Below are 72,089 nucleotides of genomic sequence, written 5' to 3'. Positions count from 1 at the left end.
GCACTCACTATCCGTGGTCCCACAAAGCCACGGGACCTCCTGGTCAACCTCCTCCTGGCCCTGGCTAAAATGGCCATCTATCAAGCCAGGGAGAGGAGGTTGGCCAATGGAGACTCCTGTGACTGTGGGGCCTATTTCCGATCCCCCATCCCATTCACGCATTTGGGCAGAGTTCCTCTGGGCGGCATCCACTTAATCCCTTGATGCCTTTGAGGAGCAGTGGGTGCTGTCCGGGGTTCTCTGCTCGCTGTCCCCATCTCATTCCCTTTCTTTGATCCTTTGACCGCACTCCTATTCCTGTTATTTCATTAGTTGTCCCCTGAAATCACTTGGCTTCCAGGTCCTGTGGATCCCCCCCTTAGGCTGTGTGTAGGCGGGGGGGCATCCTTTAGCAGTGGGCAGGCACCTTGCTCTCAGGCTACAGTCACACGCTCCCTCTGGGAACTACAACCTCCAGAATGCCTGTACTTAAAAAGAACAGTTTATCTCTGTGGAAAATGAACCTGCTGCAGCCATGCCAAGCTTTGTTAGACTGACAAGATTTGCAGCAAGTTATTAGGCTGTGGGTGTTTATTCTGTAATTTATGCCCCTGGGGCCTGATCCAATGCCCACTGAAGTCAATGGAAAGTCTCCAGTTGATTTTAATGGGCTTTGAATTGTTCTCCCAATTTTTCAAAATATATAGGAGAGGAAAATGCGTGCACTTCTAGCCAAATCCTCCTCTTTACCTCGTCCATTGTATTGCAGGTTTGAGTTTGACCCAGAGCACACGAAGGGAGTGCTAGTACCTGCAGGTTTACAAGGCACGTGGTGGGTAGCAGATGGTTGAGTCCAGCCTAGCCCTGTAATTTAAATAAATTGTTTATTTGCCATGTGAGATGCTGTGCAGAGGGAGGAAACTGGTGGAAATTGCATCCGATTTTTTGAATGATGATTTATGGAGTGGTTTTTTAGTTGAAATCTTATGGGATTGAGTCATCTTTTTCTGCCAGCTGTGTTAGCTGGTGAAAAAACACCTCCTTTCATGTGTGGGATTGACTCATGAAGTGGAGAACTGTGTACAAGTAGGGAGAGAATAGACTCAGGAGGACTTCCTTCCCCAAAGTATTGAACCTCATATATATAGAGAGAATCGATCCCGATGGCTTACAGACAAGCAGCCCCATGAAGGACACTTACAATGTACTTTGACAGACCCTCCAGAGAAACCCAGGGATACTAGAAACAAGATCTTGGGCCAGCTTTTCCATTGCCCTGCACCTTGTGCAGCCATTTACACCAGCCAACGGTGGGTATAAAACACGGCTAAATCAGCACCATAACCATTGACACCCACTTTGTACTGATGGAAACGACTGCACAAGGTGCAAGGCACTGGAGAATTTCACCACCAAGTGTACAGCCATGACTGAGGCAGAGCCATGACCCAAGAGGTGTGAAGGAACACGGCCTATGAAATAATTATTGAAGGTGGGGTTGCAACAACCTCTTGGAAGTGCTCTGCAAACCCAGCTGAGATATCGAGTAACAGGTGTGGTTGTCCAGGGGCAGCAAAGGGTGGATACATTGCAGATATTTGCAATGACTTTTTAGCTATTACCAAATCTTTCCAATGAATATGGATAATAATAATACTTAGCTCTACTACACCTGAAAGAGAGCTCTGTGTAAGCTTGAAAATCTCATCTCTCTCACCAGCAGAAGTTGGTCCAGTGAAAGATATTACCTCACCCACCTTGCGTCTCTAACTCTTCTATAGCATCGTTCATCAGCAGAGCTCAAAGAGCTTTACGAAGGACAACAGCAGCATTATCCCAGTTTTTACAAATGGGAAAACTGAGGCACAGAGCAGTGCAGTGACTTGCCCAACCTCACTGACAAAGCCAGGAATAGAGTGCAGGTCTCCTGAGTTCCAGTGCAGTGGTCTATTCACTTGGCCACACTATCGAGGGCATCAAAGTGCATCTGCGGTTCTGCTTCGAATTTAAAAAGCATCCTACTGCAAGGGAGTGGGGATTAGAACTGTCCCTATCCCTTTATACCAATTTTTTTTCCTTTGATGTGCTCCCCAAAGGAAGCCCGAGGGAAGAAAACCAAAACTCACCAAACTTCCACTTTCTCTGTATGTGTGTGTGTATATATATATATATATATCTTCTTACTATATGTTCCATTCTATGCATCCGACCAAGTGGGCTGTAGCCCACGAAAGCTTATGCTCTAATAAATTTGTTAGTCTCTAAGGTGCCACAAGTACTCCTGTTCTTTTTGCAAAACTCACTGATAATCCATAGATCTGCCAAAAATTTAGGTCCAGAACCTTCTTCCCCTTTTCCTCATGCTTCCAAACAGACGTCACCATCAGTTCATTTTGCATTTCTATCATGATTTAACATACTGGACAGAACAATATCTATAACGATGATTATTGACATGCCGTGGGAATACAGAACACTATGCCTTGAATGGAAGCAACTTGTTTACTGGCTAAGAGCAAGAAGGTAGCATTTTAAAAAGGGGAAACAGTATGATTGTTAAAAAGCCACGGCAAAGGTAGATGGAAGAAGAGAAAACAACTTGTTAAAGCCTCATTACCTACTATAGGATAGCAATGACTCTCTGGAGAAAAGGAGGGGTAATTCATCCCTGTAGATTCAGCTAAATCGAACATCCATTACTTTCCCCACTGATCATTGTTTTGTAACAATGTTTGTGCAGATTTTTTTTAAAATGACTAATTAGCAAGAAGGCAGGATGTCTTAGGGACTGGTGTGAGATACAGAGATTTTCCCTCTAGAATACTGGTTTGGAACTAACCTTTGGACCAGATCTTTTTTGTTCCAAAAGCATTCACTCAGTAAGGGCCTGGTCCATCTCCTGTTAAAGTCAGAGGAAAGACTCCCACGGATTTCCCTGGGAGGTGGATTGGGATCTTAACGAGGATGCTGCATACAAAAGTGATTTTCAGCTTAGGCCAAGAATTTGACATGATTCAGAGAGGGCTTGGATAGTTATATGGAGCAAGAATATCTGGAGTTATAATTAATTATGATAAAAATGTTGGAAGGGATATTAAATTTTGTGCTTCGGGTCTTAAACCAGTCTCTTAACTATTAGAGATTAGTATGAATTTTAAAGTGGGGGAGGGGCAAGGAGGGAGATTATCCCCACATCTGCCTACTGCAGGATTCTTACAACTTTCTCTGAAGCACCAGGTCACTGGCCAGGCTACTGCGCCACATGGATCTTGGGTCTGATCCAGCATGGTCATTCTTATGATCCTAGTGGTTCCTACTGGCCTGGCCAATAGCTGTGACATCATCATTAAAGCTTTAGTTTTACAGGTAAAGATTCCTGCCAGGTTCTTATGCATTTGTATTCCAGTTTCCCTGAAAATCTCTCCTGAACTCACTGTGAGGCTAGTCCCAGGAGTGGCCCAGCACACAGCTGACCTACATAATCTGATAGCTACTAAACACTAAGCACTAGTCTATTTCTCCTATTTCAATGGCCACAAAATACCAAAAAGCATGGAAAATTCCATTGCTCAAATATTACTCAGTTTCTCAGAGTGAGTATGACACAGTGTGTGGGTGGTACTTGTGCTAAGTTAGCATGGGGGAGAAACAAGCCTGTCTCCTAAGTAACCATCAACATTACATAAATGTGTTTCACTAGTGATCTCCAGAGCTGCAGGTCTCACTCTCCAGTCCTGGTTCTTGGGGGTGAGGGTGGGGAGGAGTAAAGTTGCTATTCAGAAAAGAGTCATAATGAAGCAGTCTCTCTTGCCGTCCCTCTCTGTACTCCATTATCTCTTTCTCCCTGCTGTGGTCATTCAAGGCCAGATGGAGCCTTTACGCTCTGCCCTGCATACAGGATCGAGAATGGTGAGTAGCTGTGTTACCCCAAGAGGCATCCTGAGAAGGAACTGTGTCAGGACGCAATTCCTCCCTTCTTGTGGGGGAAGGAATTTACTAAACCCTGGGGGGAAAGAGATGCTGCTCACTTCCCTCTCATGCCCAGCCAGCGAGGTGGGGAATCAGGAGGAAGGTGCCCAGGTTCTGCCCTCACCCTCCCTGCCCCACTCCGCCAAATGGCTTGCCAGAGGAGCAATGACTATGCAGGGTCTGTCCGCCACAGTGGACCCAGATCTGTACCCCTGGGTGCCCTCACACAGTGGCACGGGAGAGTGGGGGAGCCGTATTGGTGCTAATGACAATCTAGCCCTTAAAGAACATGTGCTTTTACCCTGGTGCTTTGCTAACAGATATGGAATCTCTTACCTGGCTGCAAGTGCCTGGGGTGGATTCTAAAAACGCACAGGGACTCAGCTGCTCTTTCTGCCATTTTATTCAAGACCTCAGCACCCAACAGTTCAAATATGGCTATTTTGTGGCAGAAATATGTAAAAGGGCACATGGGTGTGTTCAGGAACATTTAGGAGGAAATGGGTCTCATTTCCTATTTATCTCCAATACTTACATGGCCTCCATGACTATAGCATCTGAAGGCTGCACAATCTTTAACGCATTTATCCTCAACACCCCTGTGAGGCAGCCCTATTATCCCCATTGTACAGAGGGGAAACGGAGGCACTGAGCGTCCAAGTATCTTGCTCAAGGTTACAAAGTACGTTTGTGGTAGAGCAGGGACTTGAACTTGGGTCTCATAAATCTGAAGCTAGGGCCCTATCTTCTGGATCCTTCTTCCTTTCGCTCCCCAGTGCCCGCTTTCTGTCTCCCCTTTCCCACCACTCTTAACTTCCCTCTTCCTTCAGCACCAAAGTTCGACCTGCTGATTATTTAATGGTCATCACTTCCTTCCTTTCTAGAAAATGTATATGATCCACCGACCTCACTAGGTACAGCTACACAGCCAATGATGGTCAGCCTCCAAGACCAGGTCAACAGACTCAGGCTTGTTTTACTACGCTAAAACCAGCTGTGGAGACGTTGCCTTTCAGTGGTGGGTCGGGATGGAGCTCAGGCTCTGAAGCCCAGTCACCTGCCCAAGCCACAACATGTACTCAGCTATTTTTTAAGCAGGGCAGCACAAGCCCCACCAGCCAGGGTCAGCTGACTCAGGGGCTCGTTGCCACAGGCGGTGTAGACGCACCCCCTAACACTTCCACTGCGATTCAGTTTCCATTTCTGTCTGGACACCAAACAATAGCAGCGGCTTCTTTAAATTGGAAATTGAATGCTGCCCTGGAATCCTTCAGCATAACATGCCACGGAGTTATGGGTCCCAGTTCTATTGAAGGGCAATGCCATGGGAGCTACATTGCCCAGCACTAGAATTTTGATTGCATTTTATTTCTTCTGCATGGCCCCCCCCCACAAAAAAAGAACAAGAAGAAAGGTTTTGTGCTTAATAAAAAGCTGCCTGTCATCTCCTGTTTTGCATGGTTTCACTGGTTTATATCGCCTCTGTTATTGTGTATGAATAATGAAAGATCATGTTAGAGAACACAGACAAGGTGGTAATGCAGTTTCCACCTTGTCTGTGTTCTCCAGCATGATCTTATTAGATGTTCTCTAACATGATCTTATTAGCACAGTGTGATGCTACCATATGCAAGCTTTCAGAGTTTCCTTATTTATTTATTTTTTTGGTCCAAAAGCAGAGCCAACGCCTTGTCAGAGGGCAGTGTTGGAGAATTAGCCAGTGGAAGGGCAATGAGTCTGAGGGCTTGTCTACATTACCTGCTGGATTGACGGGCAGCGATCGATCCAGCGGGGGTCGACCGCCGAGCGCTCTCCCGTCAACTCCGGAACTCCACCGGAGCGAGAGGCGCAGGCGGAGTCACCGGGGGAGCGTCAGCTGTCGACTTACCACAGTGAAGACACCGCAATAAGTAGATCTAAGTACGTCGACTTCAGCTATGTTATTCACATAGCTGAAGTTGCGTAACTAAGGGCTTGGCTACACTTGCACATTATAGCGCAATAAAGCCGCCCAAAGCGCTCTACCTCACTCCCCGCCCACACTGGCAAGGCACGTAGAGGGCTCGGACTCCCTGGCTAGAGCGCTGCTGGTACTCCACCTCCCCGAGAGGGATACCGTTTGCTGCTGCGTATTGGGTGAGACGCTGCAGCTTCAGGGTGAACGAGGAGTTACGTTACAGCGCCCTGAGTGACCTCCGGAAACGTCCCATTATCCCCTTCAATCAAGCGGCCTCTCTTCTCTTTGTTGTGAAATCGGCAGGAATGCGGAAGTGCCCTTTCAAAGCTCTGTTTCAGACAGCCGGCTGCTTATCTGATCCGAGAAAAAACAAACAGTTACTGTTTGCTTTGAGTGAGTGAGAGAGGCGGGGAGTGGGGGTCTAAACTTACAAGACAGCATGCTGACACACTCTCAGCACCCCAAAAACCCACTCTCTCTCCCCCCACATACACACAACACACTCCACCCCACCCACTCCCCATTTGAAAAGCATGTTGCAGCCACTTGAACGCTGGGTAGCTGCCCATCATGCACTGCTCCCAATGCAGCTGCAAGTGCTGCAAATGTGGCCATGCCACTGCTCTGTCAGCTGTCAGTGTGGACAGACTGCAGCGCTTTCCCTACTGCGCTGTACGAAGGCTGGTTTAACACAACGCCCTCTACATCTGCAAGTGTAGCCATGCCCTTAGATCAATAGCCCCCCCACACTGTAGACCAGGCCTGAGTGCAAGTTACAACCCTGTAAAAGTCAGGGTGTGGTTTGGTTTTGGGGTTTTTTTTGTTTTGATGTGCTGAAGAAATTTCCCCTGACTAAATTACTTACTGGGGACAGCCTTTTTAAAATAAAATTCCTAATAAATATATTAATCACCTCCAGCTAATATTACCAACATTATTTAACATCTCTGGATATTATTACCAATGTTATTTATCACCAGTGGATATAATACTGCCCCTAGATTCATATCTTCAACCTGGGTTTATGCCATGCCTCCTCATCACACAATGCAAATGCAATGAACTGGGAATCAAGAAAGGTAGGCTGTAGTCCAGGCTCTGCTATCACCTAGTTGCGTGAATTCAGGCCAGTCAGCACTGATAACACATGTTGAATGGCCCGTCAAAGAACACTTAACTCATGATGGACCATGGGAGATGCCTATCTACACTTAATGGACTTTCCTGTGATGGCCTCCACTATGACTAAGCAAAACATGCATAGACATGTGTCTTGTCCATGTCACTCCAAACACCATCTTGTTCCACAGTGAGAACAATGGGTTTCCTTTCACCTGGCAGAAGCTATAAAAGGCCCTGGAAATATCTCCATTTTGCCTCTTTCCTGCTCAAACCTCTGGACTATGGACTTATATTAATGGGAGCATTCTAACCAAGGGACTGAGGACCTTCCAATGATTTGGAAGCAACCAGAGACTTAACAAGCCAGCAGTTTATTCCATCACTGCTACAATCCTGATCTAAGAACTTTGCATTATTGTATGTAGTTTATTCCTTTAAACCAATTTTAACTCTCACCTTTCTTTCTTCCTATTTATAAATAAACCTTTAGATTTTAGATACTAAAGGATTGGCAACAGTGTGGTTATTGGGTAAGATCTGAGTTGTATATTGACCTTGGTATGTGGCTGGTCCTTTGGGATCAGAAGAACCCTTTTGTTTGATGAAATTGGTTTTAAATAACCACTCAACATTAAGTCTAGTGTCTGGGTGTTGAATTCACAACTGGAATACCTAAGGAGGCTGCATTTCTGACTTCTTGTTAGCCAATGCAGTGGGACAGAAGTTTACTTTTGTTGCTGGGTTTGTCATATCTCATGGAAGAATAATCACCAGTTTTGGGGTGCGTCTTCCTTTTTTGTAGTAGCTTGTCCTGAATTTGGTATTCTCAGCCATGACCCATGGAGGCATGGTGACAACATCCATAAGGCATAAACATACAGAGAGTGGATAATATCAGACAGAATCCACACATTGTATCTACGACTCCCACAGGTAGGTTTTAATTTCCAAGTGCAGCAGAACTGAGTGATCTTAAGAATCAGGCTGCTACCTGAGATGCATGCAGTTGCAGAGAGGAAAGTCTCAAGCAACTATAGGGTGGACTCTGAAGAGGGATGTTCTCCTGGGCACAACCTTTCTCTTTCTCAATTTTTTTTAACTGGATGATTTCAGCTACATTTGAATGGATGGCACAGTAATTGCAGCAATTTGACTATGGTCTTGTTCCTCTCATAACAGGGGATACGCCTCATTACTCTTCGGAGTGGGTTTTAGTGAGCCAGCATGCTAAGTGAACCGTCAGAGTGAGCTTTCTGCAAAAAAGAATCTCATGAAGACAGTTCTATAACAGCATTTGGGCCACGCTTTTCAGTGTAGCAGTATGTGACAGTGGCTCTGTCTCATCATGTCATTACAAATACATAATCCTGTCACATCAGATCTTCCCACATGCAGAGACTAACCACAACACACATGTTCCCAAGGCAGAGCTGTCTCTCTCACTCTCCTTCTGCTTTCGCTGATAGCTTGACTGTATGAAGGCAGCAGAAGAGATGGCTCAGGACTTCTTTAAAAGAGCCAGATCCAGGGAGGCTGCTGTTCCATTACAAATTCCCTAGCCATCTTTGACACATTTTTAGATGCAATAAGAATGTAACTGATTGTGGCAAGGATAATTTGACAAAAGGAATTATTTCTTGAGCTCTGATGAGTTTCCAGTGAAGTATATGAGAAAGCACAATATCTTGATCAGAACCTTTCCCTCTCAAATGTTCTTGATGCGTCTGGATATAGCCTGAAATGATGAAATACACCAAATACTCATGGTTGGTATGAAGGGATAACATAGGGATTTCCATACCAGAGGAGACCAGCAGTCCATCTAATCCAGTGGCCAATACTAGATGTTTCAAAGGAAGGTGCAAGAAATCCCATTGTGCACAATTATAAAATAGTCTGCCTACAGGGAAGTTACTTTCTAACCCCCCTAAAGATTGATTTATTCCTGACAACGTGAGGGGGTTATATTTCTTAGATTCATAGATTCATAGATATTTAGGTCAGAAGGGACCATTATGATCATCTAGTCTGACCTCTTGCACAACGCAGGGGGTTATATTTCTTATATTAAATGAAATGCATTTTTATAACTATGGATATTTTAATTAGTCACAAAGAACTATTTTTTAAAATCTTACTAAGTACTGGGATTCGTTGTGGCAATGAGTTCCTCAGGCTAATGATGCATTGTGTAAAATACCTTTTCTTTTTAGCCATTTTGTATTGCTGCCTGTCAGTTTCATTTCTTCCTGTTCTTTCATTATAAAAGTAAGTAAATCCATTTATTCGTGTCCGAATATTGGTGGCATCACAGCAGAATTTCTGGATGCCTTCACGAGCTATCGCTAACTTCCAGTACTTATCAGCTGACCTTCCAGTGATCTGCTGCACATCATCCATCCATCTCCCCACTGGCTGTCCCCTACTGCAATGAACCCTCTAGCATTGTTTCCATAATAACTTTCTCCAAATTATTTCCATCTCTACGACGAATGTGATCAAAGTACCTAAGTTTGTGTCTCTTGATTTCTGACATCAGGGTCTGCTTCTCTCCAATAATATTTCTAACTGGCATTTGGTCCTTTTCTCCCCTTAAATACTTATTTTTTATGTAGTCAGACTGCTAATTAAATATACAAAAATAAATAAATAAAAGGTGCCCAACTAATACTCAGGTGGCTTTGACACAAGTTAAGCAAAACAATTCATCAAAGCTAGAATCACCAGTCAACCCACCAGCAACTGCAACAAATCTATCCACCACCATAAAGATAATGCCCTCCCTCCCCAGAGCCCAAATAAATAGATAGTGCAGTGTTCCCTGAATGTTGAGCTACGTAGGAATGCTTCATTTAGCGTCTCAAATCCATTCATTATTTTGTACCCTTCTGTCCTCTCTCCCTCATTCATCTTCCGTCTAGACAGTCCTACTCTTTTCAGTCCTTCTGTGTGCAAATGTCGTTTTCATGCCTCAGATCATTGCTGTTGTCCATCTCTAGACTCCTTCTCTTTCTGCTATGACTTTGTAGAGCTCAGGTGACTAGACTGAACATCCAAGTGGAATCCCCAACCACCCTGCTACAGCAGCTTCCCCTCCTGCTACACCCCTTTGTGCCACTGCAGGGTGTACGGAGGAGCCAGGATGTGGCCCCTCTAAATCATCTCTGTGCTGACCCCCTATAGCCAACTGATGGGGTACAGAGGAAGTTGCATCCAGTCTTTCTCAGCTGCAGGGTGAGTTGCCATTACTCAGGTTTCTGAGGGGAGTATAAATGAAGAAAGGAAGAAAAAATGAGCGTAGAAGGGAAGATGAATATTCTAGAGACTTTTAAGAGGGGCGATACAGAGCAGGATACCCACAGTCATGGATACCTGAGCCCTCCCTGAGTCCTTTCCACATCTTTCCCCGGAAACTGACACCCAAAACCTTCCTAAACTTTCAAGTAACTGATTTCAGCCTTGTGCACTCACACTGTGCAAAGGGCCATAAACACCTCCAGACTATCTAACGGTTCATCTCCACGGAGGGATGGCGCAGGGGGAACCATCATCAGCTGAAATGGAGACACGGCCCAAACTTTAACAGGCAGGTAATTTCTCCCAAACCGGTGCTCTGTTCCATCAAACAATATCTTCAGTGGCTGTTTAAATACGACAGTATTGATTTGGCCAGTGCTAATCCCCCAAGTGTCTTTTGCAATTGAATATCACTTGGTAGCTCAGCAGTTCCTAGTCATTTATCAGCTTGGCAAATAATGGCTCTGGCACGGAAGCAAGATCAAAGATATTGAATTATTCATGAATGTATTTATTTCAAGCCAACATATTTCTGGAAATGCCCAGAGCTCCTATGAAGCAAGCCCTTCCCCTCCCCTACTCATGCCACATCCGACTGGAAACCCACTGCAATTGTGGCATCGTTAAATGATAAATGGGCTAGACTGTTACAACCCTTAGAGGGTGTTTGTTGGCTGTTCACATCCCACTCGCTCCCCTGGCTCAGAGGACAACTCCAGCCCCACTGGGGAGAGCACAGGCTGCTCACTCAATACATCCCCCTGTGAGCAAGTGAAGGAGGGAATGGGCAGATCCTTGTCTCCAAGCCCCACCCACTCATCGGTCAAATCAGCTGATGGGACATGGCGGGGATTGTAAGCTTTTCCATAAAAAGGAGTGAACTACTTTTTCCCCCGCCCCCAGCACTGAGCCAGGAGAAACGGAGGCAGGATTGTGGCTGAGTCATAGTGGGTTCTCTGGTTCACTTATGGGTTGATGCAACTACACGCGGGCCCTTGCTCGGGGCAGGTTGTAAAGTTCCAGCCTAGCACTCAGTGGCTAGTCCCATGTAAATCAAACTATACTCTATAGTCTGTCTGTCTACACAGGGAAGTTATTCTGGAATAAGGGAGGGTGTGAGTTTAAAGCACTGTAGTTATTCCGAAATAAGTGTCCACCCAAGGAACTATTCTGCCATAGGTATTCTGGTAAATTTCTCCCCACAGACAAGCCCTAGCTAATTGAGTAAGATGCTACTCAGCATGATAAGACCCTCAGCATTTGGCCCATTGACTTTGCTGGATCTGCTCACAGTTGTAAGCATACCAGGCTCTGAGTGTTTCCATGGATGGGAACTATTATGCCTATATTATGAATTCCTGGTTAATATTTCTTGAAAAGTTATGCATAGCATGCAGAGTAGCATATGTGCAAATCCATGCAAATACCACCAAATCGTATTTTTCTATGCCTGCCTGGCCCCCTGAGATACAGATTTGACCCCTGCTGTATTCCAGGGGCATGCCTCTTCAAACTGGGAGCCAGATGTAGATTTCTTCGCATTCCATTCATTCCCCTTGTTGCCAAACATTTCCAAGAGAGACCTAAAACCTTCTTTCATTGTGATTTCATAGAAAACAGTGAATAAAGAATATTTTAGGCATTAATTTTAGTCTCCAAATACCATAAGGCAAGATATTCAAGTGCACTGGAGCAGTGGAGCTGTTCTCCCACATTTCCCTTCCTCAGCCCCCATCCCTAGGGCTGCCAGGAGTTGCTCGACCCACCCACTGCAATTTAGAGCAGCCCCAGGGCTGTTCTTAAACTATGCTGACTGGAAGCAGCTCCCAAGGGGCAATTACACTTGAAGAGGTTGCTAGACCATAGTATGCTGTGGTCACTCCCCATCATGTGCTCAGTAGTCCCTACACTGATGAGGGGTATAATAGGAGTGATATCATAGAGCTAACAGGCACTCTACCCTAATCAGGGAGTTGCCCAGGCTGGGGGAATCTTCAGGTGTCCATTTAAGGAAGCATTAAGTCCATTTTGTACTACTGGAGTGGCATAGAGGGGAATTAGTGGAGCCCACCATCAGGCCAGTAATGTTTGAAAACCATTAGCAGGGGTAATCGTGATACATTTGGATTTTTTAAAAATGGACCCCATGACAGTTTTGCTGTTTCGCAGATTGCTCTGAGTTCTGTCATTCTGTCTGCGAGCTACCAAAAAGCCATCCGTGAAGCATTCAAGCAGAACACGGAACTTTAAACTACCCTGTATGAGTTTGTGTAATGTAAAAATGAATCAGCTTAATCAATCATCAGTGTTGTTGCTAGCAAAGAAAGTCAGTTTAGCTACTTACTTTGGTTCAGAAATGGCTCCCTGGCAACGCTGCTGGGTTTTATATGGACTGGTTATTATGAATTCTGTCAAAATGCGTGACATATTCGGATGATTTGCAGGGCTGGCTCACTCATGCAAGCAGCTATTTAATTACATGCAACAACCAGTAGCCACTGGAAAAAAGAGGGATTAAGAATCAGGTTTAGAAAGTTTTTCGATTTTTTTCAGTTATTGTTTTTCATTCTTTTTCTGGCCAAAACTATTTGCCAAACTCTACCTGAATTCAAGGATTGTTTCAGTTGACCCAAAACTGTGAATAAATTATTTGTTTGAAAACAATTGCCCAGCTGTACTAATAACAGGCATTTGATACCATTAGAAAAGAGAGATGTCCTGCACTCCAGTGTTGGATGCTGCTTCTATCCCTAAAGGAGCCCACAGTATCTGACTTTAAAACTACGATACTTCTGTGTGCAGAAAAGCTATATTAGAGCAATTATTGAAGGTATCTAAAATGTGTAGTGAAACTCCACCGGTAGTCAGGACCCGTCAATTTCAAGGCCACAGAACTGGCTGAAGAATCTATGTCAGCTTTCATAGAAAAAGATACTAAGTTTTTAGTCATTGGAATAAAGGGACAGATTTGGGTGTCTGGTGCATGAGAAGGGTATGTGTGTGTATCAGTAAGCGTGTATGCAGGGGATGGAGATTCTTCAGAGCATAAGAGGCTGCACCACCACCATGGAAGGGGAGATTCCCTTCCAATCCATAGCAGTGCACCACAGGTTAAGAACATTGAGCGTCATGTTTCATGGCTGCCTGGAGATGAAAATAAAAGTGCCTTTGAAAGTCACAGACAAAAACAACCAACATTCTGGCCTGACACAGATTGGCAAAAATGCAGGAAATTGACAATTCAGCCAGACACTTGATGCTTGTCTCATGTTATTGCAAAAGGGGGTGCGGGGGGGGGGAATGGCTGTGGGGATTTGTGGCTCAATGGGTTAATGCATTTCCAGCTGTGGAGATATAGGTGCAGATTCTTATTTCACTTCCAGTGGTAGAAATCAGGAGTAACTCCATTATAATTAATGAGTATTACATGTAATTTAAAAGTCATTAAACCATTTTTATGGGTGGTGGGGAGAGCATGGGCTTGAATAGGGTCTGAGAGTGGCTGGCTCACTACAAAAGCAATTTGCCCTCTCTTGCTATTGACACCTTTGCATCAATTATTGGGAATGGACCACATCCACCCTGACTGACTTGGCTTGTCAACACTGGTTCTCCACTTGTAAGGTAACTCCCTTCTCTTCATGGGCCATTATACATATGCCTGTATTTGTAATTTTCACTCCATGCATCTGAAGAAGTGGGGTTTTTTACCCACGAAAGCTTATGCCCAGATAAATCTGTTAGTCTTTAAGGTGCCATGGGATGCCTCAGTGTAGATCTACTAAGCTTTCATATACATTTTCCTAATTTCACCCTTGCTAATTATGGTAATTGTCAAAGTCACTGATCATATTCAAAAATCATAATAATGTCTTTGGGGGTAATTTCTGTCCTCAGTTGTGTGCAACCCGAGTGAAATCAGCAGACACATGTAACTCTGGACATAATTTGGTCCTCTGAACATACGTTTCTCATGCAAAGGTTACTTTCCCCTCAGTCAACAGATCCATAGCCTCTATTTTATAAGACCCACAATCTTATCTCAAAGACAATTTATGTCGAACCCCAAACCAAGGTTAAGGGCATGAGTCAACCCATCTGCATACCTACTTTTCCCAGCAGTGAAGTCGTAAGGTTGAATTAGCGTCATCATCCTAGTTTTCATGACAAGAGACCGATATCAACGCAGGACTATTGGTTCATTTCAGAACCAAATACAAGATGAAACATGCTCTGTATGTGTCGGGGAGGGGAGGGAGCCCTGTTATTTAACCGCTTTGCACCAACATGACTGCCACTTTGTAAACAAAGTTTCAGCACTCCAGGGAAATTACAACCCTTTGGTCCTACAAATCCCTTCAGCTAGGAGCTCCGTCCATGCCTCGACACTGCTTCTCCCGCTCGTTCCACTTTTTCTCCTGGTTACTTCCCTTCCCCCCCACCCCCTGTCTTGTCCGGTGGGGAAAATGGGGAAGGCGGGGAAAAAACCGAAACAAAACAAGAATCCAAACCCCATTTTTTTCAGTTTTTGAAAACAAATGGAAATTTCAACATGCAGCAAAACAAAATGAAAATGTTTCTTTCGGGGGTTTTCTTTGAAAAATCTAATTGAAATCAAGCTTTTGTGTAAAAATTAAATGGTTCCCCCATTGCATGTTTAAAGGGATATTTTTTCATTCCAAAGCTCGATCCCGGCCCCACTGTATCGACCGCGCGCAGTCTTAGCTTCTCCGCTGCAACCGGTGTTCTGCATGAAGCTGCGGCTGTCTTGGCTAGCACCCTCCTCATTGCCCTTATCTGGCTACCTGGCATCTCTGCCTCTGCTCCAGTGCTACTCCCTGGTCTGACTAAAACTCTTTGTAACCTGTCCCTTCCATGCCTTCCCAATGCTCTGGTCCCCGACTCCTACCACTGATTCTCCCCGTTAGAGGTCTCCTCACAAGAGTCCACCTGTAACTGGTCACTCATCCTCTGCTTGTGGATTACAACTCCTATTGGTGCAACCAGCCCTTCTGCCCTCGAATTCCCATCCCTGCTTCTTCTCACCCTCACCACCCAAGGAACTAGGGAGGTGAATACTACGTGCTGCAGTTAAAGCATAGAAAACAGCCCTTTACCAGCAAAGTGAATACTGTAGATTTTACATACATATTTTCTTTTTGCAAGTTTCCCCAGAGGGAAAATCTCCCTTTCATGCTGGTGCAGAAACTTTTGAACAATTTCTGCTTTGAAGAAAGTAAATTCATTATCTTGGGAAGGTATAACCCTCCCAACTTCAACATGTTAGTCCACATTTTCTCCAAAATTTTTTTTTTGGAGGCCTGGCTCATGATTTTTGAACATTTGGGGTTGGCAATGCTGTTATAGTCCTCCTGGCTGGGTCTCTGTGGTTTGCTTTGGAGAATTTTAACCGTAGATACCCTGTCTAGAGTGTCCCACAACCATAGAGATGCAGCCTAGATAACCTCCCTCACTCTCTGAATAAGGAGATTGAAGCAAGCACACATGGTGTTACAAGGTGCAGGAGGGTGGTGGTGGCATTGCCCCCTTAGAGCCTGCATGCTCCTAAAATGAGCCTAGCAGTCACAAGTGGAAAGCCCTGTGTCCTCCTCACTCTTGTGACTCTCATCGGAGGTCAAATGGAGGGGAAAAGGTGGTGTATCTCTTCCAAGCTCTGCCCACAAAACAAACTCCACCCATACGAGTCACCAAAATGAGACACTGCTCACCATAGACCACACAGATTGTGAATAAATTCATGCCTAGCTATGCAATGGTAAAAAGCCAGAAAGTGATTGCCTGCACTCAGTCACCATAAGCATGAATTGCTGCCTAGTCTGTCATTTCAACAACAGACTATTGCAATAACGTTTGTTTATAACAAGAACACATTAGATGTACTTTTTTTTCAAAGACATCTGTGGCGCAAGGAGGAGGGTGGGGGGTTTCATTGAGCTGGGTTTCCACTGCCTTTTGCTTCCCTGTGCAGCAGGCAGGATTATCCCTCATAGGGTGAAAATCACCTGTATTTGCAGAGCCCCAGCACAAGTTCCATTTAAACCCACGTGCCTTCTGCTTGCTGTCTGCACAGAGGCAAATTTCACCTGTATGTGTGAGTGCATTTTTAAGAGGCATCTTTGGGCTGACTGATACCTGTAAGCTTGAAAACTGGCAACTTTGCCTTCCTTTTTACATTTCATTTCATATTGGCAGTAAAGTGAGAGTCTCAAAAAATCTTTATACATTAAGCTGCAATTTCATAGATTCTGGGCCAGAAGGGACCATTGTGATCATCTAGTTGTTCCTGTAGAAGATGGACTGTAGAACTTTCCCAAAATAATTTCTAGAGCAGAGCTTTTAGAAAAACATCCAATGTTGATTTAAAAATTGTCAGTGATGGAGAATCCACTGTGACCCTTGATAAATTTTTGCAATGGTTAATTACCCTCACTATCAAATATTTATGCCTTATTTCCAGTCCGAATTTGTTTAGCTTCAACTTCCAGCCGTAGATCCAGACATATTTAAAAGAATGCAGGGTATATTATAAAGATCGTTTAATCCTATTTTTATAAAGGACCTTATCCCTCTTTTTCCCCCTGAGTGTTATAACGTCATCCACCTACTCCCATCACTAAGCTGAAATTAGATGATTTTTACTTTCTTAAGAAATCAGGACATTTATGCTAGTTTTTTTGCTTGGAATGAACATTCAGTTGAAAAATCAAGCCCATGCATTTTCTACTAATGCAATATTAATGGGGCTACATGGCGCCTCGGTGGTTTTCTTCTGACCTTTCTTCCTTTTTAAATGCAACCCTTTACACGTCACTGATTTTGTTATTGAATCTGTACAAGAAAATCTATCAGGTTGCTCAGTTAATGTGGAGGTGTTTGGCTTATCGGTTTTGATGCTGTACCATACTAACACAACTGTTTGCTATACATACATTCAGATGCTCAGCTGGTGTATATCAACATAGCCCCATTGAAGTCAATCACCTATTTACACCAGCTGAGGATCCAGCCCTTAGAGTACCTGTGAGTTTGGGTGAGCAATGATTCAAACCCAAACTTTTTATCAGAACTCCTCAACTTTGAGGGCTTGGATTAGACAGACTCTGGATCCAAATCACCCCTGGTTTGGTTTCAGTGGGTTTGCAAACCACAGTCCCCTCAGCTTTTAGTCATATTGAAAGCATATACATTTATCCCTCGAGATGAAAATAGTTGCGTCTGAACTGATTTTGAGCATGTCCATCTTTTTCTGTCTCCGTAAGTATTCTGGGGTCTTGTCCATGCTCATCAGTAGCTCCCCCAGCATAGCTGCAAAACTGCTAGTTCCCCCTGCTGACGTCTTTCTGGACACAATTTTAAACCTAGCGGAAGGCTTTTGTTTTTTTTTTTTATTTTTTTTGGTAAGTGACAATCTTTCTGCAAGGCAAAGCACAACAGGAGTTCATTTGTGCAATGGCAACTAGGGCTGTCAAGCGATTAAAAAAATTAATCGCAGTTTTAATCGTGAGGTTAAATAGTGCAGTTAAACTCCTTTTAAACTCCTTTTACTGAGCGAGGTGGGCTCCCTTCAGCTGAGCAGCCCTTGTTTGCAAGGGAGGGTGGATTTTGCCTCAGGGAGCCGGCATGCGGCGGGGAGGAGAGGCTTGTGCAGGGAAGCGGAGCTCGCCAGGCCCCTGTTCTCTCTTGGGTACCCCCCAGAGCAAGGGGCCAGCCAGGGGCAACGGGGCAGAGCACGTGAGAGAGGGCAGTCCCAGGAGCAAGGGGCCGGCCGGCGGCATTGGGACACAGTGTGTGTGGGGGGGTGTCGGTCCCTGGATTGAGGAGCCGGCCGGGGGGCAATGGAGCATGGCACAGGGGTTGGACCCCAGAGAGACCTGCTGGAGGTGGGATGGGAGCCACTCCTTTCCTCTCCTCGCCCTCCAGTGGCGGATTGGGTTACTGCACCTGACCAGACACTCTCAGGTCCCTGTACAGTCGATGCTCCCTGCTCAGAGGTATGCGATTAACGTGTTAATTTTTGTTCAGTTAATCACAGGCATTAACTGCGATTAATTGACAGCCCTAATGGGGATGGCAGCACGGCCCTGTCTCCCTTGGGTTTGGGGAGGATAGAGGCATTATAGATTGTGAAGCACGTTAAGACCTATCCCATAAACCCATTTTTAGGCAGAAGCATTGGTTTGCTTGGGCAGTGTGCTGAACACACCCGTTTTTTAACCCTAAGCCCTTTTGGTGTTCCAGCACATGCAGCGTGGATACATGTGGAAGTGGGTTGAAGCACATTACGGAATACAGTACAGCATGCTGATAGCGCGTGCGTTTAAACACTTCACTCACCGCACAACCCACTTACGTATCTATTTTGATTAAAGCGGGTGTGGATAAAAATGTTCCATCCTGCCTGTTTTTACGGCAATGAAAGGCAGTTTTCACAGGAGGGGAAAAACACCCTCCAAAAAAGCTAATTTTGCCACAAAAATCTGTTCTCATTTGAAATATGATAAAGTTCCTCCATAAAGTCACAAAAATCCACTATGGCAAATCTGTGAAATTTCATAATTTTTTTCCCAGGTATAGAAATTAATCTTTTTACATACATACAAACAAATCATAGTATAGCAAAAATGGTTAGTTTCACATAGCTTGGGCTAAAAAGTCTTTCCCCCTTATTAACTTCCAGAATAACAAACTCTTATTAAAATTCTTTGGAAAACCAATGGAAAGAAAATTGTTCCCTCCCACAGGAATGAGTTCAGGTCTTATTGTCTCTTGGAAATCCAGAGTGTGAAAAACAAGCAAGTAAACAATACACAGATAAAGAAGATCTTGCCAATACTGTGTGCTGAATCTCTGTACATGACCTCACCTAAGATATTCAGTATTTTGTTCAGTGACAGCAGAGGTGTTTTTAATCCCAGTAATGAAAAGAAACTGAGTCGAAAGGGGCAAGAATGTCAGGAAATTAGCAGTGAGATAGTGAGTCAACAGCTCGTGGGCAGTGTTACACTCAGATTCTTCTCTGAAAAATTTCTCACCAACTCTGTCTGTTTCTCACCACTGCTGATACCTGGATGTAGCAGAAATGGTGGGGGAGCTGGCATAGATTCACCACCCGCATATTAGCCACTGTGCCGTCTAACTCTTTTCCGAGCCAATCCATGTTGTGGTAGTCAGGAATCATCTTGAGCTCAAGGGACTTGAAAGAGATGCTCTTTATTCAATGACTAGTTCCATCAGCTTCTGCATAACCGACCATGGCTTCTGCAGCATCCTCCCAAGCCAGTTAAAGATACAGTTCCCTGCACCATACATTAAACACTGGCCAGCAGGTGGTGGCTACCCACAAAAAGTTTAGAAGAAAACAAAAGTTTTCATGAAAAACTTTCTTCAAAATATTTGCTTTTCTTAAATTTAAAAAAAAATAACATTTTGGGGGTGTTTCCAACAAATGAAATATTTCAAACTTTCCGCTGGTGGAAATTTTTTTAAAAAAATAGCTTTACAATGAAAACCCTAATAATTTCATTGAAACACATGTCCTGCAGAAATATTCTGTTTCCCCCAAAAGCCAATTTTTGTAGAAAAATCATTTCAAGTAAAGGATGTTGACCAGCTTGATCTACCACTGCTACCCACTGATGTTCGTGACAGTGGGAAATATTTTCAGAAAAACTGCCTTTGAGTTCAATGTTTTGGATTCTGGCTTTCCTTTGTACCCTTATGATTTCCTTCTGATCTCACATATCCCAGTTTTGCACCAATGTAGCTCCAGTGACTTCAGAGGAGTTACTGCTGATTTACATTGGTGTAAGTGAGAAGAGATTCAGGCCCACTATGCTTATGCTAATAGGACTGTGTCCTAAAACACAGATTCTTTTCAGAGGAACCAAGAACAAGAACTTTTCTGTTTAAGAAACAACTTCTCAGAGAAGCTTTAACATTCAATACAAATAAGAAGTTAATACCTTTTGCTATTCCAAAGAATTAAAAGCCTATTTGATAAAATAAAAGCTATTTAATCAGTTATAACTGTGCCGAGTGCTCATTTCCTGAGACAATCCCAAAGCCAAATTGCTTCTAAAGAGACCTTTAATCTTCAGCTAATTTATCAGAAGGCAGGGCTCAAACTGTTCATTTCAGGATTCAGGCTTATGCCAGCAGATAAATACAACAGCTGGTAATTGAAGTCACTTATTCAAATTACCTGGAATCCAAAAAGGAACAGTATATCCTTTGTACACATGGGTCAGGTGTTCTCTGTGAGGGGATCTAATGGATTTTATTAACAGGGCAGTTGGCAATCGTGGACAAAAGAAAAAAAAGCAAGTTGAGAAGAGATTGAGAAGATCCGAAGTGAGTTTCTGGGAGTGTCCAATTAAAAATCCTTGCAATACATGATTAAAGGGCTGTGGTTAGAGAACACAGTAGGAATAGCTGTGGTAAATGGTTTACTTCATTCAGCTTTTTTTGTGAACTTTTCTGATAGTAAACTCATTTGGCAGATATTTGACCAAAGAGGGAAAAAAACAAAACAGGAAAAAAGTTTATGATTTGTAAAAACAATTTCCACCCACACCCTCAAATTTTCTTCCAGAAGTAGTTGAAATTTTTCAAACTTTTCAATTTTTGAATAGAAATTTTGAATTCAGGTAAATAAATGGGGACATTTCCCACCTGCTTTCTTCCCCAGCCAGCTTTATCAATTTGCTAGAACACCACAGGAAGCAAACACGGAACAGAGGTGAACACAGCAAATTTATATGAACATTAGAATGAATATTCATGGAAATATTTGTTTCCAGTATTCACCCAGCTCAGGTTCCACCATCATATTATATCTAAACACAGGGGTGGAAAAGTCCAGAGAAGTGAAAAACAGAAGGGTTTGAATACCTGGATTAAGTTAGTGCCTTCTGTAGAGTAGCTACCTGTAGTGGGGCAGTCACCCTGCTTTGGCCCTGAAAGGGTTAAAAGCCAGCCCTCGGAGAGGCCTGGGGCTGAGAGCCAATAAGAAAAGGCTGGCAGGCAGCCAATCAGGGCCAGGCTGGGCCCTATAAAAGAGCTGCTAGGCCAGAAAGCAGGCAGTCTCTCTCCAGCCCTAGAGGGAGAAGGGCCTAGCTGCCTGGGAACAGAGGGTACCTGATGCAGAGCAGTGCTGGGGAAAGGCAAGAGGAGCCCCAGCCTGGCAATTCCCCAGGCTGAGGCCTTGTTTAAGGTCTAAAGAGGTACCAGCAGCCAGTCTTCTATCCTTGCTAAACATTGATTACTAAGCGGATAACCACAGAGTGAATAAAATCTTTACCTCTTTCATGAACTGAGATCATCTTCTTCTTCTTCTTTTTATGATCATTGTGCCTAGGAACCCTGATTATGGACCATGACCAGTGATGAACTGCCAAAAGCTGAAGAACCGGTTCCTTCAGTCACTCTGGGTCTTTGATGGCACTGAAGGACCCGCCGCCGAAGTGCCGCCGAAGACCCAGTGCGCCGCCAGATGAGTAAAAATTGCCTACACCTACACCTGAAGAGGTGTAGCCTGGGGACAGGCAGAGGCAGCTGGTCCAACTCCCTTGCCAATGATGAGTGGCCATTACAGACTGCAGTTTGCCCCAGTGAGAGGGGGCTAGATGACAACTGGCAGTAGCCACTGAAAAAGGTGGGTATAGAGGGTTGGGGGTTCCCCTGGGAGGAGAGACCTGGACTGTGGGGTACTGCTGTGGGCAGAACCCCAAGAGAAAGGGGCACTGGGGTCCGGGAGGGACGCGGGGTCTGTGGCAGGTGAGACACCAGCCAGCAGGAGGTGCTTGGAGTGCTGGAAAAGAGCTAATTCCCAGACAACCAGCAGGAGGCGCCGTGGCGGTGATGCTGCGATCTGCTACACTATCCTATATCTTTTTGCAGATCTAGTGTGTTAGGAATATAATTAAAAGAATATAATTCCACCTGGGCAAGCAACCCAGCCCCAACTGGAGCCGGAGCCTAGTTTGCAATTGGGCCCTTATACACCTAAACTAGAATCTGCACTGGTATTTTCCAGGGTCTCCTATTTTTGATATGGACCAATGTACTGTCCTTAATAAAAATATCTGCCAGAGTGCCAGGACCTTATTCTGATCTCACTTAATTGGGTGTAACGCCACTGAGCTCTGTTGTTGCAGTCCTGGAAAGCTAGTGTAAATGTGATCATAACCACGTATATTAACATTTTCCGGTTCACTTTGAATAATCTTAAATCCTGTATTTTGCTGTCTTGTGCAAACTTTTCTTCCCCCCTGTTCATGGAAAATGCCCACTTGCTGGGGATAGAAGGCTCTTGTAGCTGCAACATCACTTGAGTTTTTACAAGCAATCAGTGTCTTAAATGGCTTCAATTACCCAATGTCTGACGAATGGGAAAACAGAGTGGAGAGTGCGACACCGACAGAATAGCAGCAACAGTCGCTGCTTGCCAGTTCAACTTTTCCCTTTTGTTTAATTGATGAGTCACTTGCAGTATCTAGCCAAAGGGCCGTTCAGAAACTATCTAGTGCTTTGGGCTCCACCTGGTGGAAAGAAGAATACGCTTGATAACCTTGTCGAGCACTGGTGCCCAGGCTCAGGGCCACACACCTTGTTGCACAAAGGCCAAAGGGCCACAGCCTACAATCTCTAGCACATTCTGCTGCCACTCAGGCAGGACAAAGTGAGCACCCAATGGTCCTGTGCGTGGGTATGTCCCTAGCTGGCACAGAAGAGGCATATGTTGCTCTGATGGTATATTACACAGCTCCTCGGTGGTGAGGCGGGAGGAGCGGCTGGTGCACTATCTGCCGTGGCTGCCCCCAGCTGGTGTACGGTCACTTGGAGACAGCAGCTAGCCTGTGCAAGTTCGAGCAGCCCCCAGGGCTGGAGCAGAGAATCAGATTGGCGAGCTCAGCTTCTCCTGTTTCTTGGAGCTGCCCTGGGTGGCTATCTGGAGGAGGGACCCTGGGGGGTGGGGGAAGCATCTTTTACTGGGCTGTCCCCAAGGCTCAGGCAGAGCCAGCCAAGCTCCTGCTTCATCCACCTCGTCTCCCACAACCTGGCAGGCACGCAGACAAGTGAGTAGCCGGAGCGGCTTTCTCCTCTGCAATGCAGCAGTTGGCCAGTGGGGGTGCTGCTGAGCAGCTGCAGCAGCCAAAAGAAGAGCAGTTGTTAAGTGCTTCTCTGGGGGTCCCACCAGAGCTGCTCCGGGGAAGCAGTGGGGCAGGCAGCTCCCCCACAGTGATGGGGCCAAGAATCCCAGGGGGCAGCTCAGGGAGCACATCTTCAGTTCATTCTCAAATGCACATTTCCTCTGATTAGCGTGACCATCTGTCATGTTTTTCAAGGGACAGTTCCATTTTGGGGGGACTTTTTCTTATATTGGCACCTATTACCCCCCACCCCCTGTGCCCTTTTTTTTCCCTCAGTTGCTATCTGGTAACCCTACCTCTGATACACGCCCACCTTCCAGGGACACAGTTTGCACCTCCTTGTGTAGACTATAAAGCCTGTGCAATGAACACCCACCCATTACTTAGCCTAATGCTGGGTGTTCTCCCCATTTGCAAGGCAGAGGAGCACAAAGCAGAGCCTTTGGGTGCCCAGCCCCAGTGAGGTAATGCCAGCTCTGGAGCCTGCTCTCCCCTTCTCCTTACATCATGGAAGACCCACTGATTATGCCCCGTGTGCTTCAGGGTCCCGGGGTTAGGAGCAGGTGATGGGGACAACCATCCCCTGTGGCCTCATCATCTGCCTCATCCCAACACCAAAGGAATTCACAGTGAGAGTTAATGCCTCACTTCCCTGAGGTGGGTTATGGGGAAGCTGTCAAACAGGGCACATAGGAGCCCTGCCAGAACAAGAAGCACTAAGTCTACACGTGGATGGTCAAATTTCTGACTGACCTAAGAAGATTCCTAGGTCTCGGTGCCACAGGAACAATGTGGTGGATGCTCTTCAGGAGTACACTCCAGGAGTAACCTGCCCCACAGGGTGCCTTTCAGCAAGCTTGCCGGATGGAGAGAGAGTTTCTTTATGACAGACTCCTGACCCACCACGTTCTGAACTCACCCTCAACTCGTTCTGTACAGTATAGGCTACGGAGCAGCCATCAGCTGACAATTGTCTTTGGCGACTACCAACCAAGGCATGATCGGAGGCTGTAAAAGACTCTTGGTCGGGTTTCCAGTCCCCTAGAGTGGCAAAACAACAACCTCACGACCTTCGAAGATGGTGGGCATTTAAGGCAGATGCTCGATAAAGTAGGATTCCCCCTTGGGGACAATGCTTGTAAATGAAGCTGTAGTAAGAATGCAGCCACCAGATGTCAGAGTAGGCTAAGTTATTAAATGCCCAAGATTCAGATCACACAAACACGACTCCCCTTATTTTGAATAGGCCCAACAACCATGTGTCTGAAGGCAATGCTGGGACCCTGTGTCTTGTTTTCATCCAGTGATGAACACAAAAGGTGGGAAAGTTGGGTCAGCATCTAGGCCGCTGGATATTTCAGTCATGTGATTCTCTAAAATATAGATTTTGATCTAAGCCCGACTAAGGGACCAACAAAAAGAGTAGAGTTAAATGACAGAAGGAGACAAAGACAGGCCGTGGCCATTCACTCTTGGTAATTGCCTATGCCAATGGGGAGTTACAGCAGGACAGGAACTCCCCACTTAACGTTGTAGTTATGTTCCTGAAAAATGCAACTTTAAGCGAAACGATGTTAAGTGAATCCAATTTCCCCATAAGACTTAATGTAAATGAGGGGCTTGGGTTCCAGGGAAATTTTTTTCACCAGACAAAAGACTATTTTATATATATATATATATATATATATATATATATATACACACACACACACACACACACACACACACACTATAAATTTTAAACAAACAATTTAATACTGGTACACAGTGATGATGATTGTGAAGCTTGGTTAAGGTGGAGGAGTCAGAGGGTGGGATATTTCCCAGGGAATGCCATACTGCTAAATGATGAACTAGCGATTGGCTGAGCCCTCAAGAGTTAACTCTCACACTCTACAAGGCATCAGGAAAGGAGGGAGGGCAGACAGAGACACACACCCTGTGTGTGTTTGAGAGGTAGAGATGCGCATTTCCCCTTTAAGTATGAAGAGTGGGGTCAGAAGTACACTGCCTCCTTAATTAGATCAGCAAGCTGAGACCTGATCACAGCTGCCGCAGCAGCTCCCTCCATCTGTGTGTGTCCCCTGCTCTATGGGGGATGGGGTTAGCGGGGTGCGGGGAACACCCTGACATTAGCCACCCTCTTCTTCCACCCCCCCCCCAGCAAGCAGGAGTCTCGGGGGAGCAGCTCCAAGGCAGAGGGCAGGAGCAGCACGTGGCAGTGGGGGGAGGGACAGCTGAACTGCCAGCAATTGATAGCCTGCTGAACTGCTGCCACACAGGGAACTTAGGGGAGCGGGGAGCTGATGGGGGGGCTGCTGGTCCACCCTGGTTCCAAGCCCCCACCAGCTCACTGCAACGGGCTGCTCTTCCTGCAAGCAGTGGACAAAGCGGGCGGCTGCCAAACGACATTAGAAGGGAACATTGCACAACGAGCATGTTCCCTAATTGATCAGCAACGTAACAACGAAACAACATTAACCGGGACGACTTTAAGTGAGGAGTTCCTGTACTTAGTTTCCTGTCCTGTGCAAATGCTTGTTTGCACAGATCAGTGTAGGGTCCCCCCATCCAAAACAACAGGCAAACATACATTCTTGCTCCTGTACCCATTGCCCAAAAGCAGGAAAATTTGGCCATAAAAACCTACCCATTCACAATCACACCTTTGTGGCCATGGATCAATAACACCACCACCTCTTGGCAAGTCTTTAGGGCTTTATATTTTCAAAGTCTCTTGTCAATGTTAAAATAAAATAATCTTTACACCATCCCTCTGAGTGAGGTAAGCAAATATTATTGTCCCCCGTTTTACAAGTGCGGAAACTGAAACACAGAGAAAGAGCTGCTCAAGGCCACCCCACAAGAATCATAGATGAGCGACTGAGATTACAGGCGTCGCTCCTGGTTTCTGGCCTTACACTCTATGCTTGCAGCAATGCTTCCTAGGAGAGTTCCTGTCACATGTACTCCCATAAACACAACCAGGCACGCACCATCTCTTTCTTTCTGTTTCACAGCTACCCCCTACCCTCGCTCTTTATATTAAGGGGGAAATTCTGTACTGGGTGCATCACAGAACTTGCAGCCCACAGGGAGGGGAACAGTAGCAGCTTTAAGGTGTCCTTGGGCCCTGGGCACCTCCAGGAATGAGGTGGCACCCAACATAATTTAGACAGCCATGGAAGTCTTCCTGAGTTATGGCAGCCCCCGGGGGAATATACACTGGTCCAACCCTTTTAGCTGGCATAAAGGGGCCAAAGCAGGGGTAGGAAGTATCTCACTCCTACTTCCATTCACACTACTGCTGAGGATTATGGTGGTTCACTTTCTGCTCCCAAGAAATGGTTTCTCCAGTAACGTACACACCAATTTCATTATATAATATATTTAAGTGCTAAATAGAAATGTTTTAGCATCTCTCCCTTGTCAGGGTTGTTTTAGCTTGACCTGGACTTCCTTCTCTGAGTCAATTTGCTCCATTCTTTATAAGATGTTTAGCGATCTTATAAGTGATTTTTCTCCATTATTTCTGATTCTTTTGCTTGGGTTGAAACCTGTTAACAAGCAGGATGTCAGGCAGAGGGGCATTCGTTATTGTTGTTCATGCCCAATTATGCAAACGAGCAGTGGATTATCATTATAGACCTGTCCAGCTGTCATGTCAGATAATTTCTTCTACCTTTTGGGGGATTTCAGTAATGATATTACCATGCAAGGAGAAACAGCCCTGGCACACTGGTGCGTTTTCTTATTGCAACCTCATTATTGTTAGACACTGACTTTTGGGTCATTCCAGTAAATCATTATATTTGGGGGTGGGATGGCAGATGGTGCCCTGCCTAACCCACTGACGGTAAATCTATTTTAGTCTATGCTTACCATTCACCCAGACATTGTTTATGGCAAGTCTGAGAGATGCTCCAATTGGTCCTGATTTGCAATCCATTGTATTAGCTCTTCTACACAAAACGTAGATGAAATGGCAAAGGTTTTTTTCCCAACCGAGTTTTTTCTTCCCGAGCCCCTCCCCAATTTCATAAAATCTCTCTTCCTTTTGCGCATCAGAGGACACTGCTCTTCCAAAAGCTGGACCAGAAGGCTTGAAAAAAAAGTCCTTATAGAATCTGATCTTTACCTGCTGTATACTGAAGTCAATGAAATGGTGCCAAGATGCACCAGTGAAGGGTCTGTGTCCTTTGAACTCCAAATCCGCACCTGCAATTTTATGCACGTATAGTTTTATGCCTGGAATCAGGGAATCAGTCATGCACCTTCCCGATTGGCAAGTGCACAAAGGTGTGCTCAAATACAAGATTTCATCTGCATTTAAAATTTTAGGTGCCAATTTTGAATTTGGGTTAAATTCTCTTTTAAAATGCAGTGCACACGGTGAACTAAATTTTACTGAAAGTACCAGTGTCACTTATTCAATGCACACAATCTTCTCCTTTTGTGGTTGATTTTTTAACGCAGTTTAAATTTACAATGGAACCCCATTTATCTGATCTAATTGGGACCGGGCTCTGAATCCTGGCCGGTAGGTCTCGGGCTGTCAGCCCTGGGCAGCTGGTGGTCTGGTTAATACAGAGAGCTGGATAATGGAAGCTCAGATAAATGAGGTTCTAGTGTATTTCAATAAAGCATTGTCTTCAACTGATATTATATATATAGGGAAACTAAAGTTCAGCATTTAATTTTAATCATGGAAAAAACATGGATTTTATGTTTTTTATCAAAGATTTTTTTTTAAATCACAGAAAAGTAGGATCCCTGCTTATATCTACTCTCCCAGACACAAGAAACTGCCTGGCCCTGCCTTCCTCAATCCCAAATGGTCACACTCACCACCATCACTCTTCATTCTGCAAACATCCCATGAGGAACCCTTACCATCTTCAAAAGAAGTGTTTTCACTAGCCAGTCAGCTGCTGCCAACAGCTTCTACTTTGTCAGACAGGTACCAGCAATTCTGTCAGACATATCTGTTGTAATCCCCAAGTGGCACCAGTTTTAATGGAATGTCAGCACACATCTGCCACACGGGATTTCCCAAGATTGACCTAGCAATGACAGGTCTTTTGATATGTTGTGGTTTATGTTATCAGGAGACTGTATGACGTTTTCACCCCTTCTTGCTGGGAGTTCCTCCTGCAATTGAGCATCATCACTTACCAATGGGAAATGATCACAGCTTGTTCTGAACTTTGACAGAAGTCATACATCATCTCACAACAGTCAAGGAATGAATACATGTTCTCTCTATACCTATCTGGACAGCCTCAGAGTTGACCAGTTCCTTTAATGGTCTTGCCTTTAGGAGTAAAGTGGAGCCATCCTAGAGCATATACAATATGTTGTAGATATAATGCCGAGTAGGTGGTTTTTGGTTTATAATTCCATGTTAGAAGAAGCTTATTAGGGTTGTAAAGTCAAAAAGTTAGGAAATGACAGGATTAAGGTTGCCTGTATACCCTTAATTTAGCCTCCTGGTGTGCATGCATTATGATACATTCTGGAGTTGCATGATCACATACAATGTTTGCCACAGTGTGTTCTAGTAGACTTGAACCTTAGCCCAGGGCACTCACCTTGAGTGTAGTAGACCATCAGTTATTCTGAAGTTGGGAGTCTCTCTCTCTCACACACACACTTTAGGTTTTGTTTCTACCAATTGAAAAGAAATATCAAAACCTCAATTTTTTACAAAATTGAATTCTTGTTTTCCAGCCAACCGTAACTAGGACTAGGTTGGGTGTAGGAGTCACTGCACTGGGGTGTGTGTAATACTCAGGCAGCCAGACCCTCCAGCCAGGCTGCACTGCAGTACTGATCGTTGTCTGTGCTCACAAGTATTTTGTCAGTGTCTGCACTTTCTGACACCTGGTGATTCTTTCTGCTCTTCAGAGAAATCACAGGTGTCATATAATTGTTAGATGGATACTACAGCGATGGATGCTATAGTAAATTCTAACGCAGACTGATCTTAATGAAGTGATGGTGAGATACACCAGATGAAGATCTAACCTTTAGTTTCTAATCACCCAGTGGGGGTTTCTCCTGCTGCGTGACTGACAGATTCTCCAAGCCCATGACTTTCACGGCTAGAGGTCAGAATCCAAAGCAATTAATACTTATCAACTCTTTAGCATCTTTCTTTCCCTGATTTCTGTAACCCTTTCACATTGACTGCAGAATGGTTTCTCCAAAATGAAGAAATCATTTTTTTCTATAGGGATTGTTTTCTTGTGTAGAAGGGACGTGTGAGTGCTGGGGAAATATATGGCTGGACCACTTTGCAATCCCCCTGCAATCCCGCCTGCATGTGCGGAGATAAAACTGCTGCCATGAACTGCTTTTCTCTGCTGATTCGTTCACAACATCAGGCAGGCTCTGGCTTGTAATTACTTTGTCATAATTATATCACTTGAGTGGCACAAAAGCGTGCTTGTATCTGATAGGATAAAATAGTTCAATTAATTTTTAACAGAGGGAAACACTGGTAAATGCTTGTCATAGCCCTACCAAAGACAAAGAAATCTGTTACTGTTAGATTATTGATTTCCTGCTCACTCCTGGCTTTATTAATTTTAATTCCTGCATTACAACAATCATTTTTCATGCAGTTTGGAGCTTCTAACCCAGGGCAGTGCAGAAAAAAGGCTTTAGTGGATTATCAGTGGCAGGGTAAGATGGACCTAATGGCAAGAGGTGCAGAGTGTCGGCCCGACTCCTGAGCTGGTGGAAATCAGACCAGATCATAGAATATCAGGGTTGGAAGGGACCTCAGGAGGTCATCTAGCCCAACCCCCTGCTCAAAGCAGGACCAATCCCCCATTTTTGCCCCAGATCCCTAAATGGCCCCCCTCAGGGATTGAACTCAGAACCCTGGGTTGAGCAGGCCAATGCTATCCCTCCCCTCTCAGATCTGCTGAGATCAGTGATGCTATGGAGATTTACATCAGCGAAGGATTTGGACCTCTGTACTAATGGAAGTAAAAGGTTGGTGGGTGAGAGTGGACAGGGAATGGGTTGTTGCTATCTCCTTCTAGGCATTTCTTCTTTACAAATCTAAACGGGTTGCTGCAAAACTAAAATTTATGTGTGAGGCAAGGGAACCCTAGAGTGAAATAGAACGTAAGTGCTGCAGAGCTGTCTTTTAATGACAACGGTTCTCAATTTTCCAGTTCAACACTTTTCATCATTTGTTTTCCTTCGGTTTATTTCTATCAAGTTCTCAAGGGGAAAATCCCACATTGTGTGTCACGATGGTTCTTCCTTGAGTGACCTCAGTATTTGGTGTGTTCTGTGCTTCTAGATAATTCACTGCCCTCGGAAATCTCAAAGAAAGGTGGATGACTAACAAGGTTGGGGGTAAGTTAATTTCTTTGTCGTCAGAAAACTTTCCACTGTGTTACCATGGTTACAAGGCATTTCACTATACCAGAGTGGTAATTGGTCAAAATTTTCCATAGCTGATCTGAAAGAGTTTAATGAAGAGTGGGGGATAAAGGTTAGAGATTAAGATTAGGAGTTAAATTTAGGGCCAAAGCATCTCCTGTTCTAAAATCATATGAAATGTAAAATATAGCATTAAAACAGAGCTATTTTGAGATCATCAGCAACCATCGGCTCTCAGGGTATATCTTCATTGCAGAGTTTACCCAGGTTAGCCAAGGCTGGGTGAGAGCATCCACAGTGCTATGTGATGCTCAAGTCATACCCATCAAGCTCTGGCACTGCAGTAACCTGAGTTAGGAGCTAGGATTTCTAATAGTCCCTAGCACTTCACTTGGTAGAAAGTCAGGCATATATGTCCCCACAAAGGATTGTGGGAAAGCACTGGAAGACTATCCACACCCATGCTCTGCAATCCAGTTTACAGCCTGCATCCACACTGCAAAGGAGGTGGATTAAAGCCTGTGTTAAAGTGAAATCTGGGCTCTAGACTGTATCCCCAGCTGGGCAAATAAGCCCAGGTTTAAAGCACATATAAACATGGGTAAAGGCTTGTGTGTGTGGACGTTAAGGGGGCTTGGGTAAAATCCAGATAAGAGCTTACCTCTGTGGTGAAGACATACCCTCAGGGCATGTTTGATTAATCATAGCTAGGATGCATGACTAGTGATGGAGAGACATCAAAATATTCAGCGATGCTGTTTGATTAGGTGTCCAAAAGATCTCATGAAGGTATGTTTTCTAGATTCTCAGGATGTGATCTAAAACCCATTGAAGTCAATGGAAAGATGGTCACCATCAGGTCCTACAAAGGTGGGCAATTTGGGCAGCCGTTATGTCCACCTCTGTGTGTGTGTGTAGACCTCCTAGCACAATGATCTCTGAGAACTACTATAGGCAAGATTTTGAGGACTTCTTGTGTGCTGCCGGAACAAAAGAACAGCTTTTCAGCATTCTGTCTATCTTAGGTACTTATTCGGCCCCCAGTAACATAGCACCTCACAATCGCTAACGTACGTATCCTCACACCGCCTCTGCGGGTAAGAAAGTGCTATGAGCCCATCTTAGAGAAAGGAACTGAGGCACGGGGAGACTAAGGTCTGGATTCACATTTAGGCATCACTGGCATTCACAAAAGTACCACTCAGCTGCTACCTAACCCTGCAGGTGCCTAATGACCCGAGCCACCTGTTTCTGCCAGTGAACATGCAGAAAGCTGCCTAAGTTCTGATGGCACTGAACAGCTCCACACCTAACTCCTTCCTAGCTAGGTTTTGTCACATATGCCTCGAGGCCTGGGTACAATTGGGCAGTGCATACAAATAGGATTTACAAAAAATTGTGAATCTCCACCACAGATTGGGCTGAAGTTTGACATGGAAGTTAAAGGGGTTATGAGAGAGGCTTATCTAAGCCACTTCTCCCAGTCCTTTCAAGTAGCAGAGCAATATGGTATGCAATTTTATGCTCGCTGGTAATAACTCCACACAACTATTTCCTTGGGGGGGAAAGAATGACATATGGAAGGGTCAGCAACTCGCCTTGTTGCCAGATTGTGAACAAGCAGTTTGGGGCTGCCAGGAAGTTAGCATATGCATTATTTTAATAGAAATGTCATTCTTCTTCCTTGTGTATCTACGTCCCAGTGTTAACAAGCATTTCTAATGGTCGGCAAAGATTCTGGTGTGTGCATAATATGATCGAAAAATTGCAGATGCTCCATAAATATTAGCATGTGCAATTATCCCCACGTGAACTGGTTTTCCATAAAGGTAGAAAATGGCTAATGCTCATTCAGGTTATTTGTTAACCACGTTGAAGGTAGACACCTAGGAGCAGGAATTGCCTATGTGAAATCCAATAGGGTGATGAATATCAACAACATGATCTGCTCTGGTAGCTCTTCAAGAATTCTATGCCAGCTAGAAGTTAAAACAGAACATAAGGTTATGGTCACCTTTCTGTGTAAGATAGGGTACCCAGAATCGAACACTACTTGAGTAAAGGCCAGACTGTGCTGTGGCATGGTAGGGTACTTTCTAGAGCCAGCTACCTGTACCACTGACAGCAGCTTGGGGAGGAATGCAGCCCCCATGGGGTTGCTGTCTCCCACCCACTATGCAGAGGGCGGGATAGGGCATTATGTAGCTCCAGCCCCCAATGCCTCAGCTAGTCTAGCTCTGCCAGCATGCCAGGGGAAGTATGCTCTGTCATGTGTAGGCCGCCACGGGGCTGTCAAAGTCACAGTCTGCCTTGTGGTGTGCTCTGTGGGCAAGCACAACAATGTGCCACCCTTTGCTGGAGGCTTGGGGAAGAACCACAACTGCATCCTAAAGCAGCAGAGCACCCCTTTTTTAGATGCGGTTAGGGCCTGGATTCAGCAAAGCTCGTAAGCACCTGCTTTCTGTCTTTTGCTGAATCAGGGTCTAGCTGACCAACACTGAATCGCTCAGCTTTTTTGTATTACTTTCTACTTCATTATTTTTCTCCTCTTTTCTTTTTTTTTCATTCAGTGTGTGCAACATGAAAAGTTGTTTGTTTGAAATGCAATTCTTATCCTTCCACTATGGTTGACATGCATCTTTGGGTTCTGGATTTACTGACTCCTTTTGCAGTGGACACTTCTTGCCACAGTTGTTGCCAACGTCGGTGGTTGAGATTATCAACTTCTCAGTGATGACTCTAATGCTTAGTAAAACAAAGACTTTGCAGTCTGCTTTACCCATTTCTAGTGTGATAGGGAAGAAACTGGTAAGCACCTGACAGCAGCAAAAGGTAAACTTGAAATGAACTTTGATTGGGTCTGTATTTATGAGTCTATCCAGTACAATTATTGCATTGTGCATGACTGCTTGATGAATTATAAGACTGGGTTCCCAAACATGGTTGATGACTTTTGATAGTGTTCTGGTTGCTGGGAGTCGGACTGTATTGATCTGATATGTAATTTTATTTGTTGCGCTCATAAAGGCTCCTTATAAATGAGAGAGAAAAGCCTAATATGAAGATACAGCTATAAACCTTTCCCGAAATGCAACAAAATTCAGGTCAGGCTGGGGTTTTTTGCCTTTTAGTTTGACTTGTAAAACATCTTGGTCGTACTTTTAGTTGCTAGGCACAAATTCTATGGGATTGTGTTTGACTAATATGGTATTTGTTAACTGATTAATTGCACTGTAATGATGATGATATAGCTGAAGGATAATTACATATTTTTGCAGTAAGGGTCATGTATTTATTGCATGCCTAATTTATGCATGCAGGGCTTAATCCTGCAGTCATTGAAGCATTGAAGTCAAGCTGCTGTTGAATATAGTGGTGCAAGATCAGGCCCATAATTTCCCAAAATATGTGCACAAATCAGGTACTTGTACATTACACAGGAAGTTAGAGTGTTAGTTTTGGGGGTGAGGAGTGCCTTTAATTGTGCTGTACAAGGACAGTGCTAACGAAATTCTAAACAATAGGAAGATTTTGTCCTTTGAAAGTTAAAGTTTCCCAAAGTGATCCTCCCACTCTGATTAAACTTGCACTAAAGAATGGGAAAGAAATTTGAACTGCATTTTTGAGCCAGCCTAGCGGGATTGTCAGTATAGTCCGTACTCTAACCGGCTCAAAAGCAGCCCTGAGCCTTGTCCAGAAAATAAACGGAAAACAAAGTTGCAAGGAAACAAAAAAACAGAAAAAGTTTTCCTGTTTCCCTCAAGCTGACTTTTTGCTGGGTGATTGCCAAGAGTGTGTCAATGCCCATTTGCATATTGTTTGGGATCTGCAAGTTTCAGCACTAAAACTAAAAGCAAGGGAAGCTTCCAATGCATTTGAAGATTAATTTCACATAATCGGAGCAAAGCGGAAGTCAACAAGCAGAATTTAATTACTACCCTGACAGCTGGGAGGCAATTAATCCCCTCAGACTTTCAAGAGCTATCCTGTTTCCCCCCCACACCCCCATTATCTTTCTCTCACTAATTAGAAACACGCTGCAGGGTGAAAACTGGCCATGGTGCACATATACCACTTTGTCATCAAAACCTCATCCGCCTCAAACTACTCACTGAGGCATCAGTATCTTCACCAGCATAGACATCCAGGCCATCTCTGGATGGAATGTAACCATAGGCTGATGAACCTCTTTGTCAAGGTTCCTCCCCCACTCTGAACTCTAGGGTACAGATGTGGGGACCTGCATGAAAACCTCCTAAGCTTACTTTTACCAGCTTAGGTTAAAACTTCCCCAAGGTACAAATTAATTTTATTCTTTGACCTTGGAATATCCACTGCCACCACCAAACTCTAACTGGGTTTACTGGGAAACGCAGTTTGGACACGTCTTTCCCCCCAAAATCCTCCCAACCCTTGCACCCCACTTCCTGGGAAAGGTTTGGTAAAAATCCTCACCAATTTGCATAGGTGACCACAGACCCAAACCCTTGGATCTGAGAACAATGAAAAAGCATTCAGTTTTCTTACAAGAAGACTTTTAATAGAAATAGAAGTAAATAGAAGTAAAGGAATCACCCCTGTAAAATCAGGATGGTAGATACCTTACAGGGTAATTAGATTCAAAACATAGAGAATCCCTCTAGGCAAAACCTTAAGTTACAAAAAAGACACACAGACAGAAATAGTCATTCTATTCAGAACAATTCTTTTCTCAGCCATTTAAAGAAATCATAATCTAACACATACCTAGCTAGATTACTTACTAAAAGTTCAAAGACTCCATTCCTGGTCTATCCCCAGCAAAAGCAGCATATAGACAGACACACAGACCCTTTGTTTCTCTCCCTGCTCCCAGCTTTTGAAAGTATCTTGTCTCCTCATTGGTCATTTTGGTCAGGTGCCAGCGAGGTTACCTTTAGCTTCTTAACCCTTTACAGGTGAGAGGATTTTTCCTCTGGCCAGGAGGGATTTTAAAGGGGTTTACCCTTCCCTTTATATTTATGACACTCTGTCTCTGTTTTGCGTACTGACTCTCACCATGTTTCCCCCCCCAGGCATCTACCCAAAGACACATCCCAGTTCATTCATGGCAGGAACTGCTACTTCACTTATATGACCTTTCAGATTTCTAGGCTGAGTAACAGAAACGTGCAGAAGAGCTTTTCAAAAATGTCTAAGTGAGTTGGGTGTCTAACTTACTTAGGAACTTTTGAAAACCTCACTCATGAGGCCTGATCCCCCACTGCTCTGCCCATTGCGGGTCATTTACATCTGGGGAAAGTGCACGTGAAACACGCCCCAATCAGAATGGTGGCTGTACACACTCACTTTACACAACTGCAAACAGCTCCACAAGGTGGAAGACAGTGAAATATCAGGGGGCCCCTAGTGTTTTTTCCTCTCAACTGGAATGGGTCTTCTTGTACATATGGCTAGGTAGAGCTGAGCAAAATTCAAAATTTCTAACCTTTGGAAATACTGATTATTTTTTTTCAACACTTATTTTCGTCCCAAATTGGGACATAAAGTTGAAATCCCCCCCCCCAAGGAATGGAATAGTCTGAAAAAAAATCAGTTTGGAAACAGATGTTTCATTTTGACATTTTCAATCAAAACGAAACATTTCAACATTCCAAATCACAATGTTTCATTTCATGTTGTTGAACTGACCCACAATGTTTCATTTCAATATGAAACTGCATTTCCCCATTATGGCACATTGTCTCATGGGAGTTGTCATTTGGGAGCCTGATACCCCCATTCTCCCTTATGGACCTGGCTGGCTGGCTGGCTGGCTGGCTGGCTGGCTATCTCCCATGGTGTACCATGCAGCTCAATGAGAGGGGAGTCCACATTGCATTATGGAACTCTTCCAATAGGAGAGAATGGGGGCCCTGAACTACAACTGCCATGAGGAAATGCCCAGTAGGGAAATATAGTTTAATGTTTTTTTGAACTGATTAAAAATGAAACATTTTGGGTCAGTTCAACAAAATCTAATATACTATTTTGGGTCAAACCTACCAAAACCAAAATGACAGGTTTCAGAGTAGCAACCGTGTTAGTCCGTATCCGCTAAAAGAAAAGGAGGACTTGTGGCACCTTAAAGACTAACAAATTTATCTGAGCATAAGCTTTCATGAGCTGATGCATCAGATGAAGTGGGCTGTAGCTCACAAAAGCTTAGGCTCAAATAAATTTGTTAGTCTCTAAGGTGCCACAAGTCCTCCTGTTCTTTTTGCAAAAACAAAATGTTACTTCAATTTTTCCACTGTAATCATTTTATATATATGCAAAATTGAAATTGTCCCACCAAAAATTTCAATTTTGTGGAAACCGTTTTCTGTGAAAATTCCTCACCAGCTCTGTTGGTAGGAACCTATTCTGACACCTACATTTTTGCTTTGTTGCGATACCTTATGTAAACATGATTTTATATATTAAAGACAGAGAAAAGTAAAGAGTATTCCAAAAATGGTTAAGATAAAGCACAATTGGCTTTCGTTGAGACAACTTGTGTGGGATCACATGCACAAGGTCTGAATTCAAACACTGTTTTTCTTAAACATATAAGGTCAGATCCTGGCTCCCTTCTGCAGCCCATTGGTGCTTGCTTGGATTTTGCAAAGGGGCAGCAAAGTTGAGTGTGGGAGAATTGCTGGGTGATGTAGAGCTGCAACGTCAGCTCTCTGCTACCCACCTCACAACCCACAGTATAGGGGTTGTGTTGGGCCATAGGGGAGTGGCCAGAGCTGTGTGCCATCTTTGGTTACCCTCTGGGCTTTACTGCAGAAGAAGACTGAGTCCTTACATTGTAAGTCATTGCAGGCACAGCCCCACTGTGTGCAACCTTACTGCGCTTAGCAGAACTGAATTTAAGGACAGACTCTATTCCCAATAGCTTTTTCTGAACTTCTGGAATTCAGTTAATGATTTGTCTGTAAATTAGATTTGCAAATGGCAATTTCCTGTGGTAATGAAGTTAGAGTGTTCTTTATGGTTTATTAGGGCACTAATAAACCACACTCAGCGTGCGATAATGCCACACAGTTAAATTAAAAACTTACTGATGCCATATAAAATATTTTGCACAATATTTCTTCAGTATTCTCTGGTGTTGTACCCTCTTATTACCAGGCTGATCTTGCTCCATTCTCTTTAGATATAATTCTGTCTATATATTTTCTCTATTTGTCTCCCCACATGTTGCATAAGTAATAGAGCTGGTCAAATACTAGCAAAAAACCTTAATTTGCATCTGGAACTCTGAGCCTAAATTCAGTTTACTGTTGTTTATAGAGTCTTATTTATCATGTACAAGTATCTAGAAAACCACCAGCTATTCAGGAAATGTTAGCAAATCCTGAAATTTCCACAGATTTTAGCGTAAAAGGTCATTTGCCCCAGCCCCCAATACACACATGCGCACACAGAGGAAATCCCTTATTTGTTAGGCATTGTTTATTTGTTGTCTATTTACAAACATTCAGCTAGCCAATCAGGGAGCAGAAACAAAGCCACGTGCCTTACATGATTAATGCAAATAATGAATAGCTGATCGGATTTTCAGGAGGATTTTGCCCTGCTAAAAATTCTGACTTTTTGTTGAACATTTTTTTCAATAAAAACTTGACCTTTTCAATGGAAAAACGACACTTTCTGTGAAAATTTAAGTTAGTCAAAAATCCAATTTTCCATCTAGAAACAGTTTTTTGGAAAGTTTTCTAATCAGCCCTAATGAATATCGGTCAGGAAATGCATGCAGTTTGTGAACAACCCATAGCCTGAAAATTACTTACCCAAAACAATCTGGCAATTACCGGGATGAATATATACAGTGAAAGCTAGGATTGGCTCACAAACAAAGGGGTTAAATTTGTAACAAATATGAATTACAAAGAATAATTCAACCAGTACAAATTTCTATCCATTTTGGATGAAAAATGGATCTTAGCTTCTTTAGATTTTATCCTTTTCAAACTCAACTTTAACTGACAACTTGAGCTGTGCGAAATGTTCATCTCAGACCCAGCAACAATGTGAACTCTCTTTGTTTCCGTTCAGTTTACTGAAGGGCTTTCAAAGGTTCCTGAACCTTTAAACTCTGGGCCATTGAGGGCTTCACATCTAAAGTAGGTGATCTTCAGTGCTGTGATATGAGTTGCATTGATCTGCCCTTAGACTGCCTTCTCAATACACCTGAGCTGGACAAACCTCATCTAGATGTTGCTGGCACCCAGTTCCGAGAGGCAAAACAACATCAGGGGTTCGTTACCCGGTGTGCTTCACTCAATAATCACAATGGGGTGGAGAAGCAGAAGAGTTTATCTGAAGCTTTAAAAAGGTACAGGGAGATTAGAATCTCAAATCCTGTACACAGAGCAGGAAGTTACACAGGCTTTTATACATCCTTTCTTCAGCATACTTATCCAGTAGCAAGCTGCCCTAAGTATCCATATAGCCAGCCAATCCAGTTACTAGCTAGTTCCCTTGTTTTTTGTATCATTTGTTAAACTATACATAAAGCTTCTTTATTCAGCATTGTTTTTCCATATCTGCCCTGTTGGCCGTGTTTAGTTTCAGGCAGTCTGACTCTGCAACATATTGTTGCAGATCCTCAGCATAACTGCTGCGAGTGCCTCCAGGCGGGGGGGGGGCAAGGACATTTGGGCCTAGTACGCATAGCTGCTGCGAATGCCTCCAGGCGGGGCGGGGGGAAGGATACTTGGGCCTAGTGCGAGGGGGCTTCATCGACACTCGTGGTCTTCCATCCCCTCGAGTTACCTAGTGGCCATGCCCAGTGTCCCCAACATAGATGTGAGACATATATTATTTCAGTCTCCATGCCCTTTCAGTCCTTAGTCTTTTAGCTGAGATGGCCATTGGTGCTAATGGATACCAACTGGGGGGAATTCCGTGTGCAATCTATTTTCATTAGAAAGCTGGGAAGGGAACTGAGATCACTATCTTGATTAGGCTGGCTCCTGACAGAGCTTTATTACAGTCCTGGCCAGTTAATATTCCTCCTGTCCTGTAGGAAGGGAGTGAGTTTTGTTTGACAGGAACTCCGTGTTCAACAATTGAATTCACCCTGCAGGAGAACAGGCTATCTGATGAAGTCATTCCAGGGATTTTTTAGAAAATGGTGTTACCAATAAAGCGTTAAAATGTTTGTACCAACCTGGACTTCTCTCCCTCTGCAGGAAGCAAAGGCAGCACATTCAGTGGGAGTTATTTTCTCTCGTTCCTCTGTTTTCATTTTTCTGTAGCCACTGTTTTTCCTCCCCACTCCCAATTCACTCTGTTTACCACCACACCTCCCTTAAATTATGGAATGGATTCATTCATAAAAGCAACACAGAAAACCACATCTTGGGGTAGATACGGACTAACATGGCTGCTACTCTGAAACCTGAATCTTGGGGTTCTATAGGTATTTCCCTCCGTAAGTCTCCTATCAAATCTGCTCAATATAAGATTTTTCTGTGCATCAGGCTGAACCTGGGGATAACAGAAAAAACAATTCTTCCTTTCTTCTACCCTTTGTCTGTCTTGCCAAAGACATTCAGGGAAGAAGAGACTATCTCCTATTAAAACTGGCGGATGTAGTGAGATTAAAATCAGGCCATGTATGTTAGAATGATCATGTAGGTTATTTGGATGTTTTCCCCTGGGTTAGCTGGAATGCTTGTGTAACTCATTGGTCAGTGTGTGTTACCCATCCACCTCTGTGTCTGATCCACAAACATTGTAAGTCTGTTACAGGCACTTTAATACATGGGGCTCTCATGCTGTTTAGACTAATGCTTAGCTCTGGAGTCCCCTAGTTCAATTCCTGGTGTTGGCCAAAATGTTATCTATCACACTTATTTGTACTCTTTTTAGTGTGAGGACTCATGGGGTCCCATGAAATTTTACATCTCAGACACACACATTTATTTAATGCAGCCACGATTGTTGATTCCAGGTTCAAGGAGAGGAGACATGGAGGAAAGAAATCCTTGCAGCACCCTTAAACTGCAAAGCCTCTTTATTTTGCAGCCAGTGAGAATATATATCAGGTATATTCAAGATAGAGGTATGAAATAAGTATTGATTAATACTGTATAGCAAGGCCTTCAGGCCTCAGGCCTAAAGATAGGCTGACAGGAGTAGCCAGCCCACAGGGTTACCACCGGTTGATATTTGACAGGCCTGGCTGGTTTTTTTGTGTGGATTTGCTAGTTGCCGGGAAAAAAATTAATCTGCCCTTTTTTCTTTTATGTATGTCTAAAGATTTGCATTATTATCACAATACACTGCGATATCTAATGTTAACAGTTTATGTCCAGCTAAAGATGTTGCAGTGTTCCCACTTCCACAGTTTTAGTAAAAAATGTTATCAATCTTATCTATGGGTGTTCTCTCTCTCTAAGTGGCTGTTGAAATGGGAGGTGGGGTTGTGGAGTTGCCTCATGGTTGGGGTTGCAGTGGGCTTGCCTTGTGGAGGGGGTCCATGGGTTTGTGTTTTTTTTGCTTTTCAAAGGTGGTAAGCCTACTAGCCAATGAGTGACCCAATGTCACAAGATGAGACAGTTACACTAATAGATCGTATCAGAGGGGTCGCCGTGTTAGTCTGGATCTGTAAAAGCAGCAGAGTGTCCTGTGGCACCTTATAGACTAACAGACGTATTGGAGCATAAGCTTTTGTGGGTGAATACCCACTTCATCAGATGCATGCATTCACCCACGAAAGCTTATGCTCCAATACGTCTGTGAGTCTATAAGGTGCCACAGGACTCTTTGCCACTAATAGATAGGTTAACTGCCGATATTTAGGACATATCAATTGTATTGTACCAGATAAAGTCGGTTAGAATATTTGGGGTATTTTTGCAAACATAGGGTGTCAGCAATGTGCTAACCATGAGCTGTTATGGAGAGCGAGTGATGTAAATATTAATAAGTACATGGGGAGCAAACAAGTTAGCCTATGAAAACGGGGCACCCCAAATTATAGCGCGGTGTGGAAATACATATAAGGAAAAGGGGCTGAAACCTTCAGAAATGTGTATGACCCACCGCTAAAAGGTGCACAGTGTAGCTGCTGTTTGTTGGCAGGAGAGAGCTCTCCTGCGAGCAAAAAACTTCCACCCACTATGAGTGGCAGTGGCTTTGTCAGCACCTGTGTGCACCTGCTGACAAAGCATTGTCCACACCGGCGCTTTTCATCGGTAAAACTTTTGTCGTTCGGGGCGGGGGTTTTTTAACACCCCTGAACGACAAACGTTTTGCCAACGAAGTGCCAGTGTAGACAAGTCTGTGTGGAATCTGCTGTATCTGAGCTCGTCACTATACGGAGACGTGCTTCTTACACTAGGCAACTTCCCTTTCCCCCAGGCTATTGCAGACGTTCTCTCCTTGGCTTGATTGAAGGTTATACAGAGTGGACCTAACAGAAAACAGAGATGGCTCAGCAAACACTGTCTCATGCTCTCCTGGAAAGACCGACTCAGCATCATCCAGGAGCCTTGCAAAAGAAACCCTCGCTCCCTCCAGATGTCTGTGAAAATCTCACTCATTTTAAGACTTACTTCCATTAAGGGACTTGGGGCCTCTTCAGGTCTCAAGGTTAACAGGCTCTTAGGACAGCCAGTGCTTCCTAGTCATCTCTGAAGTTGCTCTTCCAGTGGGATGCAGAACTCTTCCCTTCCCTGTGCTTATGCATTGTTTTCGACACACTGCAGGATTTTTGCAAGCAAGCAAGCACGCTTTACAGGCTTTCCTGAAGCTGGACGTTTTCTTTAGTGAATGGATAAGTCAGCAGAAAACGGAGAGCCGGCTGCCATGTCCCGCTACCACAAGGCAGCTTCTCCTGGTCAGGCACCACCATGCCTAGCTTCAGAATTCTACTCCAGAGCTGCCCATTAATTAGAGAGCCCTCCTCAGCTGGAATCTGCATAGCAGGGGTTGGCTGGGCCAGAGAGATGCAGCTTATCAGGAATTCTCATGTCCTTAGCAGGGAATACTTTAGCCCCCCCCCCCCCCGCCCCAAGATGGCAGGGCTCAGGCTTCGGTCCCCTCTCCTGGGGTCATAGAGTAATTTTTGTTATCAGAATGGGGTCGCAGTGCAATGAAGTTCGAGAACTCCTGATGTAGGAGGTTTCAGCGTCACCTCCCTTAAAAAAAAAAAAAAACCTTTCTGAAACAGCCCAAGAAATAGCCTCACAGGAAAAGCGGCATCTAGGACTAGCTTACATGGGGAAACGGAGTTTGCTAAAACGTGGAACGCAGATTGGAACAGTATTTCCAGTCCTGCAGGTTGCCTTTCATCTCCGGCAGGTTTACAGTCTAGTCACACGTTTTCCCTAAGAGCTACAGACAATGGTGTTTTCCTGCTGTTCTTAGAGCCAGCTATGACTTTCCAGCAAAGGTAATTTAACCAGACACAAATCTTCTGGAGATTTTAGTAGCAGAACTAGGTGTAGATTTATGACTTCATCTGCCAATGAAAGTGTTAGCGCTGAACAGTCTGAGTGGCTGCCAAATGATGGATAATCTAATCAGCACTCGTTTTTTGGGTTGCTCCTTTCCCATTCTTCTGGTAACAATCTAATCGGGTGACAGTAAAACAATATATGTTTAACAGCATATTAGGTTCTAGGACACTGCTTGAAAACACAGCGTAAATTCTACTGACTCATCCTGGAAACCATTCTAGATGGGTCTATTAGCTCCAACACAAGATAGAAAATGGCTTGAGTGGAATAACAGAGGAGTCCAGCAAGGAGAAATCCAAGAATCAGCCAAGCCCAGGAGCAAACTCCATCAGGAACTATGCTCTTGTTGCTGTTTAAGTTAACGATAAAGGGGAACTGCAGGAAATTTAAGTTTGGACTCTATCCTGTGTTAGGAACATGCTGCAAACCCCATATGCTTATAGTGGACTAGGCTCTCAAGATAGGTTACAGCCCCTTTGTGCCACTCAGGTGATGCAAAGGGTTTTGATTATCCAGCTGCAAACAGGAAGCAGAAAATTCCTGTCAGAGGACTGCCCATGGCCCATCCCTTCTCACTGCAGAGGGTATACTGGGGGCATAGAGGGAGTATGGTGATGTTCCATTAGGCTGGGGCTACCTCAGATGACACCAGGTCCACTATAGATCCTATGCTATAATGGCAGAACTTAGAGCTTCCCAAGAGCAGCTGTCAGCATTATCAGGATGGCTGTGAGAATCAGGGATCATAGAATCATAGAATATCGGAGTTGGAAGGGACTTCAGGAGGTCATCTAGTCCAACCCCCTGCTCAAAGCAGGACCAATCCCCCAACTAAATCATCCCAGCCAGGGCTTTGTCAAGCCTGACCTTAAAAACCAAAAAGGAAGGAGATTCCACCATCTCCCTAGGTAACGTATTCCAATGCTTCACCACCCTCCTAGTAAAAAAGTTTTTCCTAATATCCAACCTAAATCTCCCCCACTGCAACTTGAGACCATTACTCCTTGTTCTGTCATCTGCTACCACTGAGAACAGTCTAGATCCATCCTCTTTGGAACCCCCTATCAGGTAGTTGAAAGCAGCTATCAAACCCCCCCCTCACTCTTCTCTTCTGCAGACTAAACAATCCCAGTTCCCTCAGCCTCTCCTCATAAGTCGGATCCCTCACCCTCTCCCTGTGGAGCACCGGTGCAAGAGAGAATCTGCCCCCAGTGTGGCTTTCTGACCTCTGAGTAGGCTATACAGTGTCATGGCTACATGGGTAAATTAACATCCCTTCCCCATGGCCAAAGCAGAGCAATTTGGAGGGATATTTTTACCTCTCTCAGAGTTGTAATTGTTCCCACCTTTTTTCTCTCAGCTGAACTCCAGTTTCCTGAGTGACCCTGCAGGGCCCAAGGAGGTGTGAATGGAATATGAGAAAGATGCAGCTCAAAACGGTGGCCAACCACTTAAAAAAATCAGAAGTATTTGGTCACTCTCCAAGCTGCGGAAGCAGCTTCATATATACAACCTGCATCACCATGGCTGAGTGATCTGAGCTGTCCGAGGTGCTGGACTGAACCCAAGAATCATTTGAGCCATGTGGAACATTTAGACCTCTCTTAACGGTGCAAACAGACTTCAATCTTCCAGGAGGCCTCATTGTCAGCCCTTGTTAGCACCTAGGAGCTGTTGATTGATGCATGAACAGTCTGTCAGCAAGCATCGGTAAACAGGAACTTTAAGAAAGGAAAACATTGTGGAGATAAATCAATATTTTTCATATCACAAGTCGTATGTGCTTATGCAGGTTCTTTTTGCCATGAGCAGATTCAATTATGTATAGTTTAGGGGGGTACTTGTGTGTCCCTTGCCAACATTCAAAGGGAGTAGGACCAGGAGGAGAGAGAGAGAATATCTTGGAAGTGACCTTTCTGTCTCCAAGCAACTGAGACTCTGTTAATGACAGCTGGGCTAAGCTAAGATTATAAATCAATTTTTGATTACCTTCACCTGTGAAAGTATTACTACTTAGGCTAGTGCAAGTGATAAAGTAGCTTAACAACTGGGCTGGACAAAGCAAGTGATTTTAATAGATGCAATGCTATCTTCTTCAAAGGGTGATAATAAGGTGATATCACCGAGCCTGTTGAGTGTGAGGGCATCTATCTGCCTAGCACTGATATACGCGGTCCTATCTGAATTTTTCCAAGGGCTATAAATAACATGAACTTTTCTTGCTGCTCTTCCCCACCCCACATTGCTTTCCGAACATCCCAATAGCTACATCTACTGGCCCTTTAGTCATGGTTTGTTTGTTCCCCTAGAGCTGGACATTTTAACCTTGCTGCTTATGAAGAGCCATGTTGGTATCTGAAAGAATGTTGGCACCCTACTGATGATTCATTGCCCAAGCTGACACAAATTGATGGCAATTGCAGGTTAGTGCACTCCCACCATATGAAATTGCTTTATCAAAGCACAAACCAGTGCAGGAAAAAAATGCCCTTTTATATATCTTCCTCCACCAAGTTCCTCCCAGACAGATCTTTACTCCGAGGTTTAAAGTGTTAAGTACGCCTGAAGGTAATCACTGCTGAGTGTGAAGTCAATGAAAGGAAGTACCGGACAATCCTGACTTGACTTTCAAACGTGCTGAACAACTGCCACTTCCATGGGTGTCAGTGGGATTTCTAAGGGATCAGCACTTCAAATAGCCACTGTTGAACATATTAACTACACAAATAGCTTAGGTGAAAAAGTTGTTCTGAACCAAACAGATTCTAGCACTCCTGGGACCTGAAATGAGATTGCAGCTTTATCCTGTGCTCTGTATCACAGTGGTGCTGATAATACATAACTCAGAATTAGGCAGGGTTTGGGTGGCCTGGGGGTGGGGAGACTGGTACTGGGATGAAGCATTTCAAATCCTACTGAGGTTGGTAGCAACCCAAAATGCATATTATACCCATATTTGCTGGATATAACAGGTATGACCAATTTATCCATCTTTAATCTTATCTCATGTGTATTTATTGATGATTTTAAGGTGGTAGCTTCTATTAATCTGTAACTCCAGGCCTACACTCTTGAATACAAGACTGAACTATTCATGTCAAGCTGTGATTGAAATGCTGATTGAGTCTCCTTCCAGGAAGATGTTACTTAGATCTTTAACAATGCAAGAGACTAGCTAATGGAAATATATGCAAATACTTGTCCATCTATATAATCTGAAGTGTCAACATATTTATACAGCCCTGTCACCATAGCTTCTGAGTGCCTTTTGTTTAATTTAGCTCTAGCCCAGTAAAGAGAGGGTTAATAGTACACTGGTGGAGGATTTGTTGTGCTGTACATCACGGTGACGCTCTCTCTGGTGTTCTTTATAACCAGGAGGACAAGATCCAATGGGGCCTCTCGCCCTTCTTTGCTTGCTCCCATGGCATTGAAAATGGGGTTTCATCTGCTATGCCTAGAAACCACTCCCCCAGGGTATTGGTTAGATGGGTGACCACATGTTGCTACTGAGTCCACTGTAACTACTAACTTATACAAACAGACCTGTCTCTATGTCACTTTGACCTCCCACCCCATTGGTCTCTTTACTCCTCTCTTGATTATGGTCTAAGCCCTTCCCCACCCGATCTGACCTCAGAACCTACCATCCCTGACTTGCTAACCTTGGTCTTCCAGTCTTGGCCCCTCACCTGACATTCTGCAGCTAAGAGCCACTCTCTCACTTTTGCTCCCTCATCAATCAGAGACATGCTGTGTGGCAAAGGCACTGATGCCGTTCTTCTCTTTAAAGTTCACCTGCAAAAGTCTGTTTTCTCTTTAGCTTGTGCCTGAGTTTCTCTTTCGAGTGTTTGAGAGCCTTTGTAGGAAGGGGAATATAGATAAATTGCATGATACTGCACTGATGCACCCTCTTCATTCTTCTGTGGAGTCTCTTAAAACAACATACACATCATTCAGCAACCCCCCGAGGCTCCCTTCTCAGAATCCATTCGTTCAAACTGTTCTTGAGCTGATGTCCTCTGTCACCTGGGCATGTGTGTGCTGGAACTTAAGACCTCAGAACTGGATTTGCATCCTAGAGTGCATCTTCCGATCCATCCCAGCAGTGACTCCATGCTCAGAATATGGGTGGGTGATGCTGAAAGAAAAATGGATTGACAAGTGGAGTGTGTATTCAATTTTTCTTCTCTTTCTGGCCTCTTAATATTATGGAATGGATGAATAAGACTCATTGACTGTAAAGGCCAAGAGCAAGAGCAGAGACTGTGTGTATTAGCTCCAAGCACAGGAGTGATTCATCAAACCATTTTGTTTGAAGGTCAGACCCTGATTCATGCTTCTGCAATAGACTTAATCCCTGTGGACCAGATCCTGGGAAGTTCGGAGCACCTGAAAGTTCCCTTGATGTCAGTGGGACCTGAAGGTGCTCATTAGTTGCTCTGTACATTGCAGACTTTGCATGTGGTCTTGTCAGACAATCAACTTCCCAGCAACCTTTTTGGGAAAAAACCCTAATTCTTAACTTCAGTTCCCATAAATGCAATCAGAGATGAGTCTGTACCTGTTAATGAGGGAGGAACTTCATTAACTTGCCCTTTCTGTACTGAACTGCACCTTTTTGAAGTCTCTAAATCTGTTTGGTCTGCAAAATTGGCTGGAGATCTCATGACAACCAGCTCTATCATGAGATTTCTGGTAAGCCCTGCTTCCAGTCAAGCCTGAAGTACTGTCCGAGCAACCTGTTTCATGCCTGCAACCAGGAAATGCAGAGGCAGGTGAAAATGAGATGAAAAAAGAAGGACTTCTCATTTGATCTGGCCCTGTTCATCTTTCCCTGTTGTCAATATAGGTCACGTAGTAGCAATGGTACCTCTGAACTCCATGGGTAAGTCCCATCTTGGGATGCAATCAGTACACTACTGGAGGGAGAAGGTGCTGAAGTCAGGGCCGGCTTTGAAGGCCTCCGAATCTTCTGACTGCAAGTCTGCTAATATTTTGGTGGATTGCCCACTTTTGCTTCCTGCAATGCTGATGCTGTTGATAGGGCATCGTAGAGTCTTTTGCAGGAGGCAGCTTTTAACTAGGTGCAGAGGTGGTTCTTCTGCTATGCTACATAATGCAATATCTGCTTGTTCCTTAGAGACAGCTGATCCACTCCCATACATAACAGGGGCAGGTCACAAGCAGGCAGTGAATGGAGTCAGAATCTGCGGGAAGTGGGAACGAGGATGCTGTCCTGTCTCTGCTGCAGTGCAGATGAGCAAATAGTGTCTTTTCTCCAGCTAGCTGGCCTGCCACTCTGGTTCAGAAGTTTCTGCTCTCAGGATAAAGAGAGGCCTTTTCAGCTAATGGGAACTACATATCCCAGAAGCCTTTGAGAACAGCCCAGAAGGTTCTGTATTCATTGTTTTTGTGGATTTTGAGCCACATTCATATCTATTGATAATGCTAAATTCTTGACTATCATCACCAAACAAAGATATCCTTTTGGAGGAGGCCAATGAACCCCAGGATTGCTTTGACTTTTGTTGTTGTGGATGGTTTTAGCACGACCATCTCTGCTTCTTAAACAAGAACTCTTTAAAATTATTTTTCTACCATATTGTGTCTGGATGATGTACCCTGGAGGCTGCTGTTTGCATCTGAAGAAATACTCTCAAAATGAGTTTGACAGCCATGCTACTCACAGGGAAAAAAGTCACCCATACAAAATTACTGCTGCTCATTGATGTTGATCTGTCAGGAGATACTGAGCCCCAGTCCAGTGTTTGAAAATGCTCTTGGGTCCCTGCAGCTGGAACACACATTTGCGAGCAGTTTTAGAGTGCCCTCTTCTCATCTCAACCTACCTGGCATGGAATTCTAACAATCAAGTAAGTAATTAACACCAGTACTAACACTGTTTAATGCTTTTCTCATACCTGACATCTCAAAGTGCCTGAGTGCTTTACAAAACGTATACAATGTGACACCAATGGCATGCAGCCACCTCTGGGGTAAATGGTATCTGCTAACTAGTGCACTGCTTGCTGCACAATAACAATAGAGAAGGGGAAATTTTAGCGAGGAGTAGGGAACTGTGACATGGGATCTTTAAATACCTATGGAGAACAGACATGATCTAGTATTCTAACATCTTATTGAGAAGCCTCCCACACAGTAAACCACTTGGTACTTTGTTTATCTACTGCAAGGATATAGGACTGAGTCAACGCTGTCAGGATTTTTAGTACTGGAGGCTATTATAATCCTAACATAGATCTTCCAAGCCCTATTGTTCTCAACAACAAGAAATAATAGCTTGTATATTTAGAATCATAGAATCATAGAATGTCAGGGTTGGAAGGGACCTCAGGAGGTCATCTAGTCCAACCCCCTGCTCAAAGCAGGACCAATCCCCAACTAAATCATCCCAGCCATTTCCTATACAGTAGTAGCAAAGAAATGCTTTGGCCTTTAATCAGAATCTGAATGAAAGCCAATCATCTTCCTTCAGACTCCTGCTGTCTCGCATCTCCAATGACAAAGGGTTAACTCATGATCCGAGGTATTTATACACATGTCAAACATGTTGCTGAACTATCAGAGGTTATTCGGAGCCAAACATATTTCTAAAGTGCAGTGTGGAGGAGATAATAAAGAAAGGAAGTGACCCAGATCAATTAGAAGTTCTTCATTGAAAGCCATGAAGCAGCTTCATGACATGTCCTCACACACACACACACACACACACACACACACACACACACAGAGAAAGTTATATGAAAACTGCAGTTTGCAACATTGCCTGCAGCTGCTTTTCTCAGCACAACAAATTTACCCCCTTAAAAAAGGCAAAAGAAAAAAATTTCCAACCAATTATATCTCAACCTGCATTTCCATGTTTTCTCCTCTAGATGACACTGTCTCTACTTGGAATCCAGAGCTGGAATACCAGGCGTCATTCAATATTAGCAAAGTCATGTGGGAGAAAATTGCATAGCACCTGCATGTGCTATTCTTGTTTCCAGCCATTTCCACACAGTTCAGAGACTCACTTATTTGAGGACTAAAATTCTCTGAATCTCAGTGATCTCAATAAATAGAATTTAAGATGTGAGCAAAAATGTACAGATGTTATTTTTTAAAATAATCTTTTGAGTTATCTAGCACTTTTTGCAAGTATCATGGGGCTGAATTGTGCTCAGTAACTTACAACCCTGGGGCAAACCAAATTATTTCAATTAAGTTGCCGGGGGATGTAAGTCAATCTAAAACTGGGCTAATGTTGCTTACAAGTTAGAAAAATAAAACAAACCCAAACTAGATGTTCACAGAAGAAGTGTCTTCCATTTAGATTTTAAAACAAGAGAGTCAATTCACCGGGTCTCTCTGGGGACATAGAATTCAACCAACAAAGGATCGGAAACGCAGGTCTGATTCTGATCTCACTGGAACTCATTTGAGTTCACCAAAGTTACAGCGACATAAAGTAAACGGGATCAGAATCAGTCTCTTGGTATGTGGAATATGCAGATGGTATGAATGGATTAATTAGCAATAAATCATGACACAAGAAACAGGATCTCACTGGGGAATAAACAAATGTAGCTCCTTTTAATGAACATCTTACCAGTCAGCAACAGAACTTTAAAGCCTCTTTCTCTTTTCATGGGTAAGCAGCTTAAGGGCCAAATTTTGTTCTCCATTTCACTGGTAACAGTAGAATTTGATCCATTGGATTTCAATGGAATTGCTCCAGGATAACAGAGAAGAATTTATACCTGGAAGATAGAGAGACTAATTCAATGCACTTTAAAGCCATTGGGTGTCTTTCCACTGACATCAGTGGACTTTGAATGAGCACGATGGTCTGGAATTGTCTGTAAAGATGGGAGGGAGTCATGACGCTGTTGAATAATTGAAATGTGAGCTAGTCAATCTGTGGATCTAAATTTCAGTGGTGGAAAGGGTTAAACATTTGTAGACATACACCTGGATGGGTGTGATGGAGAAGCTTAGTCTTGGAGAAGACTCCCAGATGAGGTGCCGCATTACTAGGAAATACAGTAAAAATTAGCCATAAGAAAATTTCTCAATTTCTCATGTGTGTCTGGGGCAGGGGGGCGGGGTATTTGTTGCTTATTCCCTCCTGTGCACTGCCACTTCTGCATTGCAGTGTCGTAAGGCCAATATCGGCCCAGGTGTCTACAAACTGCTCATAATTTTGCTCTGTGTAATGAACAAACTTTTCCTCCCTGAAATGGAATTCATTTGGCTTTATTTACCTAGATATACATATTGCAGATGTTTGGATTTCATTCAGTTTTCACAGTCAGAGTAACTGGGTCAGTTTAGTTTCTAGCTTATGTTCATGCAGGCAGAATTCTGAGTGATTACAGCAGATTTTTTGTAACTGGGTGCAATGGGATGAAGAACAATTCAGGGTGAATATTGGGGTGCAGGAGGGGGGAGAGCAGGAGTTACCCAAGAGTGAGGTCTAACGAAAGTGTGTGCAACAGTCTTCATAGCAATGTGTTCGAAGACCTATAGCTTAAGCTATTTAGAACTGGACTAGACAAAACCCTTGAGACTTCACTCTGGGAGCAGTCCTGCGGCCACAGCATCTTTCCATGATTCTGGGAAAGAAAAAAAAAAAGTAGAAAGAAAGTGGCAGAGGCTAAAAGAGGAAGAAAGCACCTCCCTTTTGGAGACTCAGTTGAAACTAACTCAACCATCTTCAGGAGATGCTTTGTCTCTCTAAACTGAAGCTTTGGGGAAAGGCCAAAGAGCTGTCTCTTCCCACAAAGAACTGAAAATTGAGGGGAGCAGCCTAGGGAAATATTGGAGATGGCTAAGCTGCATCTGCGGGTCCTGTGGTGACTATTCCTGCCCAGACAAGCACAAACTCAAGAGCAAATGCTGCCCATGGTTATACATATGATACACAACAATGCAGAATTTGTCACCCTGGGTCAAATTCATACCTGATCTGTCTCCATTGACGTCACTGACATCATCCCAGGGATGGATTTTGCCCCTACATATATATCTCATAGGAACAAAAATATGCTCCTTCCTTTCTTTTCAATGGTTGATGTATTCCTTCCTTTTTTCAAGGTTTTTATTCTCTCAAATTATGCCCTTTCAAATTCTCTGGTTTGAAGGTGAGTAATAAGCCTGCAGTCTCTCCTATCAGCATGCTACCCACCCCTATAAATACTCTTGACTAGCTTGCATGTGTCAAAGAAGTGCTGGCTCTTATCCCATTACCGTACATCCTCTCAGTCTCCAGATGGATTCACAGGAGCATCCACAATTCTACAGTAACTTGGAAGAGAAAAACACCAGTGTTACATTCTGAAGACATTCTCTTCCCCTTGCGGGAGGGGATATTGTGGGTGTTTGAGTAAAACAACAAGGATGTCCCCTCACTTCTCTCCCCACAAGTTATTTTTTGAAGTTGCCGTGTGTACTGCCAGGTCTGGATTCACAATGTATTGCTGCATCTGCAGTAAGGAAGGGGTTTGGGAGAAGTTGTGGGAGAATCTGGGGCGATGGTCTCTTGCAAGCCCCCTGTGATGCTGCACCCCATATTCTTCATAGGCATATTATTATCATAGAATCATAGATATAATTATGATATAATTATAGCATAATTATGATGCATTTTGTACAAGACGGGTCATGTGAGGTGTCATTGGAAAAGTTATGATTTGCTGAATATGATTATCCTATTTGTATGCATATATAATTTATGTATCTAAAGTTTTGAATATTGACTCTGTATCTTTACAGAACTGTACTGGGGGAAGTGCTAGACCCAGGCTAAAGGGATTTCTAGCCTGTGTATGAAGACCTGAGAAACCCACGCTGTAAAGCTAATGCAGCTTGTGCCTTAAGAATCTACAAGTCTACCTGTACTATCAGCTAGGGTGAGAATCTGCTATTCATATCCAATCTATCTAGTATATTAAGCTTAGGTTGCATTTTCTTTATTTGCTAGGTAATCTGCTTTGATCCTTTTGCTATCACTTATAATCACTTAAAATCTATCATTTGTAGTTAATAAACTTGTTTTGCTTTATCTGAACCAGTGAGCTTGGAGTGAAGTGTGTGGGAATCTTAGCTCAGAGGGGCTGTTGCATATTCCTCTCCACATTGAGGGGGAGGTGAACTGGACAATAAATTCATACTGGTTGGGCTTTGGACCAGGGCAGGATGGAGCGCTGTGGGGTCCTAGGCTGGTCAGAGAGCCTGCATGTAACTGCAGCTGTGTTTGTCCACCTGCTGGATGGAAGTGTAAGACCACAAGTGTGTCTGCAGCTTGTCACAGCAGCACAGTGTGAGAGGAAGCCCAGGCAGGTGAGTCAAAGGGCTCAGCGGTACCCCAGTTTCAGGTGGCACCCCAGGGGGAACCTGTCATGCTCCGGTCAGAATTCTTCCCTTAGCTTGCAGTTCACATAAACCTAGCTCTCACTGATCCTAGTCTCCCCAGCAATGGGTCCCCTTGCTGTTCAATATACATACAGGAAACAAATGGCTTCCTGCTGTATTTGCTTGTAATGAGACAGATCGGCTTGAGTTTTGTTCTTTCAGGGCTTTCTCCCCCGCTCACAAATTCCATCCTAAGCATTTCAATTCTGTCTCTACACCAACCTAATATTTCCCTGTTCAGTGAAGTTGACATGTTGGCCTGGAGACACTCAAGGCCTCTTCCGTCAGCACGGAAGCATTTAACTCCGAACTCTGTGCAGAAGGCTTATTAAAATGTTTGATCCATCTGTTCTGGGAGGCTCAGTGAAGCTACAGCCAGTATCTTTCCCTTCCGGATTCCTGCCACACCAGACTGCTGGACCAAAGCTTTTAATTTCAGAAATACATAGAAATGGTGTTTCCATCCCACAGCAAGGGGCAGGCACCTACAGCTGTCTGTCACCTGTGTATACAAGCAGAGAAAACCAGTTTGGCAGACTGGCTTACTTGGGCTTTTACAGAACAGACTGGGCACTAAGATGCTGGGCCAATACTACCATGTGGTACCCAAAAGAGCAAGGAAAACTCACCTTTACTTAAATGTTGTTGCTCTTAATTACACAGGAAATCTGAAGCTTTGTTTCATAGAATCATAGAATATCAGGATTGGAAGGACCTCAGGAGGTCATGTAGTCCAACCCCCTGCTCAAAGTAGGACCAGTCCCCCAACTAAATCATCCCAGCCAGGGCTTTGTCAAGCCTGACCTTAAAAACCAAAAAGGAAGGAGATTCCACCACCTCCCTAGGTAACGCATTCCAGTGCTTCACCACCGTCCTAGTGAAAAAGTTTTTCCTAATATCCAACCTAAACCTCCCCCACTGCAACTTGAGACCATTACTCCTCGTTCTGTCATCTGCTACCACTGAGAACAGCCTAGATCCATCCTCTTTGGAACCCCCTTTCAGGTAGTTGAAAGCAGCTATCAAATCCCCCCCTCATTCTTCTCTTCCGCAGACTAAACAATCCCGGTTCCCTCAAAGTCTCCTATTAACACATGTTCCAGTCCCCTAATCATTGTTGTTGCCCTCCGCTGGATGTTTTCCAATTTTTCCACATCCTTCTTGTAGTGTGGGGCCCAAACTGGACACAGTCCTCCAGATGAGGCCTCACCAATGTCGAATAGAGGGGAACGATCATGTCCCTCGATCTGCTGGCAATGCCCCTACTTATACATTCCAAAATGCCATTGGCCTTCTTGGCAACAAGGGCACACTGTTGACTCATATCCAGCTTCTCGTCCACTGTAACCCCTAGTTCCTTTTCTGCAGAACTGCTGCCGAGCCATTCGGTCCCTTGTCTGGACCGATGCATGGGATTCTTCCATCCTAAGTGCAGGGCTCTGCACTTGCCCTTGTTGAACCTCATCAGATTTCTTTTGGCCTAATCCTCCAATTTGTCTAGGGCCCTCTGTATCCTATCCCTACCCTCCAGCGTATCTACCACTCCTCCCAGTTTAGTGTCACTTGCAAACTTGCTGAGGGTGCAGTCCATGCCATCCTCCAGATCATTAATGAAGATATTGAAGAAAACTGGCCCCAGGACCGACTTGGGGCACTCCACTTGATACTGGCTGCCATCTAGACATGGAGCCATTGACACTACCCATTGAGCCCAACAATCTAGCCAGCTTTCTATCCACTTTATCGTCCATTCATCCAGCCCATACTTCTTTAACTTACTGGCAAGAATACTGTGGGAGACCGTGTCAAAAGCTTTGCTAAAGTCAAGGAACAACACGTCCACTGCTTTTCCCTCATCCACAGAGCCAGTTATCTCATCATAGAAGGCAATTAGATTAGTCAGGCATGACTTGCCCTTGGTGAATCCATGCTGAGTGTTCCCGATTACTTTCCTCTCCTCTAAGTGTTTCAGAATTGATTCCTTGAGGACCTGCTCCATGATTTTTCCAGGGACTGAGGTGAGGCTGACTGGCCTGTAGTTCCCAGGATCCTCCTCCTTCCCTTTTTTAAAGATGGGCACTACATTAGCCTTTTTCCAGTTGTCTGGGACCTCCCCCGATCACCAAGAGTTTTCAAAGATAATGTCCAATGGCTCTGCAATCACATCTGCCAACTCCTTTAGCACTCTCGGATGCAGTGCATCTGGCCCCATGGACTTGTGCTCGTCCAGCTTTTCTAAATAGTCCCGAACCACTTCTTTCTCCACAGAGGGCTGGTCACCTCCTCTCCATGCTGTACTGCCCAGTGCAGCAGTCTGGGAGCTGACCCTGTTCGTGAAGAGAGAGGCAAAAAAGGCATTGAGTACATTAGCTTTTTCCACATCCTCTGTCACTAGGTTGCCTCCCTCATTCAGTAAGGGGCCCACACTTTCCTTGACTTTCTTCTTGTTGCTAACATACCTGAAGAAACCCTTCTTGTTACTCTTAACATCTCTTGCTAGCTGCACCTTCACATGTGATTTGGCCTTCCTGATTTCACTCCTGCATGCCCGAGCAATATTTTTATACTCTTCCCTGGTCATTTGTCCAATCTTCCACTTCTTGTAAGCTTCTTTTTTGTGTTTAAGATCAGCAAGGATTTCACTGTTAAGCCAAGCTGGTCACCTGCCATATTTACTATTCTTTCTACACATCGGGATGGTTTGTCCCTGTAACCTCAATAAGGATTCTTTAAAATACAGCCAGCTCTCCTGGACTCCTTTCCCCCTCATATTATTCTCCCAGAGGATCCTGCCCATCAGTTCCCTGAGGTTGTCAAAGTCTGCTTTTCTGACGTCCAGGGTCCGTATTCTGCTGCTCTCCTTTCTTCCCTGTGTCAGGATCCTGAACTCGACCATCTCATGGTCACTGCCTCCCAGGTTCCCCTCCACTTTTGCTTCCCCTTCTAATTCTTCCTGTTTTGTGAGCAGCAGGTCAAGAAGAGCTCTGCCCCTAGTTGGTTCCTCCAGCACTTGCACCAGGAAATTGTCCCCTACACTTTCCAAAAACTTCCTGGATTGTCTGTGCACCGCTGTATTGCTCTCCCAGCAGATATCAGGGTGATTGAAGTCTCCCATAAGAACTAGAGCCTGTGATCTAGTAACTTCCATTAGTTGCCAGAAGAAAACCTCGTCCACCTCATCCCCCTGATCCGGTGGTCTATAGCAGACTCCCACCACGATATCACCCTTGTTGCTCACGCTTCTAAACTTAATCCAGAGTCTCTCAGGTTTTTCTGCAGGTTCATATCGGAGGTCTGAGCAGTCATACTGCTCTCTTTCATACAATGCAACTCCCCCACCTTTTCTGCCCTGCCTATCCTTCCTGAACAGCTTATATCCATCCATGACAGTACTCCAGTCATGTGAGTTATCCCACCAAGTCTCTGTTTCCCATAATGCCTCCCCTTTTCTCCTTTTATCATGAGAGATTCATAGCAGGATGCTTCCAGAGAGCCAACACAGTGGAATGAATCTCCTCTGTGTGTGCCTTAAAGGGACCCTGGACAGCTGTTCCCTTTCCATCAGCCCTGTGAAGATAGAGTGTGTCTGCATGCAAGACAGAGAGAGAGACAATGATGCAAGTGAGGTGGCTGGAGGCCTGGAGAGGGAACAGTTTATTACTTTAAATAGAGACTGGAGATGGACCTGTCTCATTAAGCTGAGGTCCAGGATCAGATCCGCATCCAATTTCTCTGTGTCAGTCTGAGGTCCCAGTTGAGCTTATTATGGAGTGAGACCAGAGTCATCTTCACGATTGCTGCTGTTAATTGCTGAATGTCAAAAAAACAACAAACAAACAAAAAGGTCTGAGGGCAGTACAGGTAATAAATAGACAGTCTGTCACCTTGAGGACCTCACAGCTTAATGGGAAGATAGAGAAGATAAAGCTCCGAGTTGGAGTGCTCTCTAAGGCAGGGGTGGGTGGGACAAGAGATGAATAAGGCTTAAGCAACACAGCTCACACAGAGCTGCCAAAGGTTGGAACTCATGGATAATATAATGATAGCCACAAACGCAAGCATCCTGGTGCCACTGACCCAACCCAGGTCATCTGAAAGCTACGTGCAGGTGACAGTGCCTGGCACTCAAATCTCCTATTGTCCAATTATCAGTCTCTGGACAATGGCGTGATTGACTCTGTTTAGCTTTGATCTCCTTCACTGCCCCTGCCTTCCTGTCACCATTGTGTCCTTTCATTCTCTCTCAGCCTCTATGTGGTACTGCCTATTCCTCCTGCCTGTTGCTGGGTGACCACTGAGGTTTCCTGCTGGAGCTGTGCATGGTAGTGATTTTGCAGTAGATATAGTGGCCAGCATTTGACCATGCTCTTCTCCTCTACTCAAGTTGTCCCTTAGCTGTCTTCACAGCCACTATTTTTAATGCTTTCCAGGGGCAGGTGACATACCGAGGGCTCAACTTCCTGGGTAGATTAATTTTATTGCATTTTCCTCCAAATGTTTTTTTAATTGCAGTTGGGGTGCAAGTTAGCCAAAAATCAATCACTGCAAAGATCACTGTTCATTTGATTAGGTGTCCGGTTAACACAATGCAACAAGGAATCAGACATTTTGGGGTTATAAGATACTCCATTGTGATACTGACAGAGTGTGAAAATTCATACCAAATGGGATGTGCTTTCCAAAATTACTACTTCCATAAAAGCAGCATCTCCAGAAGTGTTGTGTGTTGCACACACAATTATTCCTCAAAAAAAGTTTCCAAATTTCTCATCAATAAAATCCTCCAAAGCTACTGCTTCTATACTCCCCTCTACAGGTGGGGAAAAGACACATCTTGCTAATACAAGTTTCATAGATTCCAAGCCAAAAGGGACCATTATGAGCTAATCTGGCCTCCTGTAGAACGCAGGCCATAGAACCTCTACAAAATCATTCCTAGAGCAGAGCTTTTAGAAAAACATCCAATCTTGATTTTAAAATGTCAGTGATGGAGACTCCATCGTAAGCCTCGGGAAGTTCTTCCAAGGGTTAGTTAAAACTGTTAACTCTCACTGTTAAAAATTTTACATCTTATTTCCAATCTGAATTTGTCTAGCTTCAACTTCCAGCCATTGGATCATGTTAGACCTTTCTCTGCTAGATTGAAGAGCCCATTATCAAATATTTGTTCCCCATGTAAATACTTACAGACTGTAATCAGGTCACCCCTTAACCTTCCCTTTGTTAAGCTAAATAGATTGAGCTCCTTGAGTCTATCACTCTAAGGCAGGTTTTCTAGTCTTTTAATCATACTCATGCATCCCTTCTGAACCCTCTCCAATTTATTAACATTCTTTTTGAACAGTGGACATCAGAACTGGACACAGTATTCCAGCAGAAGTTGCACCAGTGCCAAATACAGAGGTGAAATAACCTCTTTAGTCCTACTTGAGATTCCTCTGTTAATGCATCCAAGGATTGCATTAGCCCTTTTGGCCAGACTGTCGCACTGAGAGCTCATGTTCAATTGATTATCCACCAGGACTTCAAAATATTTTTCAGAGTCACTGCTTCCCAGCACCGAGTCCCTCCAGCCTACATTTTTTGTTTCTAGCCGTATTATTATTAGTTGTCAGATTTAGATGTATTAAAACACATTTTGTTTGCTTGCATCCAGCTGACCAAACGACCTGGATTGATCTGTATCAGTAACCTGCCCTCTTCAGTATTTACCATTCCCGCAATTTCTGTGTCATTTGCAAACCTCATCAGTGATGATTTTATGTTTTCTTCCAGGTCATTGACAGAAGTGCTAAATAGCGTAGATCCAAGAATTGATCCCCGAGGGACCCCACTTGAACCATACACGCTTGATGATTGCCCTTTTACAATTACATTTTGAGATCTATCAGTTAAACAGTTTTTAATCCATGTAATGTGTGCCATGTTAATTTTATATCGTTCTATTTTTTAAAATCAAAAATGTACCAAGTCAAATATCTTACAGAAGTCTAAGTATGTTACATCAACAGTATTCCTTTGTCAACCAAACTTGTAATCTCATCAAAAAAGATATCAAGTTAATTCTTGTCAAACTATTTTCCATAAACCCAAGTTGATCAGCGTTACCCTCATTTTATTCTTTATTAATTGAGTACCGTATCAGCCACTCCATTATCTTGCCCAGAATCAATGTCAGACTGATAGACCTACAATTGCCCAGGTCATCCTGTTTACCCTTTTTATATATTGGTACCCATTAGCTTTCCTGAGTATAACCCTGTTTTTTTGATTCCCTGAATCTTCATGAAGCCCTTTACAAAAGTATTTTTTCCCTAGTGAATTGCATGCTACTTATAGGTGCTGGACTCATGATATTTAGAAGTGAAATCTTCTGTTTTTCTTCAGGCAGTAACAGTGTCATCTTCCCCCTTGCTGACTTGCCAATGTGACTATTCACTGATACAGATGGACCGTATCTAGGGATGAGAACGTAATTCAAGCTCCATGCCCATTTGACCTATGGCCTTGGATAAAACTGCCAACATGGAGTCCCATTGGTGCTAAGTATGGTGGGTTTGAGGTGGAGAATGTGGGACGGGATAAGATTTTTTGGGGTGTTGAAATTTCCCTTGGAAATTGGACTAAGACCATCAACTTATTTCATAAAGGCCACAAGACAGCAAAGAAGAGGCTGCCAACCTGGCCTAGATACAACTAAGAACACAGATGTGAAAGACTCTGTGTCCTCTTCCCTCTGAGATATCCATTCCTTCTTACTCGAGACATATCAAACTGTGATGCTTCATCTCAAGGATAAACAGCAAACCAGAATACCTTTGAGAAACCCGTCTGGACATCGTAAACCCACTGAAGCATCTTTCAGAGAGGAAGCTTAACATGACAAGACTCCACATGATTGTCCCAGATGATGCAACTGGCTGATCCTGTTTAAAGTCCTGATTGCATGGAGTGAAAAATACTTATTGCTCTAACACACCAGCTATATGAGTTTATCTGCTTGATGATGGTAGAATTTGCTCCCCTAACTGGACTTTGGAAATTATTGAGACATTAAGGAAAATACTGTGTTGTTCAATTGTATTTCTCTCCCAGAAAGTGTCAGTGTGTAGTTGTTCTTGGTGGCATTTAGGACAAGGGAACCTCTTTCTCACTCTCTATTTGTGTGTGTGTGTTTATTGTTGCCTAAATGAAAGCAAGGAAAAATCTCAATACTGCTGTGTAAATTATGAGGCAATATTTAAGTATACCATCTAACACCTCCTTTAAATGGGGACTTAATATTACAGTTCAAGCATATACACAGAGACAGAGGCTTCTGTTGCCCGAGATATATTTGTTTGTTTGTTTTAGGGGTAAAAGAATGGTATGTTTTACAGATACAGCTATTAACGATCAAGATTGCCCAAAGGCAGCAGCAGGTTCATTTAAAATGCAAATAAGCTTCCACAGCATTCAGTTGTTTAGATTCTACAGGCTTCTGTTATGTGGAATCAGTGGAGATTTTACATGGCATAGCTGTATAGCTAACAACATTTCCTGCTCAGTTCAGTTATGATCAATTGGGAATGTTCACCCTTGGGGTCTGAGAGCCTCTGTCCAGACTGGAGCTTCTGTTTTGTCATACAAGGGGGTAATTAATAGGGAGGAGGGATAGCTCAGTGGTTTGAGCATTGGCCTGCTAAACCCAGGGTTGTGAGTTCAATCCTTGAAGGGGCCATTTAGGGCTCTGGGGCAAAAATTGGGGATTGGTCCTGCTTTGAGCAGGGGGTTGGACTAGATGACCTCCTGAGGTCCCTTCCAACCCTGATATTCTAGGATTCTATGACTGTGATGGGCTGGGCTCACTGGCAACATTGCCTAGTGGTTAGGTCACTTGGTTCCCCACTTGCCTCCGGTGTTTCTCACTGGCAATTAGTACTCCCATTACAGTCCACCTTTGGTGGGTGGTGACTCGGCCCTCCCGCCAGGTCACCAATTTAGTCCAGCTCCTCTCCAGAGTAACAGAGTCCCAGGGAATATATAGCATTCTATACCCTCCACATTGGAAGGGGCCCTCAATCCATCCACTGCCTCATTTGGGTGGCCCATCCCAGCTGCCGTTTTCAGAGTGTAAGCCCCCTCCTTAACAAGGTGACCTACAATCTTGGGCATCCCGAGAAAGAGTCACAACAGGATCAGCTCCCTGTGAAATACCAGCTAATGTTATAAGTAGCAAGAATGCATACGTGCATAGCCTTGGTCCGGAAAGAAAGGCTATTATCTTGAATTACCAGTGAGCATAACTATCAGTTACAGATCAGAATATACCTTTAAATGATATTGGACAGACCAAATCCTATACCCCATATGTATGCAAAAGACGAAGATATTTACACAATCCCTATGATTATATTTGGTCTAGAGAGGGAGGTCTAGCAGGCACTATGGTATGCAGGACAGCTGGCCTACACTTATAATTGGCACCTGATGCTGCAGTGACTACAGGACTTGATCATAGGAGGTTCTGAGCATCTTGAGAGTCTGATCTCACAATAGAGAACACCACTGGTTTCCATGGAGATTCGCCTGACCGACACTGGTGTGATGGACCGCAGAAACAGGTCCGTGGGACTTTAATGGGGCCCAGCACATTACAAGATGGAACACCCAGTGAGATTTGTCATCATAATGATGGAGCAGGTTCAACACAGAGGATGTGTGGACACAGAGAAGAGGAGATAAAGGTAAGTAAGCAAAACGGGTTCTTCTCACCGGCTTAGTTCACTTGTTTGGAGGTTTCTGGTTCATGAAATGAAACAGGGTCCCCCTTCTCCTTTCACAGAAAAGGGAAAATAAATGTATGTTTGATGGAAATTGAACTTGTAGTGTGGAACCTGACAATTACTCCTGCTGGAGTGGGAATGAAGAGGTCACTCCTCTGCACAGCCAGAGATGGTTAAATGTTACCTGTCAGTCTTCCAGGCAGTGCCAGTCATCCATTTGTCAGCCCTAATAACAATAATTTCCTTGTCAGCACACTGGCCTTTGAAAGCAATAGAGTCAGATGTAACAGCCTTTCAGCAGGTTTCCTACAGGTTTCCTCAAAGAATCAGCTAGTGAGATTGGAGCAAGGATCTTTCTTTGAACACATCAACTGAGGTATCCAGTGTGCAGAGGGAGGTGGGGGTCCACACTAAATCTTGGTTCCCCAGTGGAGATACACAAGATTTTGACCTATATTTGCATAAGTGGGTGGTGATTTTGGGCACCTCCAGATGCCCATCCTCAGATTCCTTAAAGGGGCCTGATTTTCACAAGGTAGTTGCTCCGCACTAATTTTGGGCATAGAAAAATGGAGGCACTCGAAATCGCTACTTGCTTTTGAATATGTAGGCCTTCACTGTGGGTGATGTGTATAATCATCCTCACAGAGTTACTAGAGAGAGACTGTGGATGGCCTCTGGTCACAGCTGTAGCAGAAATGCAATATCTGCTCACTTTCCCGCTTATTTGCTTTAAGAGTAGGGCCCGAGCCTCAATATTTCTGGATTCAAACTTTCCCAACATTTCTCAAAAGGGAAGTCTGGGTTTGTTACCGATCCTCATTTAATGCATTATCCCCATTTCTATGGGGCCCAAGTTCTGATCTGGCACATAATATACCAAACGTTCAGGAGATGCCTGGTTCAGGTCTGTTGTGGTTATATTGATTTTAAGTTAATTTGTTTATTTTTAATAACCCAAATTCTGAGAGGCAGGACAGTCCAGTGGTTAGAGAACTAGCCTAGAACTCAAAACACCTAAGTTCAGTTCTCGACTCCACGACAGATTCCTCTGTGACTTTGGGCAAGTCTCTTAGCCCCATGTTCCCCAGTTGCCTCTCTATAAAATGGGGATATCATCACAACACTACCTGGCAGGGGCGTGTGAGGGTAAATACATTAAAGATGGTTAGGTGCTTGGATTCTATTGTGATAGGGGCCAGGTAGATAATAATTTCACCAGTCTCCAATACAAATTTTTTTATTGAAGAATTGGACAAATCTAGTATTTGCCGTGCATTCCAGAAGAGAGAAGCTATATCTCATGACATTTAAGATGCATTTTTCCATGAGCTGAGATTGCTGAGGGAAGACTCCTGCTTACGTTGCTCTATTGTACCATCACTATTGCTCTTGCTGTTGGGCGTTCCAGCCATGCTAATGTAGGATTCATTTAATTAGTTAGATGTTTGTTAGGACTATAGTAGTGAAAACTTGTTCACGTCACAAAATAATGACACAATTCAGCAAGATTGGAGAAAAGAATGGTTTGCGGGTGTCAGAGAGAGGGAAATGGGCAGAGGAGGTGGACTGGACAGAAAAGCCAGCGGCGAAAGGAGAGATTAGGGCCCTGACATCAGATCGAAAGACACTGGGCCTTGTATAGCTGCAAGATCTCCTGTGGCAGTGAGATGGAAGCTTGGAGACACAGAGAACAGGAGAGGTGACCTTGAAGAGAAAAATGCTAAAGTTTAAAGTGTTTTGCTTTGGGATCCAACCCGGGCAGTTCACCCAAAGGGGCTGGCAGTGTCTGATTATATCAGCCTTGTGAAATTTGACTTGCCTACTTCCCCAGGGTAAGAAATCTTCTTGACAGGTGAGTAAAACATTTTTTTCCTGGTAAAGTGGCTGAGCAAATTTTGTGCATAGGCAGGGAAATGTTCTTGACAATTTTTTAAGGCTGGAGTGTGTGTGTTTGTTCATTCCACAAGATGAAATCATAGATCTACTGAGGGAGAGAACATATTTTATTGCATGATGAATAACTTTTTATAATGGTTAAAGAACTCTAAAATATTTCTCTCCTATCCCTTTTTTTTTTTTGGTTAAGATGCTAAACTTTTTACAATGTCTGAAAACCGTTTCAAGATTAATTCTTCTACCCAAAAGGCTGGTTGCTTTTTATAAACAATTGTTTATATGCATCCAAAGGTCTAGAATGACACAGTTCAACAAATCAAAAGAGAAAAGTATAATTTCTGTTTCTGTACCAACCCATTTCCTCAATATATTATGGGTTGCATTCTATCCCTCCATTGAGAGTTGCATGCTCCTGTTACGCATAACCAAGAAGATGGGTGGAAGACATTTCCACGTGTCTGAAAAAGAAATCCTTATTTGCATGTAATTAAACTAACATAGAAAAAACCTAAGCTGTGACTCTCCCAACAATCTTCCAAACACTTTATCCAAAAGGAACTCAGTCTGCTCAGTCTGTCGTCTTAAATGAAAAAAGACTCTGATTTGTTTTTGTTTTTTAATGATAAATCTTTTCCTGGAATGCAGCCCGACCTTTAGAAAAAATAAGAAAATGCAATATGGGTTAGAAAAATAAGTTTGCTTCTCTTATAGTGAAAGATTTTGAGGGCAGGAGAGAAGGGGCATTTGCTTTTGTGATTTACTAATATATTGGTTAAGCTATGTGCATTGCCTTGGCAAGGTCTGCAGCGTACATTTTAAAAGGCTTGGGCTGCCTTTTTAGGAGGTCTGTGATGAATGTAGATCCTGAAGATAGATACGTTGCTTTCCCTCCCCTCTTCATCCTAACCTACTTTACTGATTTCATGTATTACAGTGAATCTGGTATTTTTGTGTATTTGTTGTATTTGGAAAAAAAAATAAAGAAAGAAAAGCTATACCAAAATTAGAACGCTGGTAGGGACTAGGCAATTTTTACTGGATGGAGGGTGTTGTTAAAGTTTATTGGAACTACACAAGCACCCGTTCAACGATAAATGATTTACTCTTGCCAAGGCCTCCTGAGCAAAAGACAGAATTATATAATTCTATCTATGCACAGTACATTTATTTTCCATTATGGAAAAAAAAAAGTAAAGGGTACGTCAGTCCTGCCTGCAGCAACAGATATGATCTCCGAACACTGGCCTTGGGACTGAGTGTGTCATTGTCAGTGCTTGATATCTTTGCTTTAAGGACTTCTTCAATGAAACAAAATGTAATATAACAAGCGCTTAGGAACAATGATTGTGGTAAAACAGAATATGTGAAAAATGGTAACGAGCTTTGAAAGAGGTGAGTGTTAACAAGAGCTGTGCACAGCTTTCAGAATGAAACTCTAAATCCTCGCCAAAACTCACCCAGTTCCAGAGTTTATTGTGAAGCGCAAATTTGGCCCATCTTCACTGAAAAGGCTCCTGAACTTAAACCTGGTCAAGTCTCGCAGACCCAGAAGAAGTTCATGTCTCTTGATACTGATGGGCTTCCTCTAACCTGCTCTTCTAGGACAAGGGTATCATACTGGACTACATGTAATGGAAAAATGGGAGCAACAGAAAGACCATGCCACGTCTCAAACCAACATCCCAGGCTTACCCACCGTGCTTGGAAATACATGTCTGCAACACGGTGTTAGGGGGCTTATTCCTTCACCCACTTACTTCCCTGGTCCTTCTCGCATGAACAGAGAGCAACAATACCTGAAGTCCAAAGGTGAAAACAATTCGATTTTTATTGGGGTGAACTTCCAGCAAGCATGATTTCAGTTTCCTTCCTTAGAGTCCCCCTTCCCAGCTTTGACACCACAGAGCCTTACACCTGTGTCCCTGTTCCCATTCCTGCCCTTAGCCAAACATGATTCCAATTTCCCCACCCCCATTTCCTGTTCCCATTCCCCCCACCACTCACTTCCTGACTACTGCAGACTATGTAGTAAAACTTGAGTTCGGCTTAGCTATACCTTAACCAATCATTTTACTGAAATTTAACTAACCAATCCTAACATATTGTAACATGATTATATAACCAATTATATCCCACCATCTTAATTAGTTTACACCCAGCAAAATTAATTATACAGCAGACAGGAACAATCACAGAACCAGACAGAGATTATACAGACAAACAATGGCAAAGTGGGAACTATAATGACAAAACAATACAGAAGTGAGGATTTCACATCCCAGCTATTGATAAGTGAGTTCTTGCCAGACAGGATGCTATCAAACTAAGTTTCCTTTTACATTTTCTAGGCACTTCCCTTTCTCTGGAGGCGATAGGCATTATCAGGACAGGACTGTATTCCTAACAGCCCAATAGCACCTTATTTCAATGTGACTAGTTTGGAATGTGAGGAGATGACCGGCCGCTTCCCAGCTTATGGCTGCCTCTGTTGCTTAGCCAAAGGCCTTAGCCTAAGAACAGGGCCTCAGACTGTGATAGTAAGAGAAGGACCTTACACCGGCAGACAGTGATTTTGATTCTTTCTTTTATACCTCTATAACTAGCCAAGTGATAAGAATACACCTAAATTCTTAGAGTATAGGCCTTTACAGACAGGCCTGAATATCTATATCCTAACACATGGCAGAGTCTGTCAGGCTAGAATAGGCCTCATCAGCCATCAGCGACCCCACAGATAACTTGAAATAGACAATCCATGAAAGAATCCTCCTCGATTCTGAGAGCTCACCGATGACAATGATTACTGAGAAAATGGGCACGAGGCAACTTTAGTATCATCTGAACAATTCAGATCTCCTTGAATCCTGTGAATTTGGTTTTCTACCAAAGTATGGAGTGGAGACTTCACGGTCCCTGTTAGATGGTCCCTCCTCCTAGCAATAAAGAATCAGATGACTGCGCTGGTTCTATCTGCATCCTCTCATATTCATAGGATTAAGTTAACTTGACGGAGCAGGAAGGATCGCCAGTAGTTAAAGGCACTGAACTGGGGCTCAGGAGAATTGGGTTCAGGCCCTGGTTCTGTCACAATGTCCCTTTATGACCTAGAGAAAACCAATCTCTCCTTAAAAAGAAAAGGAGTACTTGTGGCACCTTAGAGACTAACCAATTTATTTGAACATAAGCTTTCATGAGCTACAGCTCACTTCATCAGATGCATTCAGTGGAAAATACAGTGAGGAGATTTATATACACACAGAACATGAAAAAATGGGTGTTACCATACACACTGTAAGGAGAGTGATCACTTAAGATGAGCTATTACCAGCAGGAGAGTGGGGGGGGGGCTGGGGGGAGAAAATCCTTTGTAGTGATAATCAAGGTGGGCCATTTCCAGCAGTTAACAAGAAGTAGTTCTTGTTAACTGCTGGAAATGGCCCACCTTCCCCCACTCTCCTGCTGGTAATAGCTCATCTTAAGTGATCACTCTCCTTACATGCATGATAAACACCCATTTTTTCATGTTGTGTGTGTATATAAATCTCCTCACTGTATTTTCCACTGAATGCATCCAATGAAGTGAGCTGTAGCTCACGAAAGCTTATGCTCAAATAAATTGGTTAATCTCTAAGATGCCACAAGTACTCCTTTTCTTTTTGCGAATACAGACTAACACGGCTGCTACTCTGAAACCAATCTCTCCTTAATTAATGTTTGTAAAGGGGGCTTAGAGCTTCTGATGAAAAGAGCTGTTGATATATAATTATAATGACATGTAGAGCCAAGTTCTGCTCACATTTGTCTTTGCACAACTCCAGTGAAGTCACGGGTTTCCAGAGAATACAAATCAACACCCTGTATTTGGTCCCTGGATTAAACTTCTCGGAAGAGTGTTTTAATGAACATATTTTGTATTTTCTCTCTTTTCCGTTCAGGTTGAATGCTCTAAATTAGTCTTTACTGTAGCATTATTGAGAGTCACTATTATAAATAGACTTGCAAATTCTGTTTGTTTAGGCAGCTAAATCTTGGAAATAGGCTATTGTTAGTTGCAACACGGTTCCTTTTCTAAAGCTGTACTTAGAAACAGTAAAAGTTTGTTGAGGGAAATACATTTCTTAGATTCAGAGCTACTGCCCACAGATTATACGCACTGAAGCAAGCAAAAGCATTACATTGCGCCAATAAATCAGTTATATTCAATAATCAACTTTTATTGTTCCCTTTTGCTTCATTTCCTTTGTAACCCAGATTTGCTAGACTATATGGAGAAGTCCTAGAACCCTTACTCACACAGGGCAAAAATCTAATTGATTTCTATTACAGTTTTGCTTTGATAAAGACAACGTACAAACTGAATTAGGATTTTAAGTCCACAGTGCATTTAACCTGCTGCCCCACTGCTGGCTTACCCTGGCTATATTATATTTAGGCTTGGAAGGATTTGATTTTTATCCGCATATGTCAATAAACATCGATTTCACCATGCACATACAAACCAACAAAAAGTATTTCCATTGATAATAATCAAAATGTCCAGCTAGGTCAAGGAAGGAAACAGCTGTTTGAGAATGGAGTCCCACCTTCCGGGGTATAAACACGTTGTAATGCCAGAATTAGTGGAGCTAGAGCAGGGGCTCCATTTAGGTAGCTTTAATTTTTTGAATCTCAACATCGACTGTCGTTAAATAATTGTCTGAGCCCCTTTCCCCCACACTTTCCAGCAACGGCGAAAATTTAAATGGATAAAAATCTAAATAAAATGCTTAAACAAACATCAATATTATCCATCAAAATTATATAAAACATTGGATTCTGCCATGCCTTATTACATTGCTATTGCTTCTCAATTCTTCTAGTTGGAAGAAAAGGTTTGCTCTGCATATGAAAACTGGAGGGGTTGATTTCCAAGTAGGTTAAGCACAAGGTGCAAACAAAAGTGCATTTTTTTCTCCTAGACTATTATTGTAACTTACACTGTAAGTGAGAAGTAGCTTCACTGAGGAACCGGCTCCTTACAAAAGAAACTGAAGTTGTGCCTGGAAGCTGATTAAAAAAAAACAAAAACAGATTTAGCCCTTTATCAGGGATCTGGGGCTTTAGTCACTGCTGGATGGATCTGGGTCTTGGTTAAAGCTCATCCCTTTTATTTACAGATTTCAACAAGGGTATACTACTGACTCCCCTAGGACCACAGCCTTTGATTTTCAACCTTGCCAGAGCCCCCTGGTTTCAAATTTACCCTTCCTCTCCTTTTCCTTTAAGCCCAAATCTCCAAACCTCAGAGCCATACAATATTGCGATAAAATCCTTTAAATTATCTACGTGCTATTTCATACCCCATCACTCCAGCCGAGCTGGCATGTTTTGAACAGCTTAATGAAAAAAAATTCCTTTCCATGGAGGTTCAGCTATGCAAAATACCTTCCCTTCTCTGGCTGTCCATTGCCTGATGGCAGATATACATCACAGGCCTCAAGGAAATGAGCCCTCTTCCTAGGAGGCTGCTTGCTGCTGGTGCCATGGTTAACCTTTAAAATCTTCCAAACGATACTGAGCAGCATGTAATAGGCACTTAGTGCTTCTTCATTTCCATTCAAAGCCTGAAACATATATCTCCTTATGCAAAGAGAAGTCCTGCCAAGGTGTTGTCTGAGGTTATCTATCAGAATAGATGAACTGTACAGGCATCGGGATCTGTGGTGAGGGGACCATTGCACCTCTGTAACTAACACTTGTCATTAAGCAAAGCTTCCCAGCAGACTGTAAAGGTCCATTGAGTAATAATAATTACATTGCAACTGCCCTGGCTCAGGGTTTACAGCTTTACCAAACGATAACTCTTGTCTTGGATTTGTCTCAGCACTGACTTTATTTGCTGGGGTCTGAGCAAGAGAAAATTACAGAAGATTTAATGTGATAATATGAGGCTATTTACTGTGTCAGCATCTGGAGGAAAGCAAATACTGGTTTCCCTTTCCTCCACATCCAGTGTGGCTTGCTCTCTCCCCTAAGGAAAGATGAGCAATGGTTACCTGATGTTCTGCTACCTGCGGTGTTTGTTTTAGCTCTTTATACAGTCTATTCTGTTTCTCAAGCTGTCATGCAGCTGAGTTCAAATAGTGATCTGCATCCATTCATGGTGATCCTTATGCTTTCGCCTTCTCTCACTGTCTTGGCCCTGAGACACCTGACTTAGTACCCCTCACTCAGTAAGCTACTATACGCCTAGTACTGAGTCTTTCAGAGATAGATTATTAGCTGAGTTTGGTTCCATACTATTCTCCGTACAGCTCCCCAAGGCAAGACAAAAGATGGAGTTGGTTAGGTTAGCTCACCCCATATACTGCTCACATGTGTTCTCCTCCTCTTTCCGCCATTCCTCCCTGCTGAGCCTTTCCTCTCCTCAGGGACCTGTTCATGTCTGAAACACGTCCTGATAGAAACCAGGAGATTTGGTACCAATAAGGATCTAAAGCTTTTCTGAACTGTCCAAACTTCAATCTTGGCCTAGAAATATCAGAATTTTTCATAAGATACTTGAAATTTCTGTTCTTAGTGAGAAACGGGAAGTGAAAAGGATTTTACTTGAATGCTTTAAGACATAGTTCAATTTACCTCTATAAATGGGTTCAGTTTCAGGCGTAGGGGAGGGGACGTTTCTTATTCTTGCCCCAGAGGTCCCTAGTTTTAATTCATTTCTGAAGAGAGCAGAGAAATAAATTGTAATGACCCTTTATTCATTAAAATTCTATGCCACAAGTTAAATCCTATCTGGCCACTTTCTCCCTGTGATGAATCTTTCTCAGTGTCGGTCACACCTCATTACACTGGGCATCACACCTTATGAGAGTGACATGACAAATATGAGAGACACAAATAGAACAAAACAAGTAATGTCAACCCAAAACATTTTTTTTAAATATAAGATCCACATTCAATCAAAACTGGACAAATGTGTGGTGTAAATGTTCAGGTTGTGTCTTTTTAGTTTTAAGTAAATGCCTGTTATTTGTAGTGAAGATAGAGGCATTTGCTGTGTGTTATTGGGGTGTTACTGGTCACCTAAGTCACATGGTATTATTTCTGCACCCTTATTGGATAGCTGAAACTTTTTAAAAAGGACCATCACAAAGACCAAATGATGGATATGACACGGGGTGGGATGGTCCTTTAAGGAGTTGGGCTCAGTCCCAATCTGTGACCAACTAGCTGTCTGTCAGGTAATGAGTCTGATTTCTTTTTTTGGTACTCACACAAGCATACATCAGCAAAGGCACTGGTTCCCTACAGCTGGACCAGAGAGAAATGAACCCGAGCCCAGAATCTTACAGACTAACTGCAAAAGACAAAGATAACAAACCATTCTTAAATGCAGAGTCCACTATAGCAGACAACGGACTCTGCACAGGTACTGCAAATGCTACACCTGCATCTGGGTAGGATGCCCCTTTCAGGGAGTTGGGCTCATCTGCCTGCCAGGTGATGGGTCTGAGGGCACAGATCAGGTGATAGGAAGCCGGAAGGCCGCCTATTGCCAACAAAAGCAGCTCAGTTTAAAGTGAGACCTGCCTGGAGCAGAGACCCTGAGTTAGGAGGAAAGGACCTGGTTTGTGCATTGGATTTATGT

Source organism: Natator depressus, chromosome 8 (genome assembly GCF_965152275.1).
Source record: "Natator depressus isolate rNatDep1 chromosome 8, rNatDep2.hap1, whole genome shotgun sequence".
Taxonomy (NCBI): Eukaryota; Metazoa; Chordata; order Testudines; family Cheloniidae; genus Natator; species Natator depressus.
This window is presented reverse-complemented; position numbering follows the sequence as displayed.